This window comes from Miscanthus floridulus, chromosome 10, assembly GCF_019320115.1.
Source record: "Miscanthus floridulus cultivar M001 chromosome 10, ASM1932011v1, whole genome shotgun sequence".
In the NCBI taxonomy this organism is placed as follows: Eukaryota; Viridiplantae; Streptophyta; class Magnoliopsida; order Poales; family Poaceae; genus Miscanthus; species Miscanthus floridulus.
This window is the reverse complement of record NC_089589.1, coordinates 29,617,082-29,689,170: the sequence shown is the minus strand read 5'-3', so window position 1 is coordinate 29,689,170 and position 72,089 is coordinate 29,617,082. Positions and strand designations below refer to the sequence as shown.

Sequence of the window (72,089 nt, the reverse complement as noted above, 5' to 3'; positions counted from 1 at the left end):
AATATCGAATGAAATACAAATTGAGACATGATATTTGTTTTACCGAAGTTCGGACTCGTTCGAGTCCTACTCTCCGTTGAGGGGGCTGTGGGCGACCCAACGAAGGTCAGCCCTAGAGGGTACCACGAAGGTCACTCTAGCCAGAGTCTTTTCCAACTCCTTTTCCTCCTTCCACTAGATGATTCCGAGGCAGCGGAATCGACCGTTATAAACTTTTCGAGGCACACCACAATCTCTCGGGTGCTCTCCGGCGATGCCTAACCGTCTAGGACCGAAGAGTCCAAGAGTAACAAATGCGAATCATGAGATTGACAATATGCACAAGTGCTCAAGTGGTTGGATTGCTCTCTTTTTGAATTTCACTCAACCCATAATTTGATTTGGCAAATTTGATCAATCACTCACTAAGAAAGGGTTGGGAGTGTTAGCAAGGCTCAAAAACATGTGTGTGTATTAGTAGAATCAGCAGCCTCCAAAGGTGGAGGCTTGGGGGTATTTATAGCCCCCTGGAAAAAACTAGCTGTTTTATAGCCGTTGCCATACCGGACATGTCCGGTATGACATACACTGCCTCAACGGTAACTAAGTTACAGTGAAGTTGTGAGGCGTCGGAACTCCCGACTCACGTCAGAACTCCCGACCCTCAGTATATTTGAAAACCATGTAACTAAGTTAAAGTAAGCGAGGTGTCAGAACTCCCGACATATGCCGGAACTTCCGAAAGTCGGAACTCCCAACTCACGTCGGAACTCCCGACCATCAAGGCATTTGAAAACTAGCCGTTGGCTTCTAGCCATCCATACCGGACATGTTCGGTATGAATACTGGACACGTCCGGTATGACCAGGATAGTGAACCCTCCAAGTCAGTTAAAGTGCGAGACATCAGAACTCTTGACCCTTGCCGGGACTCCCGACCGTCGAAGCTCCCAACTTACGTCGAAACACCCGACGAACCAACCCAAGAACAACAATTTTACCACTGCTGGGTAAATACTAGACACGTCCGGTATCAATATCGGACACGTCCGGTATTGCCAGACCAGCAAAAATAAAGTTAGCTCTTTTGTCGCTCAAATACTCAAAACTCACATGGGTTGGCTTGAGCACTTATGAAACATTATCTATCAACATGATGCATCCCTCTTAATAGTACGACATACTTATTAAACTCAAGATAAAAGGAAAAATGAATTTATACCACTTGAGTTTATCTATTTTGAATTGATGCCGTCTCTTTCAATCTTCACCAAATAAGGGTGCCAACATGTTGATATTGATCTTTACACTTGAGCATAGCCATCTTGGGCATGTGACTTGATTCCATTCATCAAATATGAATAACTCCAAAATGTATCAAGTCACTTCCATCAAATACTCCAATAGTGATTTGATCCTCCACATAAACATGGCCATCATAGCTTGATTAGTACCTCAACTAAATGCAAGTACTTCCTTCTTCACCCTAGCTAGGTTCTTCGGCTGCCAAGCCGTCGTTTGCCCTTCACCCTTGCTTAGTACCTCGAAGCCTTTCCTTGCTATCTTCACCATCTCAAGCCATCAAGTGACATCTTGTGTTGAATCATCCATTCATGTATTGTTATCTTTTTCATTTCAATTTAGCAAGCTTCAAATATGAGACCAATCCATATGCAATCCCTTATGTCTCATTAATTAATTCTTACAAGCTTGCTTTCACATAGTACATGGAAATCCCACAATAATTAAGCCTTTGCATGAATTTCATTTGCATTGTTGTCTTGTGCTTGAACTAGATTGTTTACACAACAACACATCATTTTGGCTTTCATTAAGTACCTGTGAGATAACCTATTACATGTCCACACTTAGCAAATGGGTTAGTCCTTTAATCACGTTGTCATTCAATCATCCAAAACCCACTAAAGGGCTAGATGCACTTTCAATCTCCCCCTTTTTGGTTATTGATGACAACTTGATTAAAGCTTACCCAAGGATATAAACATTTAAACTTTTGGGTTCAATGATTTATGAGAGGCTCCCCCTTAATATGTGCTTATGATTAGAATTCACAAAATGACCTCAAATGTCAATTACACATACTAAAACATATAGGAGACTCCCCCTAAATCATTGCATCCGTGGGGTGCATGTGTGTGTGACAAAGTGAAACCGTGATGCATATGACAAGATATATCACACAAGAATAAATATAAAGGCATCACATCAAATATTTTTATTCTAGCATGCATAGTCCTTATGAGAATAAATATAACACATGTAATTTACACATAGCACTCATTACAAATTTTCTCAAGTCCACAAGCCACTAATATATAAATAAAGATCATGTCTCAAGAGATACATAGATAAAGCATAAGTAAGTCTCATCTCTCATATGATACAATCTATCTCAAATCCAAGATACATCAATGAAGCTCAAAAACAAGAAACTACAGCCCACAGTGCATATCTTCAGGTACAAAGATAAGCAAATGAAACTATCCCGAAGCTTTAATCAGTCTCTCTCCCCCTTTGTCATCTATCACCACAAAGGTCCAACAATGACATACTAAGGACAAAGGGGCTACAAGCTGTCATTGAAAGCTGAGATCACTCATCATCAGGGGCGGATCCAAAGGGGGGGCTGGGGGGGCTCCAGCCCCCCCTAATGGCTTGATTTCACCACTAATTACTGTAGCAAAAATTTGATTTCACCATTAAATTTTCATGCAAATCAACATCTCCATTGTTTTAGCCCCCCCTTATCCCGCATCGTGCATCCGCCACTGCTCATCATCATCTTTATCTCTACCAGCCTCCTCGTCATCTAAGCATGTAACACCAGCTGGACGAGAACCACCCGCACCAGACGGGTCATAGCCACCAGACCCGTAGTAATCGCCACCACCTGTGAGGTCACTCCACCAATCTAAAGCATAGTCGTCTGTAGAACTAGGACGTGGCTGAGATTGAGTAGGCACACGAGCCTATAGTGGTAGAGTGTCAGGGTGCTCAGGTGCCTACTGCTGCTGTCTCTGAAGGAACTTAGCATACTCTCTGTCGTATCTGGCCTGCTGCTACTCCTCAGTCTCAGGCTCACTAGCTGCCTCATCTGATAGTGGAGACCTAGGAGGATCAAGCTCAAGCCTAGAAGCAATTTACTTCAAGGTTCGAGTATCCTTCCTCCTAGCCTCCCTCTCCTTCTGCTGCCTGGTCTGGATGTCTCTACACATCCCAAATATAGAGCTAAAAAGCCTATGGATAGGCGAGGGAGGACTACCATGACGTGAAGAGGAACGTGGAGGTGCATGTGGTGAAGGTGAAGCTCCTGCTGCTACACCACTCACAGGTGCATCTGCCTCAATGGTACCTACTGCTCCTCCTAGACCTACTAGAGGTAACCCTGTCTCAGGCAAGTTTACAATAATCTTCAGGGCCTTGTGAATCTTGTCATACTCGAATGTGTGCCCTATCACCTGCTCAATCATATACATGATATAAGGAGCAAAACCACAGCCCTTGAGGGGCCTCTCTCCCACACTCCTAATCTCAGACCAAATAAAGTCAAACACACTAAAGGGCCGAGCATCAGGTGTCATCCTATGGAGTAGGTTCCTAGAATAATCAGCAATGTTGCCCTTGTCTCCACCCTTGCAGTCAATAGTCTTCTTGAATATCCTATCCAAGTATCTATAGGTAGGGTGAAGACCTAGAACCTTCCCCACTGCTCCTCTCTCACCTCCTGGTGGATACATATAGGCAAGCTGCTCAGGGGGTAACACCTACTCGGTGTGAATCCTGTCTCTCTGGAGGTCATCCTCTGAGAAGCCAAGTTGAGCAGCAAACACATCATAATCTATACTGTACCACTGGCCCTCAAGCATCTAGTGCATTCGCCTCTTATCCTCCTCAACGAACAGAGTAGCATAAAACTAAGCTACTACCTCTGTGTTCCAGTCATGCTAGAACTCCATAATCTCATAAACCCCAGTGCATTAGCAAATAGCAATGGCATGATCAACTGAGGCCTTCTGCAACTCTCTAACGTACTGTCAGTTAATCCAGTGAGACCTAGCAATAACTGGGTTCCTAGTGAGAATCACACTAGAGTAGAAGTCAAGATGAAAAGCTGTCTGGAAGCGGTGATCATACTGAACCTTAGGTAAGCTTCTCGGATCAACCCTTCGCTTATCTCTAGCTTTTCTAGTCATACCCTTTCCCCTATAGTCAACTCTAGGAACATAAGAGGGCACATTGGGCAAACGTGTCTCAAGAAGTCCATAATGCATACCCTAACCAGGCTGGTGCTGAACAGGAGGAACTGACTCCTCCTCCTCAATCTTCTGCTCCTCATCTGAGCTATCACCATCTGATCCTCTGTCAGTGCTCTTCCTCTTTCTTTCTTCTCTAGACTCTACTCTGAACTCATCAGTGTTAGTGTCAGAAGAAGAGCTCCCTGACCCCTCTGCATACTGAGGTGCTACACTAGAGGTAGCTCTGGTAGACCTCCTGCTGGTTGGCTTGAATCCAGAATGCATTTCCTGTCTTGCCTTCTTGTACTTTTCAAGTGTGGGATCATGCCTGTGCTTGGACCTCGGCTCCTATTGTCCACTCATGGCTGTTGTCCTGTATCCAAAGATTTTTAAGAAATTTCATATTCATGCCCAAAATTTAATCTCAACTTGCAATTTAGACGTAGAATCTTTGATCCATGGTTTTACATCCATCTTTGACACACAACTGTCAATAGGTTTGCAAAACGAAGATACAAAAGAAGCTAAGCCTAACATACAATTCTAATATTGGATTGAATCAAAATGAAACAGAGGAGCTGCTCTGCTGGGCCATACCAGACATGTCCGGTAGCATACCGGACACGCCTGATATGGGCGTCCAGCAGCCCTAACCTGGGTTCCTGGATTCAAACCATCATAGATCAATTCCAAACTTTGGGCATTGCTTCCATATCACTAATGCCACATATTGACTGAAGGAATTTCAAAATCATGCATTAAGCATGTAGATCGGACGAGGTCCGTGATTAGGGTACCTTGAGAGGAGAGATGAGAAGGTGATGAGAAATCCAAGTCCCCGGGCCTTCAATCTTGATGCAAGCCTTCTCCAATGCGATCTCCTTCTCTCCTTTTTCTTGGTGAAGTCCTCGGTTGCCCTAGGAGAGGAAGAAGTCGGCGGCTGGGTTGGTTGGAAGGAGACAAGCCTGTCTGGGCCGAAGGGGTATGCTCGGTTTTATAGCCCCGCTCATACCGGACACGTCCAGTAGCATACCGGACACGTCCAGTATACGCGGGTTGGCCCAAGTTATTCCAAAATGTGTTTTCTCTCTTCCAATCCCCTTTTCTGTTATTTCTCAGTCCAAAAAGGTATATAATCCACTGTTCGCCTAAACGGTCGTTTAGCCCGTTTAAACACCGTGTAAACGCTACACGGTGGTGCGCCGTTTCCGTTTAATCACCCGTTTACCCCGTTTAATTGGCCGTTTAGCCCGTTTAATGGGACGTTTTGCCCGAATAATGGCTAAACGGTAGGTGACCGACTGTTTACTGTTTAGCGTTTAGGAAAACACTGATATAATCTTGATCCAAACTGAGTATCATCACTTTTCTTATCCAATGCCATAAAATGATTTTCTCGTATCCAAATATTTGGCATATAGAAGATTTCGCTTGCTTGAGAGAGATAGAGTGAGACATAGTAGATTGTGGACTTAAAAAAACCATGTCATGTGTGATTAGCCAATCAAACAATCAAGGAGAGCTATAAGCATCACATGACAAGGCTAGGTCACAAAGACCAAGATTTAAATAGTTTTTTTCAAATTCACACCACCTACACATGCTAGTTATGGGTTTTGAAAAACATCTCTCCTATGTCACACAAATGCACATTCTAACATATAAAGGGCCTTAGATGCACTTACAATGTATGTATGTAAACACATACCTTTGCCTTGAGCCCACAAGAATACCACTAAGAAGATAAATAGCATGATGATCTTTATGTTGACCTCAATTGCCAAATAATCATGCTAGATACATTTTTATCCAAAGAACTACAAAGAATGCTAGATAAATTTGTTAGTCCACAAAGGTGAAAAATAGAAACTTAGCTCCCCCTAAATAAGTGCCTCATGTAATTTGAATAACTTTCAATAAGCACTTTATTCTATTAAGAATTTGGGAGTCAATTTTCTATTTTGAACCACAACCAAATAATTTTCCATAAGTAAATTTGAGTATAAGAGATGCTCACAATCCACTTAGATTTGGTAAATCACAAGCTTCTGAGTAAATTGAGGATATATGAAAATATATGGGTCAAAAACTTAGTTGCTTATCCAATTAGTGTTCTGGTTCCTACAATACCAGACATGTCCGGTAGGTATACCAGACACGTCCGGAATACAAAGAACAGAAACACTCAATTTCTGTCCCTGGCCATACTGGACACATCTGGTAGTAATATCGGACACGTCCAGTAGGTGCAGGATAGACAATTAATTCGCTGCTTGTGATTCTTTATTTAGCTTTATTATTTATTGTATACTAGCATCTCAACAAATAAATTACTCTACTAGAGAGCGATCAAAAGCATCATATGGCAAACATGATAAATCTCAAGTGAAGTTAATTAGCCACATTTAATGTTTCACAAATATACCTATTTGTGACCCTATTGAGCACAAAACAAATAAAGTGGCTATCCTATGAGGTTTAGGTACTTGTTACCAATGGCGTGGATGAAGTATATGATATGTTCATTGAATTATCTTTGGGTCAACTATATAAGGGATTATGATAAGAATTGGTTGATAGATTGAGTGAATATTGTTAAATTGCTTGCTCAACCACCTCGAAGACTTCATCTCATCACCAAGTACCTACATCATTAACCTAAGCATACTTTGGTACCCAACTCTTGTTGGGTCCTTTTGAGTTAGTCAACAAGTGCTTAGGCACCCAAATGACTTTAGCACTAGTTTGTGGTGAACACATCACCTTGCTAATGCTAACTCCATTTGCTGTCTTCCTAAGCATATCATTATAAACAAATGTGTTCGGCTTAGGTGAGTTACCATTTGGGCATTCATAGCCTAGATGCCCCTTTCTTTTACAAGCATAGCATATGTGGCCTTTGTTTGCTCTATGCTTGTTTTACTTGTATGGACATCTATCAACCTTATGGCCCATCTCATTGCATCCATAGCATCTTCTTGTTGCAACTTGGGCTTCCTTTCTTGCCTCTTTGTACATTGGGCATTTCTTGGTAGGATGCCCTAATTTCTTGCTCATGAGACAAGCACTTTGTCCATCACTCTTCATTTGCTTGGCCTCCTTGGTAGAAGCCTTTTGATTGGTGGCTTCAACCTTGTTGGCCCAACTCTTGTGTGGACACATAGCCCACTCATGTCCATACAATCCACAACCATAGCATATCCTTTTTCCATGTTTCTTGCTCTTGGTTGGGTTGGCCTTGCTTGAGATGTGATTCTTTTGTTGGGCTTTGGAGGAAGCAAGGTTTGACCCCTTCTCAAGCTTCTTCACCATGTTATCACAGTTATCTTGAGAAGGTTGTGCTTTCTCCTTACCCTTCAACCGAATCACATCTTTCTTTAATCTTTCCACCTCTTCTTTGAGCTCTATGTTTTCTATGAGATTTAGCTCAATCAAAGATTGGCTTGCTTGAGGAGCACATTCATTAGTACAAGAAATATTTAATTGAGATGGTGTACTAGTGAGTGAATGTGTAAGAGGTTGAGAAAGTTTTACCGATGTGATCACAACCTCATGAGCTACCTCAAACATGATGCTTGATTCTACTACTTCCTCATGAGAGCACTTTAGATGAACATAGTTTGCTTGTAGCACATTATACTTGCTTGATAGTTCATCTAGCCTTGCCTTGAGCTCCAAGTTTTCCTTCTCTAGTTGTGAAACACTAGAAGAGGAGTTAGTAACTAAAGCATGCTCAATTGATAATTTTTCATACCTTTCACTTAGAGCCTTTAGTTCTTCCATTTTGGAGATGAGAAATAATTCTTGCTTTTGAAGTGATTGCTCTTGCTTCTCAATCTCTTCTTCAAGCTCATCATTCTTTTCAACTATCTTCATGATGATGAACTTGTCTTTGCGGTTGAGATGATCAAGGTTGTAGTTGTCTTCAACTTCAACATCACTCTCATCTTGATCATCTACTTGTGCTTTCTCCTTTTCTTGATCTTTCTTGTTACTCTTTTTCTTGCTTTTCTTGGCCATGAGACACAAGTGATGAGTATCATGAGATACTGAGGTTGACTCATCACTTGGTCGCCACCGGGCTTGAGCATCGTTGCAAACAGCTGCTTGCTGGTCTGCTGCCTCAGCCATACCGAACACGTTCGGTAGGCATACCGGACACGTCTGGTACATATAGGCAGACAGTAGGTCATGCGCTGCTTGCACTTCTTGCTCTAGCTCGGTGCTCTTGAGGTCTTGTGAGGCTTCTTCGCTGCATGATGACACAATGGACATACTTTCCATTGACTTGATCTCAAGTGCATCATCACATTTGGATTTTCCATATAAATAAAAAAGTCTAGTCCAAATGAGATGAGCACTCTCCGGAGGTGGTTGTCCATTGAAGATTGCCTCATCTTGAACCTCTACACTCAATGTACTCAAAATGACATTAATAGCTTGAGCATTGAGTTGCACGCATATCTCTTCCTCTTTTGACAAATTTTTATAGTTGCTCCAATCAACTATAGGAAGAGGTATGCTTGCATCCACAATATGCTCAACAAGAGGACTAATGTCTCTAAAAGCATTGAGAACATGTATTGACCAAGTTAGAAAGTTTGAACCATCATTTTGAAGAAGCACCGGCTCCAACTCAATAGGCGTCGACATCCTTTTCTCACGGCGGTGAAGCTTTAGGTGAGAACCTCGCTCTGATACCAATTGAAAGGACTTAGAATGCCGCCTAGAGGGGGGGTGAATAGACATTTCTGAAAATTAACACCCTTAAATGCGGAAATAATTAGTAAAGGGGGTTTCCAAAATGGAAACTCCAAATAAAGAGTAGTACCACCCTCACAAGTTAGCCACAAAGTATGCAAGGTATAAAGAATATATCTAGAAGCTACAACCTTGCAACACAAAGTTAGAACAGAGAATGAATATATTCAGCACAGGTAGGAAATACTGGACGTGTCCGGTATACATGTGTTCTGCAGAACAGCCTGGCACGGTGATCAATACCGGACGTGTCCGGTATACATGATTTCTGCAGAATAGCCCCAAACTTGCTCCCTTCGATTTCTATCTTCAAACCAAACTGCAGGTATCTACTAGAGATGACAGTAAACACAGAGAACCTGCACAAGAGCTAGAGCAACACAAATATCGAATGAAATGCAAATTGAGACATGATATTTATTTTATCGAAGTTCAGACTCGTTCGAGTCCTACTCTCCGTTGAGGGGGCTGTGGGTGACCCAACGAAGGTCAGCCCTAGAGGGTACCACGAAGGTCACTCTAGCCAGAGTCTTTTTCAACTCCTTTTCCTCCTTCCACTAGATGATTCCGAGGCGGCGGAATCGACCGTTATAAACTTTTCGAGGCACACCACAATCTCTCGGGTGCTCTCCGGCGACGCCTAACCGTCTAGGACCGAAGAGTCCAAGAGTAACAAATGCGAATCACGAGATTGACAATATGCACAAGTGCTCAAGTGGTTGGATTGCTCTCTTTTTGAATTTCACTCAACCCATAATTTGATTTGGCAAATTTGATCAATCACTCACTAAGAAAGGGTTGGGAGTGTTGGCAAGGCTCAAAAACATGTGTGTGTATTAGCAGAATCAGCAGCCTCCAAAGGTGGAGGCTTGGGGGGTATTTATAGCCCCCTGGAAAAAACTAGCTGTTTTATAGCCGTTGCCATATCGGACATGTCCGGTATGACATACACTGCCTCAATGGTAACTAAGTTACAGTGAAGTTGTGAGGCGTCGGAACTCCTGACTCACGTCAGAACTCCCGACCCTCAGTATATTTGAAAACCATGTAACTAAGTTAAAGTAAGCGAGGTGTCAGAACTCCCGACATATGCTAGAACTTCCGAAAGTCGGAACTCTCGACTCACGTCAGAACTCCCGACCCTCAAGGCATTTGAAAACTAGCCATTGGCTTCTGGTCATCCATCTGGTATGAATACCGGACACGTCTGGTATGACCAGGACAGTGAACCCTCCAAGTTAGTTAAAGTGCGAGATGTCGGAACTCCCGACCCTTGCCGGGACTCCTGACCGTCGAAACTCCTGACTTACGTCGGAACTCCCGATGAACTAACCCGAGAACAACAATTTTACCACTGCTGGGTAAATACCGGACACGTCCGGTATTGCTAGACCAGCAAAAATAAAGTTAGCTCTTTTGTCGCTCAAATACTCAAAACTCACATGGGTTGGCTTGAGCACTTATGAAACATTATCTATCAACATTATGCATCCCTCTTAATAGTACAGCATACTTATTAAACTCAAGATAAAAGGAAAAATGAATTTATACCACTTGAGTTTATCTATTTTGAATTGATGCCGTCTCTTTCAATCTTCACCAAATAAGGGTGCCAACATGTTGATATTGATCTTTACACTTGGGCATAGCCATCTTGGGAATGTGACTTGATTCCATTCATCAAATATGAATAACTCCAAAATGTATCAAGACACTTCCATCAAATACTCCAATAGTGATTTGATCCTCCACATAAATATGGCCATCATAGCTTGATTAGTACCTCAACTAAATGCAAGTACTTCCTTCTTCACCCTAGCTAGGTTCTTCGGCCGCCAAGCCGTCGCTTGCCCTTCACCCTTGCTTAGTACCTCGAAGCCTTTCCTTGCTATCTTCACCATCTCAAGCCATCAAGTCACATCTTGTGTTGAATCACCCATTCATGTATTGTTATCTTTTTCATTTCAATTTAGCAAGCTTCAAATATGAGACCAATCCATATGCAATCCCTTATGTCTCATTAATTAATTCTTACAAGCTTGCTTTTACATAGTACATGGAAATCCCACAATAATTAATCCTTTGCATGAATTCCATTTGTATTGTTGTCTTGTGCTTAAACTAGATTATTTACACAACAACACATCATTTTGGCTTTCATTAAGTACCTATGAGATAACATATTACCTGTCCACACTTAGCAAATGGGTTAGTCCTTTAATCACGTTGTCATTTAATCATCCAAAACCCACTAAAGGGCTAGATGCACTTTCAGATAACAGTGACAGTGACTACTTACCTAGTGATGAGTGTTCTTCTGAGGATGATGATGAAGTTGTAGAAATTCTAACCAAGTTCAGGGTGTTTAAAAGGAGGTTAAAGGCTGGATAGGTAGCCAACTTAGATGAAGTCATATTGGACAGTCCCAAAGAGGTGCCAAATTTGTATGAGATAGAGGATGAAGGAAATTTGACCCCATATGATGACAGCAGTGATGATGAGGATTCAGTAGAAGAGATGAGTGATGGGGATATTCAGAAGTGTACTAGTAAGTGTCCAAGATTTAATAAGAAGGAACCAATTCCTAAGTTTGAGATTGGAATGAAGTTTAGTGGAAAGAAATAATTCAAGAAGGCATGTATCAAACATGGTCTAGTTGAGAGGAAGCTTATCAAATTCTACAAGAATGAGGCATCAAGAATGATTGCAGTATGTGACTGGTCCACATGTAAATGGAGGTGCATGGCTTCTATCAATTCTAGGAGTAGTAGTTGGCAGATTGCTAGCTACAATGCTAAGCATACATGTCCACCCAGAAGGGACAATAGGTTGGTCACTGCTGGTAGAATTGCTGCCAAGTATGAGAAGATGATCATTGCCAACCCTGCTTGGGGTCTTGACTCAATGAAAACAACTGTGCAAGAGGACATGTTTGCTGATGTGAGTTTTAGCAAGCTTAAGAGGGCCAAGTCCATGGTAATGTAGAAGGCATTAGATGCTACTAAGGGTCAGTATCTACTCTTGTACAATTACCAGCTAGAGTTATTGAGAAGTAATCCTGGAAGCACAGTTATTGTGAGAAGACAAGGTGATACAGACATTTTTCAAAGGATGTACATATGCCTTGATGCTTTGAAGAAAGGTTTAAGGCATGATGTAGAAAAGTTGTTGGGCTAGATGGGTGCTTCTTCAAGGGAGCTACAAATGGTGAGCTGCTATGTGCAATTGGCAGAGATGCAAACAACCAAATGTATCCTATTGCATGGGCTGTGGTGGAGAAAGAGAATAATGATAGTTGGGATTGGTTTTGTGATCTTTTGTTTAGAGATATAGAGGTGTATGGTGGCACTGGATGGGTTTTCATATTAGACCAGAAAAGGGAATTTTGAATGCAGTGCAAAAATGGGCTCCAGATGCTGAGCATAGGAATTGTGCTAGGCATATATATGCCAATTGGAAGAAAAATTTCAAAAAGAAGGAGTGGCAGAAGAAATTTTGGGCTTGTGCAAAGGCCCCTTGTGTCACATTGTTCAACCTAGCCAAGGCAAGACTTGCAAAGGATACACAAGCTAGAGCTCAGGCTATAATGAACACTGATCCACATCACTGGAGCCGTGCCTGGTTCAGGTTAGGTTCTTTTTGTGATTCAGTTGACAACAATATGTGTGAATCTTTTAACAAATGGATTGTAGAGGCTAGATACTTTTCAATTATTACCATGCTTGAGACAATTAGGAGAAAAGTCATGGTTAGGATTCAGCACAACAGGACCAAATCAGATGGGTGGAACACAGTCATATGCCCAAATATCTTGAAAAAATTAAATGCATATATTAATTTATCTAGAGTTTGCCATGCAATATGTAATGGACAAGACCAATTTGAAGTGGTTCACTGGATTAACAGGTTCACTGTGGACCTGAACAAAAAGGAGTGTTCATGTAGATATTGGCAACTATCTGGAATGCCATGTCCTCATGCCATATCTTGCATTTTCTTCAAGACAAATGATCTGTCACCATTCATTGCTAGCTGCTACTCAGTGGAACAGTTCAAAAACACATATGACCATTGTCTATTGCTAGTGGAAGGAATGAATGCATGGCCTGTTTCAGAGAAAACACCACTGAAGGCTCCTGGATATGTAAAGATGCCAGGTAGGCCAAAGAAGAAAAGAAAGAGAGAAGCACATGAGAAACCAAAGTCTGAAAAGGCCTCAAAGGTGGGCACAATTATCAGGTGTACGAAATGCATGCAAATTGGTCACAACAGGTCCACATGTGACAAAAGGAATGGCCAGTCCCATAATGCTGCTCAGGTTTCAAGAGAACAAGGTGGAACTTCATCAAGTGCACCTCACCATAGCACTGCTGCATCCATGAAGAGGAAAGCAAATACAACTCCATGTACATAGAATAAAAGGACAAGGTCAAAAACCAGTGTAACATTATTGCCAATTTATGATCCTCACAAAATATGTGTGTTCAATGATTTATTTCTTCTTTTGCAAGGCTGGAGGTTCAAATACATTGGCCAAGACATCCGCAAGTGCCAAAGTTGATACAACTCCTTCTAGTTCAGCAACTATGCACCTGCACTCCAATGTGCCATTTACCAAAGCTGGCTCAAGTGTGTCTATCACTATAAACTCAGGGAAAGCTGAAGTTCGTTTGAATGCTCAAGGACCATCCCCTCCAAAGAAGCTCCCGGTTAGAAGACCAGCCAAAGGTCCTATGTTCTTTCTGCCAGCACTTGGTGATGTCATCTGAAGTATCTGTGATGCCCATGTGTAATGCCAGAATGCTAGCTTAAGTTTATTTTGCTACCATCTGAACTATGGATTGTGAGGTGTAATGCCAGACTGTTGGCTTAAGTTCATGTTGCTACCATCTAAACTAGGAATTGTGATGTGTAATGCCTGACTGATGGCTTAATTTTACCTGACAGCACGTGAATTATGAATGTCATGTGTAGGTGGCGTCAAAACCGGCGTGGCGTCAAAACCAGGTGGACTGCAGTCCATGGCCTTTTGTGTCTGGTTTCAGAAAATAAATGGTCAAAGATTACTGGTTTTAGAGTTCGATGGTCGTTCTCGGACTTCGCCAAAAATTCAATGGTCAAAAATGGACTTTTCCCTTCTTGAAAATGGCAGGTGCCACGAGAGAGGTCCGAGGTCAAGCGTCATCTTCTGTTGAGGCTGAAGCTGATTCCTGAACGACATCACCTTGCTCCAGATCTTTCAAGAACGGCTAGTCCCTGTCCACGGGGAAAGCAAAAATAAAGGCTTCATTCGTTAATACAAGATCAGTATTAGTAGCTCTGATAAAAATGCTACGACTTGATAAAATGTGAATTGAATTGGTTCAAGTTCATCAGATGCAATTCCGTTAGTTGCTGCGTGCTTTGAGAAATAATTACTAACTGGTTAATTTTCCTGCAGCTACACATACCTTGCTAAGATGCTGCTGCGGCTGCAGCCACTTGGCTGGATGATGCAGCAGCAGCAACAACACAGCCAAATAAAACAAGTTCAGCCGAACTTGTCATCACCCTTCACTTCTTTCGTTCTCTTTTTTCCCTTATTTTTTTCTCTCCGCTTGATTTCTGTTTGAGAAAAATTTCTATTCACAACTACAAAAACTTCTACTTTCCTTTTTGGCATTCAAACTTGAAATCTTTCCTACTCCATCTGTTCCAAATTATAAATCACTTTGACTTTTTTTTATCTATTTTGCTATGTATCTAGATATAAAAAATAGATGTATAAAAAAAATCAAAGCGACTTATAATTTAGAACGGAGAGAGTATTTATCAAACCTTTTATTTTTTCCCCTATTTGATTCGATACTTCCGTCACTCAGTAATCTAACGGTGTTAAGCACTACTCCCTCTATTTCAAATTATAAAATGTTTTGGGTTTTCTAGATATATAATTTTTGTAATGTATTTAGATATACGCTATGTCTAGATACATAGTAAAAGTAATATACCTAAAAAAAGTCAAAACGTCTTATAATTTGAAAAAAGGGAGTAGAAAAAAATTCTGTTTTTTCACTGTTGTTTACTTCCATCATGATGCTCTCTTTGTTGGCTACAGCTGTTTTTTTTGCTTTTTTTATGTTCTCTTAAATGAAAAAACTCGTATATAAAAGTTGTAAAGTTTCATATAAAAAGTATTTTTATCTGATGCCACACAAAGAAGACAAGTTTTTTTTAGAAAGACAAGCCTTGATACTTGATTAATATGCTGCTAAAAAAATTATATTTTCTTGAGCATTTTAATGACCTTAAATGAGAAAACAAAACCTTAAAAGTTGTGTATCACATCGAGAGCTACATTTTCATATAAAAGTATTTTTACATGACACCATATAAACGAAGATATGATTTTTCTAAGGTGACATATTCTGATACGCGATTAATATGCTATTAAAACTTTATATTATTTTTTGAGCACCTTAACGACCTTAAATGATAAAAAACTAGAAAGTTGTAGATATCCTCGAGAGATAAAAGTTTCGTGTGAAAATTATCTTGACCTGACATTGTATGAAAAAATTATGATTTTTATAAGGTAGATGATTTTAGTTTCTATGTGCTAAAGAGCGTTTTATTTTTTTCCCGTTGGTATATAGAGAGATGTTGCAAGCGTATGTTTAAAGTGTTTTAGAGGTATGTTGCAAGTGTTTCATATAGATGTTGCAAAAGTAGATCGGGATGTTGCATATGTTGCAATGGCTATACATGTATGTTGCAACTTGCAAGCGTCTGTTCCAAATGTTTCTTCTGTTTTTTCAAATGTATATTGCAAGTGTGTTTATTTGGATGTTGCATACGTTGACACATATGCTGCAAATGTGTTTATCTGGATGTTGCATATGTTTTGCAATGGCTTTTCAAGTATTTTTCAGGTGTTTTTTCAAGTGTTTCAGACGAATGTTTCAATTGTTTCACATGTCTTCAAACGTATGTTGCAAATATTTTATCTGGATGTTTTAAAAGTATATCGGGTGTTGCACATGTTATAGTGTCGCTGGTGCCTGGCGGACCAGCCTGTTGTAGGGCTTCGACTCCTACTTTGCACGGCGCGGCGTGCCTCACCCTCTCATCTCCTCTCCCTCCCCTCCCTTCCCTTCCATCCATCTCGCCGCGGCAATTCGAGCTTGGCGAAGAAACCCTACCCGACAAGCTAGCGCGCGGACGTCCGCGAACGTGGTGGCCCCGAGTGAGCAGACGCCGGCCCCATACAGGCCCTGCAGCAAGTTGAGGTCCGTGTCATCCGCTTGCTACGTGTGGGAAATAGAGGAGCCGCGGGTATCTATCCGAATGTTCGGACGCTAGTCGTACCGAAAGAAGAACATTTATGGGCTAGCCGAGTGTTCAAAACAGTGAGAGGGCGTCTCCGGCATGTCGCTGTGACGGCTCATTAATCTATGAACAAACTGTGTATGGGACTATGGGCCCAAAAACGATGTCCAGAAGACAAGCGTCAAGCCTTTTACAGTAATAAATATAAAAGCCATGTAATAAAATCTGCTCGTTTTGCTAAAATTTAGTTGACGATGCTGATTTGGTGTGAAAGAGAAACACTATTGCTGAAGTAGTGCTGAGAGCAAAATCAAAAGCAACCAACAAAACCAAATGGCAAAGAACACCATCCGACATGTTGGGCTTATAAATAAAACAAAGGAAGAAATTCTAAAAAAGAAACAAAACAAAGAAAAGCAGGATAAACGGCTTGCCTTCGTTGACGGTAGGGATCTTCCAAATGGATCGGACACGGTTTATCCATCACATCGTAGGTTGACTTGGCTTGATATATAGTAGTTTAGTAAACCGCTGAGTACATCGGTCAAATTTAAACTATAGTATTTGATGAATTATTACTCTACATAGCATACACGGTTTTACCAAATAGCTATTAGCTAGTTGTTCCTCGAAGGCTTCTATATTTTTTAATATTTCTTTCGAAGGACATTATTAGGTCTCTATCATGCACTACCAAATATCGCATTCAAAGGGAGAACGCGTCTTCTTGAGTGTAATAGGGATCTGTATACTAAAACGTTTGTCACGTGTAAATATAAGTTGCATTTCTCACAACTTCTTCGTTCATACGCACGACTAGTGGCGAATCTAAGCAAAAATATCATTTTTTTACAAACCAAGGCAAAAATACCATTGCGGTCATCAGAATCAACTTCATTATGAGATATACATTTTCTTGAACTTAGAAAATTTACTATAGAATTTGCAAATTTTGTCAAAGTCCATGCATACAACTAGGGGTTGCTGGCTAACGGGCGGAGCTCGGCTACTTAAAAAGTTAGGTGCTGTTTAGAGCATGGGTCTTGAGTTAACTTTAAGTTTATTTTGATCAAATGACAATGATACTACAATACTAAAAGGTTGGAGTTGAATATTGTTACACTAGCAATCATAATGAATTGGTTAGACAAAGGCCCATTTAGCATGATTTCAAATGGCTCGGTTTCTCGCTATACAACCTGTTCGCTGGCTCGTATCTGGCTTATAAGCTATGGCTTATCAGCCAATGAACATTATTTTTCTCTCACACAAATTAGTCAACAGTACTTTCAGCCATGACTTATAAGTCAAATCAGCCCAACGAACAAGGCGATAGTCGTGGAGGAGTTGGCGCTAGTAAAGCCAAAATTAATGGCTTCGAGAGTGTTCGGCTGAGCAAGAAACCGCTTTGTTCAGCTTGTTTTTTCAGTCAGGATATGATTTTTCTCTCACAATAAAGCAACATGTATAGTGTTTTTCATCATGAACAATGGGTCTGTTCGGCAGGACTGAAAAATAAGCTAAAATACTGTTTTTGGCTGATTGTTGTGAGAAAAAATATTGTTCTATCTAAAAATACTATACAGGTGAATACTCACAATGTTTTTCGTGAGTGCACTGGCCAGCCCAGCCCCAGCCGGCCGGCCAGCCAGCCGAATGTTTTTCCTACCAGCCAAACACTGCCTTCATTGCCGTCTGAAAAAAAAAGATAAATGGCTCCTTGAGCTGGCTACCAAACGGGGCGAGAAATATATTCCACCTCACAAACACAACGCTGATTTTGAAGTTTTTTTTAGAAAAGTTCCGCCCAAATCTAGTGTCAAACGCTGATTTTGAAGGTTTTAGAAAAGTTCCGCCCGAACCTAGTGTCAAACAAAACAATAAAATCATTTTTTTCTTATGGTCGGCGCACCTATCCTGTTTGGGCCTGGTTTTTAGGCTCAATTGCACCAAGCTCCATGTCGGCTCGGTCTGAGCTTGGCCCGCGGCGGCACCGTGAAGTGCTCAGATCTAGAGCTAGAGCTGATCCAAGTGCTCTCAAAGCGGCTCTTGAGCTGGCTCCTGGACAAAAAGGCGATTGAAAGTCGCTTATTTTCGGCTCGATTATGATTTTCGGCCTGTTGCTAGTTAATTTCTGGATTGATTTAGATTAATATTTATTTGATGTGAGAGAAAAATACTATTGACTGAAACCAGTAAATGAACATGGTGTTTAAGCGGAAACAAACACACCCATGATCTGCTGTGCTCTCACCATCACGCGGTGGCGCGGAGCAGTTCATGACCTGTCGGTCCATGGGCCATGGGCCATGGCATTGATGGCAATCGCACCAGTCACCAGAGGCCCGGGCCCCCACCACTGCGAGCGGTTTCGAATCCAGCGAGCGGTTCCGTTCCGCGTCTCCCCCTCGCGTCGCCGAGTCGCCGTCGTGTCCGCAATTCCATTCCCCACATTCCCCTCCCGAGCAGAAGCTTCCATTTCAACGAGGACGAGCCCGCTGCCGGCGCCGTCCATAGGTCTAGTCCCTCCCCCCGCCGCGGCCCGCGGCACTGCGCCCACAGCCACCTGCTCCGCGTCGGATCTACCGCGAGCCAGCGTCACCCGGGGCTCTCGTCGCCGTCACCGTCACCGTCACCCACCCGCCCGTCGTCCTCTTGCCTCCCAAGTCAAGTCTCCTCCCCTCCGATCCACATCCACCCAACAGTCACCACAGAAAATTCCAACCCAACCACCTCCGCGGCCGGGGGCCAGCAGCTGACCTCCGCTTTATTTAAACCAACCGTCCGCCACGGCGACCCCGACGACTCCCCCGGCCGCCTCCCCCGCCAGCTCCCCCTCACCGCCGACCATCCACGCCTCCAAGCGCCGCCGCCTCGGGACCGACGCCACGGGAAACTGTCATCCGAAGGGCGGCGGGGGCTCCGCCCCTCGCTGCCGCTCGTCGACGACTCCGCCTCCTCGTCTTTCTCAGCCGGAGGCGGCGGGGTTTGACCCGCTCGACCCGGGATCTGACCCGCCCCCCCGGCCGCTGACGGCAGACGAGCTGAGGCGCTGCAAGAAGGCGCTCAAGGCGCTGGAGAACAAGCTCGGGAAGCCCGCTAAGCTTGCCAAGGAGTACTACAGCCTCCCGGTACCCCCCCCCCCCCCCCCCCCTCTTCTGCCGACATCTCTCGTCACCGTGATAATCGTGCGCGAAATTAAGATTATCTAGCTATCTACACCATTCCCCTTCAGTTTTACTAGAATAAAGGGAACATAAATAAACCTTAATTAAGTGTGGTGTGTTACCATGAGCTGAGGATTCCTTCAAAAAAAAAAAACCATGAGCTGAGGACCCCCAACAAAATTGGGTTGCCAAAAAAAATGCAGAGGGCGAATTTGTTCATTAGCTAGCATGAGCCTACCGTGAGATCTTCCAATTTAGTAGGGCAGTGTAGATTACTTCTATGTGAAGCATCTAGGTAGGCCCTGGTGTACACTTTACAGACACAATGATACGTCTTGGACACAACGATTAGTTGATTACAATGATAAGTCTTAGGCCTTTTGACTTTCCTGAACTATATCATAACATAACGTGTAACATTATCTTCACTTCAAACCTAAGATTTGGACCAGCAAAGCGTATAGGATGAGTAGAGGCTTGTAGCTTCACAATACTGCTTCAGTCAAACTAGCACTTAGGCAAACAATTGCAAAACCTGGTGTAATTATACTCCCAGTCCCTCCTCTTCTGCGAACCAGTCGTTCCCATTGCCTGTAGCTTCTCTTTCATGACATATGATTGCATAGTCCCCATGCTTCTTGTTCACTTCCTGTGAATTGATGTTCTAATCGTTTTTATCTATCAGAGTTAGAAGGAGATGTTTTTGAGGTAGAACTGATGCCATCCAATACTGAATTCTGTATAAACAGCTGAATTATCTGCTGTTAGCACATTGCTGGAACAAGTGCAGAAACCCATGCTGTTGAATTTATTTCAGTGAAAGAGATAGAACCAATCCTTTGTTATGCAATTTTTTTGGGTCAAGTCCAATGTACCAAGAAATCACACACTTGTCTCTTCCATTCCTTTCATCTTGTTTTATCAAATAAGTAGGAGAGCTGTGTATTATTGCACTAAAATAGAAGTTTAAGAAATACAACACAACAACATCCCCACAATTAGCTTTTGTTCATTTCTTCCAACTTGTCAAAGCAAATTTTTTGTTGTTGTTGTAATGCTTTACAAGTTAATTGTCATAGGAAATATTTCTTTGAACTAAGACAAACAACCTTGTTTTCAGGATATAAGAACAGAGCTTCAGTCGGCACAAAAATTTAGTGTTGCTCGGAAACAAGAAAATAGGGGAAGAAACCGCTACACTGATGTGTTGCCATGTAAGCCCATGAATTTGTACAGGGTTGCAGGTGTAGATAGGAAGATCCCATATCGAATCATTAATTTTGTTTAACATGAGTTCTTTTCCGTAGTTGATCGAACCAGAGTACGGTTAGAGTCTTCAACAGGCAATGATTACATCAATGCCAGCCTTATAGAGGTAAAATTGGCATGTTTCCTTGTACTTGGTTTTTTTATGCATATTTCCTTTTTGGTCCAGTAACTCCAATCATTGTCTGACTTGTGCCATATAAACTTTGCAGATTGCTGGCAGAAATCTATCAAAATTCATTTCTACTCAAGGACCGCTAGCCAATACGATTGAGGATTTTTGGCAGATGGTATATGATAATCACTGTCCTGTGATTGTTATGGTCACCAAATTTGATGTTCTTAAGGTGCTAAGATACAACATAATCTTGTTTTTGTACGTGAAATTTATTAGCTATTTCCTCTTAATTGATAATATAATTTTAAATAGTATCCACGTTCAAATAATTGCAGTGTGATGAGTATCTACCATTGAGCAAGGGGCAGGATATTTTTGGAAAGTTTACCATTAAGATTACAAAGGTCAGGAAAGATGGTCAATTAGTGTTGCGTGGCGTGGAGATTCGACGGGATGAGGTGAATATATATAAAGTTGTTTACATGCTTTCTGTTCTAGGTAAAGTGTAAGATAGGCAGGTCCACCATGGAGTCTACTATTCTGTATTTTACCTCATAGTGTATACATTTCAAGATGAAGAATTATTTCTTGTGCCAAAAACATAGAAAGACAGACTTGAGTTCAGCTTTTGGAGGAGCTTGTAGCTGTGCATAAGCATTTCCCTTCCGGAGGAAAGACTGGTTATAATCTGGTTGAATTAGATGTGTAATTTATATTAGTCCTGGATTACTGTCTGGTCAACCTAGGGTGCTCATGCATACTTATGTGGTAGTGAAGGTTTTGGTTTAATATTTTTGGGCCTTTACCTATCATAGGCAAATCAGCCAGATAGTGGCATTGCAACGTGTCCTGGTAACAGTGTAATTAGTTAGTGAGATCAGTTGCTAATTCTTGCTGAGATAGTATTGCTGAGTGAGACGCCAAATCTTCTTATTGAGATCCTGCAGATTCTTTGGCCAGTAATTTTCAGTTTTTCACCTCATTTTCTTCCATGAATTCTTTTATTTCCTCATGTTGTCTCTTCTTTTGTTTATCTTTTCCTATCGGTTTATCATCTTCTCGTTCTCCTTTGCATTATAGTGTGGAATTCTTGCAATTTTTTGCTGAAGGATTATATCATTGAATTTTTTCCCGTCTGTGTTTCTTTATGTTTTAGTCAGATGAAGTGCGATCTCTTCTCCACATTGAGTATCCTGAGTGGCCTGACCATGGGGTACCAAATGGCAGTGCTGATGTAAGAAGGATTCTAAAAAGATTGTATTACATTCCAAGAGAACGGCCAATAGTTGCACATTGCAGGTTTGTTTCAAATCATGAAACGAATGTTACGCTTTTTGGAGTTTTTTTTTTTAAATGCCTCGCTTTCTGGTGGGACCTTTCCTATATGGCTATAACTTATTCACTATCTCAGTAAAATTGCTTTCTCTTGCAGCGCAGGCATTGGAAGAACAGGTGCTTATATCACCATCCATAATACAATAGAGAGGATTTTACTTGGAGAACAGGGGGCTGTTGATCTTGTTGAAACTGTCAAAAAATTTAGATCACAGCGACCTGGAATGGTCCAAACAGAGGTATGGTTGATCTTTCTTTATTTTTTTCTCTGGGGCCTAGTTACATAATCCTCACTTGCACAGAGTAGCTTCCATATAGTGTTATCAGTACTTGCTTACCAAAAGACTTCAGAAAGTGTCTGCTCTGCATGATGGTGATTGTTACCTTTTTTCTGCTGAACTATAATTAGTGAATGCATGGTTGCTCATAACTATACTCTAAATGACTAAATCTGAACTTTAGCTATAATTTTAGAAGTGGTACAGAATTATTTGTTATATATAAAGGTGGGTTTATTAGTTAGTGAGATCAGTTGCTAATTCTTGCTGAGATAGTATTGCTGAGTGAGACGCCAAATCTTCTTATTGAGATCCTGCAGATTCTTTGGCCAGTAATTTTCAGTTTTTCACCTCATTTTCTTCCATGAATTCTTTTATTTCCTCATGTTGTCTCTTCTTTTGTTTATCTTTTCCTATCGGTTTATCATCTTCTCGTTCTCCTTTGCATTATAGTGTGGAATTCTTGCAATTTTTTGCTGAAGGATTATATCATTGAATTTTTTCCCGTCTGTGTTTCTTTATGTTTTAGTCAGATGAAGTGCGATCTCTTCTCCACATTGAGTATCCTGAGTGGCCTGACCATGGGGTACCAAATGGCAGTGCTGATGTAAGAAGGATTCTAAAAAGATTGTATTACATTCCAAGAGAACGGCCAATAGTTGCACATTGCAGGTTTGTTTCAAATCATGAAACGAATGTTACGCTTTTTGGAGTTTTTTTTTTTAAATGCCTCGCTTTCTGGTGGGACCTTTCCTATATGGCTATAACTTATTCACTATCTCAGTAAAATTGCTTTCTCTTGCAGCGCAGGCATTGGAAGAACAGGTGCTTATATCACCATCCATAATACAATAGAGAGGATTTTACTTGGAGAACAGGGGGCTGTTGATCTTGTTGAAACTGTCAAAAAATTTAGATCACAGCGACCTGGAATGGTCCAAACAGAGGTATGGTTGATCTTTCTTTATTTTTTTCTCTGGGGCCTAGTTACATAATCCTCACTTGCACAGAGTAGCTTCCATATAGTGTTATCAGTACTTGCTTACCAAAAGACTTCAGAAAGTGTCTGCTCTGCATGATGGTGATTGTTACCTTTTTTCTGCTGAACTATAATTAGTGAATGCATGGTTGCTCATAACTATACTCTAAATGACTAAATCTGAACTTTAGCTATAATTTTAGAAGTGGTACAGAATTATTTGTTATATATAAAGGTGGGTTTTCCTGGTGTAGGTGGTAGGTAGATATTCTTTTGCTTGGTAATTGCAGTATGCGGCTAGCAGTTGCTTTGCGAGGGTTCTATGGGAGTTGTGATATTCTGATCACTAGGGGTCTTTCAGTCAAATTATATTATCCTTTGATAGAGCAATTCTGAAGAGCAACCCATTAACAGATTTGCTAGAAGTGCTTCCATTTAGTTTCCCAAATGACTTTTCTGCTTTGCAGGAACAATACAAGTGTTGCCACCAGGCAATCACAGATGAATTGAAAGATCTTGTATCGAGTTCAAAACATTGAACCGCTTTCAGAGGTAGGTCTCATGTGCACACTTGTCCGTGACAAACATTTGCTTGACTGCATGAGTAGTCCCAGAATCTTTGCATATCTTCTAATTTTGGTTTTATTTGCCTTCAGGAATGTGTAACGCAAGCAGTGACGTTGTACTGACGTATCTGACAGCGTGATGCCTCTTTACTTGCTCCATTCTTCAAGCCTCGGTAAGAGACTTCATGTACAGCATGGAGTCTGAAATGTGGATTTTATCTGGCGTCTGAAGCCTTTCTAACATTCCCTGGTCAATTATTTGGGGTTCGATGGATATGTCCAACCTTCTGTGATCTAACATTCCCTGGATCACATAAAGATCGGCACACTATTATTCTCTCCCTGAATTAGAATTTAGATGATGTTAGGATATCAACATTGATTGTGGTATCGCCACCGAGATTGTATTTTGGGTTAATGGTGTATGCATGAAATATAATGCACAGGAAAGATTTAATATTGGTGTGTTGTGGAGCGTGCACGTGCATACACAATCGTTTGCAGGAAAGATTGAGGTGGGCACTATTCAGTCAAACTCAGGTATGATCTATTGTTGGTTTTGGCGTAACAAGTTGGCTATCACAAGGTTTGTTTGTTGAAGAGGGGTTCGTTTTGGTCTATGGAATCGTGCAAAGTAGACCAAACTGGAGGTGACCCATCCCCTAATACACCGTGGAAGCCTCTTGCGCAGGGTGAATTGTCTGGGTTTAGCTCAGAACTTAAGGTTACACAAATTCGAGACGCATTCTGTAGTTGACTTCCTGTGGCAGCAAGAAACTTACTTCCTCTATCCCTACATGTTTATTGCTACGATTTATGTGCTGATAACTTTGACTCGATTTATAGAAAACATATGTAACATTTTTATTTTTAAATAAATTTATTAAAAAACTAGATTCAAATATCTATCTAATGATAATAATTATGTATCATAAATATTAATATTTTTTATTATACATTTAGTTAAAGTTGTTTCTCGGAAAACGAAAACGATAGTTATTTAGGGGCGAAGGGGTACTCTGCATGACAGCATCGGTTTCTGAAAGAGTAGCGTATCCAGAGCCCCAATGACATGCTGGATCAGACAGTATCAGTTTCCAATTCATCTGGTTTACAGAAACACACGGACTGAAAAGTGAAACATGGTGCCTCAATTTTCGAACACCGACACTCTCGAGCAGATATCTAAACGAGATTTTCTAAAAAGAAGAGTTGTCAATCGTCTAATTGGATATAGAACATGCCATGCATGTTCAGCTAAACAGAAATAGAAGGTGTAAGGACCGAATGATACAGTACATGCGAGAGGGGGTTGAATTGGGCTATTAAAAAAATTAAAGCGATAACCGTAGCCTATCTAAATTCTACAGCTCCGCTACCACTAGTATGATAACATCCAAGTTTACTGAAAAGCACACTAATGAATCCTTAATTAGAACCATCACACTAAACAAGTCGTTTGCAGGTACAAACCTGCGTAGCTGTAGTAGCAGACTAGCAGCAACCTGAGCTTATATTTTAGCAGATAGTTTCCAAAGTGTATTAAAAACAAAAGATATAAGATTATACATGCATGATTGGAATAATGTTACTCGATGCATCAGTTCATTCACTTGTGTGAATGGTTCATGGTTGGAATTTAAACGAAAGAGTGGGCAAAACACCTTTGCCACCAAACGCAATGGGAACCTTCAGTTTTGCTGGATCTCTCAAGAAGTAGCCTGCCCAATGCCAATGGCATGCTGAACCAGAAAATATATAGTGGGGTCTGACAGAAACACACACTCACAGATAAAAGTAAAAGCTATATATTGCCTCAGTTTTCAAATAGCAACATAATCTGGATCAGATTTTTGGACGACCGTTTCCGAAACGATAATAGCAACACAATGCTGTTGGCCTAGTTCCCTGGGCAACGATTGGGCCCAAACAGATAACGGGCTTGTGGCCTCCCCAACTCATCTGCTTGCTGCTAATATTTCCCCACTCCTGTGGCCTCTCCAACCCATCTACCTGCTGCGAACATCCCCTACTCCCAACCGCAGCGGCAGCTTTCACCGCGCTGTCCACTTGTCGTGGCCGCGTCCGTTCGCAGCGGCCGCGGCCGCCACGCCATCCGCCTGTTGCGCCCGCGACGCGCTGTCCACCGGCTCCACTCTATCGTGCCCCATCCCACGCCGCGCCCTGCCCCCAATCTCAAGCCGCACTGCGGCTCCATCCCGCGCTACGTGGGGCATCCCCTGCGGCACCCCCGTCCACCTCGGCTATCGAAGCTACGGCATGCACCGCGCCACCAGGAGGAGGTCGCCAGCCGTTGCTCTCTACGTCCTCATAACCCGAACTTGCTGGCTACAATAGTTCCACACCAGTTAGGCCATGGCCGCCGGCGACGTTATGTGTTTCTAGTGTTTCAGGCATTTCAGATTTCGTGTTTCAAGTGTTTCATCTGGATCTTGCAAAAGTAGATCTACGATGTTGCATATGTTGCAATGACAATATATGCATGTTGCAAGCCTATGTTAAGTGTTTCAGGTGTTTCAAACGTATGTTTCAAGTGTTTTATCTGGATGTTGCATATGTTTGCTATGGCTCTATACGCATGTTCCAAGCTGTGTTTCAAGTGTTTCACACTCATGTATTCATCTGGATATTGTAAAAGTAGATCTTGATGTTACATAAGTGTTTCATCTGTTTCAGACATATGTTGCAAGTGTTTTATCTTAATGTTTCAAAAGTAGATCTGGGAGAACACATGTTTCAATGACGGTGGCTAGCGGATAGCTGCTTGCTGGTGCTGGGAGGGGCCATCGTGAGTCACTGTGTGGGCACCCGTGGCCAGCAGACACCTCCGCAGCACACATCCACAGGTAGGGCCCCGTCGCGCCCCATCCCGCGCCGCGTCCCGCCCCCAATCTCACGCCGCGCCGTAGCTCCATCCCGTGCTGCGTGGGGCATCCCCTGCGGCGCCCCATCCACCTCGGCTGTCGTAGCTACGGCATGCACCGCGCCACCAGGAGGAGGTCGCCAGCCGTCGCTCGCGACGTCCATATAACTCGAACTTGTTGGCTACCGTAGTTCCACACTAGTTAGGCCGTGGCCGTCGGCGACGTTCTGTGTTTCTAGTGTTTCAGACTTTGTGTTTCAAGTGTTTCATCTGGATCTTACAAAAGTAGATCTGTGATGTTGCATATGTTGCAATGGCAATATATGCATGTTGCAAGCCTATATTTTAAGTATTTTTATCTGGATGTTGCATATGTTTGCTATGGCTCTATACGCATGTTTCAAGCATGTTTCAAGTGTTTCAGACTCATGTATTCATCTGGATATTGCAAAAGTAGATCTCGATGTTACATTAGTGTTTCTTCTGTTTCAGACGAATGTTGCAAGTGTTTTATCTTAATGTTTTAAAAGTAGATCTGGGAGAGCACATGCGTTCAAAGATGGTGGCTGGCGGATAGCTTCCTGCTGGTACTAGGAGGCGCCGTTGTGAGTCACTGTGTGGGCACCTGTGGCCAGCAGACACCTCTACAGCACGCATCCGCATGTAGGGCCCGTCGCGCCCCATCCCGCGCCATGCCCCGCCCCTAAGGATGGCAACGGGTATATACCGGTCGGGTATCGCCAGAACGTTCTCTTCCCCGCTACGGAGAATTCATCCCGTCCCCATCCCCATTAACTGTCTCGGGTATAGATTCTTGCCCATCCCCGTACCCGTCGGGTATCGGTCGAGTAACAGATACCCGACGGGTACTGCATACCCGATAAACAAGGACACTTGGAGTCGCAGCTTTGCAATCGGAGACGTTTCTTCTTCACCCGGGTATAAGTGTCGGAGTCTCGGAGATACCGAGGAGAAGGAGCGAGGTTGCGAGGAGGACAAGCAAAGGTGGCAGAGAGACCGAACTGAGGAAGCGAGGGGCACGAGCGCTCGTGAGATAGGCATGCTTGTGCTGCTGGCGGAGATGGTGAGGAAAAATTGAACAAGGGTTCCTAGAACACACAAATTATATATATGACTGTTCAGATTTGGACCAAAATATCTATGTTGAGCTTCTTTGGGCCTAATACTCGCATGACAGCTCAAATAGTCGGGTTCCCCAACGGGTAACGGGGACGGGTAAACAGGGAACGTTCCCGTACCCGCTATACCCGTCGGGTATGGATTCTTGCCCATTTAGATCCCCGCGGGTAAAGATATGATCCCATCCCCGTCCCCTAATGGATCAAATACCCGTCGGGTATCGGGTATCGGGTCCCCGTTGCCATCCTTACCCGCCCCCAATCTCGCGCCGCGCCGTGGCTCCATCCCGCGGGCATCCCCTACGGCGCCCTCGTCCACCTCGACTGTCACAGCTATGGCGTGCACCGCGCCGCCAGGAGGAGGTCGCCAGCCGTTTCTCTCGACGCCCCCATAACCCGAACTTGCTGGCTACCGTAGTTCCACACCAGTTAGGCCGTGGCCGTCGCCGATGTTCTATGTTTATAGTGTTTCAGGCGTTTTAGACTTTGTGTTTCATCTATATCTTGCAAAAATAGATCTGCGATGTTGCATATGTTGCAATGACAATATATGCATGTTGCACGCCTATGTTTCAAGTGTTTCAAACGCATATTTCAAGTGTTTTATCTGGATGTTGCATATGTTTGCTATGGCTCTATACGTATGTTTCAAGCGTGTTTCAAGTGTTTCAGATTCATGTATTCATCTGGATGTTGCAAAAGTAGATCTCGAAGTTACATAAGTGTTTTCTTCTGTTTTAGACGTATGTTGCAAGTGTTTTATCTTAATGTTTCAAAAGTAGATCTGGGAGAGCACATGTTTCAATGACGGAGGTTGGCGGATAGCTGCCTACTGGTGCTAGGAGGTGTCGTCGTGGGTCACTGTGTGGGCACCCATGGCCAGCAGACACCCCCGCAGCACGCATCCACAGGTAGGGCAGGTGACGGGACCCACGTGGGGCCTAGGAATGGGTGCCGTGGGGGCACGGTGCGACGTTCGAACGCATGGACATGGGCACTGGATGGGATGCAAACTCGGGTGGTGGGATGCAGTGCGAGATAAGACGCGAGAGCTGCGTCTGAACGCGCCGTCCGTCCGTCCGGCTCTAGCCCTTCCGTTTTCGAAAAGAAGGGTTCTGAAGTTTCTATTGGATACAGATCACGCGCATGCTATATAAGCTGAATAGAAAAGGCAAGCACCGTGCGACAAAGCATGCATGCTTCAAAGCCTTTATGGACACCATTGTTGTGAACTTGTGTCTTCGTAAAGCGCATCGCACTCAGGGCCGGCTAGCTAGTGCATGACACGACATGACGTTGACGTCGTACTCGACGGTAGCGTCGCCGGTGCCGAAGTCGAGCCAGTGGGTGAGCAGCAGCGCGTAGCCGCGGGCGAAGCGGAACGCCCCCGTGCCGCCGCCGGCGGGGAGCTCGCGGACGGCGTCGAGCGGGCAGTTGCGTCCGAGCAGCGCGAACGTGCTGCCGTTGTAGTTCCCCGCCGTGAACAGCAGTGAGGACTGAGAAAATGACTAGAGGGATGAATGGAAGCCAATTGAAATTTCTCTCAAAACAGACGCTGTCCCAAATTTACCCTCCAAAAGCACTGAAACTGCAATCGTGATGCCCTTGAGCTACCACCAGGAAAACAGCGAGACTCCACAACGACCAGAAAACACACGCAACACCGAAAGCTAGCCTAGAAACGACGCTCTCCACCTCCATCACGAAGAGGCAAAAGCCCGACTCGAAACAAAGCCAATGAGTGACGAGATTTGAGAAACGATCCCATGGAAGAAACGGAATACAAATCGGACACCTAGAGCTCAAGATCTTGCGAAAACAGAAAACAAACAAGAACTCCACAGGAGAAACCAGCTTGGCTGGTGTTCCACTCGGCCTGGCCGAGACCAGCTCAGCCCACACGACTCAGACGGCCCAAGGAGCGGCCTGGCCGCTAGCAGCGCTGGGTCTCCTCCACTTGGCCCAGCCGGCCAGCTTCCGGCCTGGAAGCTTACAAGTGCTGAGCGAGCAGGCCAGATGGCCCAGCCGTCCCTCCTCTCGGCCTAGATGCTTGCGGGCGCGGCCCAGGCGGCCTAGCCGGCACTCCTCTCTCGGGCTGGCCACCTGGTGCGCGGCCTAACAGGCCCAGGGCGCGCGGTCTGGTAGCGCTTGGCCGATCTGTTCAACGGCTTGGCCGGTTCCTCTGAAGTCTGAACAGCGGCACTAAAAATTCTTCCAAAAATCCAAAAAAGAATCAAACGACTTCCAAAAATTTTTAAACTTTGCAGGAATGATTCTAAGGTATATTAGATGTTATCCCCAAGAATCAAGCCTCACAAACCACAAAACACCGTAGATCTTGGAATCCATTAAGCGAGTTAGGGTTTTCTCAAAATATCATTCCAAGGGTGAAAAATCATGCTCGTGATGAATCTGCCCAATTCACTTGGCAGGTAAACCAACCCAAAACCTCAGGAACTCAAGACTGAGCAAATCAGTGAAGACGGAGAGAGAAGGAAAAACCAAATCAAATGATCTCGGAACATAGACCCAGATCTTAGATGACATGATTTCTCAACGATGAGATGTCGGTGAAGGACAACGACAATCGCCAATGTCGTTGAAGATGAATCCCCATCCGAAGTACTTGAAAAGGATCTACGCATAAAGACCCCTACCTTGGGCGTTAACTATCGTAGGAATCAGCTTCGGTATTAAGATCAATGAATCATGCGTAGGGAATCAGGTGGGTAACACATAAGACATAAATTTGTACTGGTTCGAACAAGGGGTGCCCTACGTCCAATGGAGAATCGATCGTTTATCTTGTATGCTCAAGGTTACAGGGGCGCTGATGGCTATGCGAGCCTAGAATATTGAGGATCTAATCCGGTACCGAGGCACCTTACCCCGCTCTATATAGTCTGGCGGGATTATAGATAGAATCCCGATCGGTTATATAAAGATTTTTCTAGTTCGTTACAAGGAAATCTATCAGATAGAGTTAATTTCTAAGTACATCTTGATATGCCTTGTTCTCCAAATCTGTGATGCACCCCGTCTGGGTTGGGCCTCACAATCGACTGCTTCAGCTCACCCCATCCTAGTTGGGCTCTTCTCTAGGAGGTGAGGTACACTAGATCCATATCGCTAGCAAATAACAACATCAAATCGTACAATGGGTAAATAGTTGTCTTATAATCTTACATTTTTACTTATAGGGTGGTTGCTGTAGAAAACAACCACCATTTTCTCTCACCTAACTCTCTCTCCTTCACATCATAAAAACCTATGTAGCATTACATTATATGGTCTTTGAAACTGATGACATGTAGCAATGTACTCCATCCGTCCCTAAATAAATTAATTTCTAGAGTTGTCTTAAGTCAAACTTTTTTAAGTTTGACCTAATCTATAAAAAAAGTGCGTCAAAATTTATGACACCAAATTAGTATTATTAGATACAACATAAACTATATTTTTATAAGGGTAAATTTGCTATAGGACACTCTTCAATTATGGTATTTGCTGATAGACACTACTCAATGTTGTTTTTGCTAGAAGACATTCTTCAATTGTTTTGTTTGGCTCTTAGACACTATAGGTAATAAACTATTATTATGTAGGAGTCGATGGGAGGGAGAGATTAAAATGACCAAAATGGCCCTAACAACCATAGTATAATAATTTATTACCTACCCATATGGCCACCACGTATGTCCACGCTCCACACATACCGCTGTCCGCATCTTGCCATTCATTGTCGTGTAAAGGAGTGGAGGACGGAGGTTCGTCGAAGCTGCATTTAGAGCGGCACTTAAATTAAAGCACAAGTATGACAAGAGGGCAGATGGCCCCTAGGGATTGGATCGCCGGCATGTAGTTGACTCGTCCTCGAATGGCGCTTGTCATTAAGAACATCCTACACACATTATCAATACTGGTAGTGATCTGGCTAGCTAACCTTCTCATCCTCATCGTTTCGTCGTCCCCCTTCCCATCACGGTCTCCTCCGATCCGTCGATGTAGTATCGGGTAATTCCTAATTAGTATTTTTTGATCGATTGGGTTGATTCTCTGTTTCATATGTCGTGTTCATCTCTATGTTTTTCTCTGTCTCGCACAATTCTTTGCTTGATATATGAGTTCTCCCTTTACTGTGATTTCCCATCATGTTTTGACATATCTGTTATCCTAATGTGTGATGATCACTAGCCTCCATAGTGACCTTTTTCCCCTAAGAATCTTATAATCTTTGAAAAGGTACCAATATGTACCACACAGTTCATAACTACAGAGGCATCAAAGTACAAATTCATGTTATAGTTTTGGCATCTCTTGATTCCTTTCCAAATATAACGAAAAAAAATTATATTCTTTTGAGGTTGCATTTAAATGTTGCTTTTTCATTGTATGGAGTAATGAATGATGAACACCTAGTCTCCTCTACAGATTTTTTTTCACAATAAGTTCGCAATGGCCGGCAGAATCAGTACTGAAGATAACACTGTGAGGAAGTTGGAACTGCCATTGCAATATCTGAAAGACATCACAGATAATTTCTCTTCTGATAGAGAAATTGGTAGAGGCGGGTTTGGAGTGGTTTATAAGGTGCGATCATATTTGACTGACTTTTCTAACTCTTTGAGTGACAATAAAAGCTTAAGCTTCTCAAACGATAGACTAACAAGTACATATTTTCTTTCTTCTTTTATAAAAGCCACTATTAACAAAGAGTATTGAAAACAGGGAATTGAACCTCAGTCTGAGGTTGTGATAGCTGTGAAGAAGCTTAAACCAATTCTAGGCGGACAAGATAAGCAGTTTAAGAATGAGGTCAATCATCTTGCAAGGCTTAGGCACGATAACATAGTGAAATTGGTAGGCTACTGTGACGAAACAAAAGAAAGACCTGTGTACGATGAGTACCAGCAAAAGTACATTTTGGCTGAAGTACAAGATAAGCTGCTATGCTACGAATACATGTCGAAAGGAAGCCTTGATAAGTATATTTTCGGTAAGACAATGCGGCATATATTTCTTCTTTTTTTTTGTCAGGTATATGCTTAAGCTCCTTGTTTTTTCAGATGAGTCCATCGGACTTGACTGGCAGGACCGCTACAAAATAATCAACGGAATTTGCCAAGGTTTATATTGCCTCCATGAAGGCCTGGATAACACTCCAATTATTCATATGGATCTAAAACCTTGCAACATATTACTTGATGACCGGATGGGGCCTAAAATTGCTGATTTTGGTCTATCGAGGTTCTTTAGTGAAGAACAAACCCGGACTTGCACCATGAACGTTATAGGGTCAATGTAACTCTCTCAACTTCTCTTCAGAGATTGATTGTTTACTTTTCAATTTTTAGCTTATAATGATTTGAGTTTTGCTTTGTTCTCTTATCATTTATCCCACATGAAACATACACTATTCCCTCATAATGCAGAGGATACATGGCACCAGAGTACTTGCATAGAGGGGAGATTTCAACCAAGTCAGATATATACAGCCTGGGTATTCTAATCCTAGAGGTTGTTACAGGAGAAAAGAATTCCCATGTTTCAGGAAACAGGTCTGGCGAGTACTTCATTGAGAATGTAAGGAAAAAATGTATATGAAAAATCCATATAATGTAGGAGTACTTTTGTTTTATTTTACCTTTTGTTTATTATCATTGTAATTATGTTTCCCAACTCTATAGGTACGTAAAAATTGGACTGAAATGTCCCAAATAGTGTTGAAATACCCATCGCTTGGAACAGATTGTCACCACCAGGTACATAGATGCATTGAAACAGGGCTACGTTGCGCGGAGGCCAATCCGGAAACAAGACCTTCTGCAGGACAGATATTGTTGCTTATCTTCTCCGGAAAATCCACGAGTGCAGATAAGGTTGATCAGGTAGGACTACTTATTACACATGTCATGCACACCGCGGGCAAGGAATAGATGCTCTGTCATCTGCTTCGGTAAAGAAACCGCGAAGCAGATGACAGAAGGATCTATGCAGATGGGTATCAATTCTATCTTACTATTACTAATTAAAATCCCCAATGAGGCATCATGTTATGCGCTAGGAAAAAAGATAAATCTTAGAAATTCTCACAATAATCACAAACATCTTACCTTTGATTTGGTAGACTCTAAGCATCTTCATCGATAATAGCCACCGGATCTATTGTAGTTCATTAAAAAAATTACCCACCACTGCCATTATAAAAAATTCATAAAGTAACCCCCTAATTTTACATCTAAATTACCCACGTCTGCCATTACAAAAGATAATTCAAAATAACCCTCTATATTTGTATATAAATTACCCACATCTGTCATAATGAAAAATAATTCAAAATAACCCCTAAATTTGCATCTAAATTACCTTTAAAATAATTCAAAGCCATTGGATTTGTTGTAGTTTATTAAAAAAATTACACACCACTGCCATTATAAAAAAAATCATAAAGTAACCCCCTAATTTTGCATCTAAATTACCCACCTTTGCCATTACAAAAAATAATTTAAAATAACCACCTATATTTGTATATAAATTACCCCCATCTAACATAATGAAAAATAATTCAAAATAACCCCTAAATTTGCATCTAAATTACCCACCTTGGACATTATGAAACATACTTTAAAATAATTCAAAATAAGCCTCTAACATTGCGTCTAAATTACCTAGCTTTGTTATTATGAAAGATAACTTGAAATAATCCTCAAACTTTGTATCTAAATTATCCTCATCTACCATTATGAAAGATAATTTAAATACCTCCTAATAATTTTATAAATTATCCACCTTTAACATTATGAAAGATAATGCAAAGTTATATTCTAAGGTTGCATTTAACCTATCCATATATGTCGTTGTGAAAGATAATATAAGATTTATATTTGTATGTACCTTAGCCGTTATAAAACAATAAACAAAAACTCTCCAAAATATACTCGTAAATAGTAATATATATTATTGCAAAAAAATAAATCAATATCCATAAAGTATGATACATTCTAAATTACATAGTTCTATAATCGTGAAATAAAATAACTGTAATGCTATGTTTCACCATATATATCAAATAAATATATATACATTATGATAAATATTTATATTAACAACTTATGAAACATGGAAAAATGTTCACTTAACAAACCACGTAGCAATAACACTTTATATTAAAACATTTTTAATAAAACATTATGTCATATCAACATTATTAATTTAATTTTATACACTCTATGGTATATGAGTAATACTATACACATATAATCCTATTATATAACAAATTCAATATTTTAGTGTCTGGAATGCAAGCCGAGTTTTAACTTATTCGGAAAACAATACTACTAGGACTTAGGCTCTTTTTAATAAAAAACAATTTTTGAATAAAAGATAAAGAATTAGTAGAAATTCTAATTAATATGTGAAATTTTGCAATAACTTGATTAAAAGTTAAAAGATAAACTATAGATCGATTTACGAACGACATGGGTTGTATCAACAGTTTATATATTTTAAGACTAGATTTCAACTAAATATATATCACACTAGAAGAAAGATAAATACTAGAAAATCTAACTAGAGGTCCCCACTAGAGCCTATATGTTAATCCTCACAAGGCTTGATGAGAAAACAAAAGATAGATCCTAAAAATTCTCATAAAAATCAGAAACATCTTAACATCAATTAGGTATAACCTAATCACCACTGATAATAATAATAGAAATTGGATCTATTCTATTTTCTAAATAATTATCCTCTTCTGCTATTGTGTAAAACAGTAATAACTAGCTCATGACTCTAATTTATATTACCCACATATATCGTTAAGAAACATGATCTAAAGTAGATATGAGTTTGCATTTAATTACCGACATCCTCTTATTATGATCAATAATTTACATAACTCAATTTTCATCTCTTTATTAGAAAAATGAATACACCTCAAATCTACATCTAAGTTATCAATATACCTATTACAAAAAATGTTTAAATAAAGAATAGAGCATATATATGTTTCTACATTACCCCACCTCTATCAATATTAATATAGCAAGATTTAATTAAAGTAAATATACATGTCATGCCAACATGCATGAGCAATAAAATATTTTCCTAACAACTCATATACTAATGATACTAACAAATTGTTTAAAATCATATTAGTAACCATAACATATAACTTATATAGGCTGTTACTCTAGATATATTTATGTATTTTAACTAAAATGTTTGACATGTCTATATATTGAGAGTATAACCATAACTCCAAATATAATTCCTCGATAGGAAAATTCAATCATCTTGAGAAGTGTGGGAGACCACTGGTGGCTATATTGTCGTGGTCCTTTAAGAATACTTTAGAGTAAAAATAGATCCTTATAAGGTTTAAGTATTATAATTCTCTCGAGGTTAGCACTGCTATCCCTATCCGAGATCTCACTTCAAGTTTTATGACTTACCTTAAGAGGTATGGTGCATATTTCAAATAATGGATTATGCTATTATAGTACTTAAGAACGTACTCTATGACCTATTTTAGAAAAGTGCAAAAAAGAGAGTTAATGAAAGATACAAGAAACTAGTAGTTACCAACTTTTGACACTTCTCACATTGAACTAGAAGCAACAAAAGCGCTACAAAATAGACTGACAAATGAATATTATTGATTCAAATAAGGCATTAGTGATGATGCTTCATAAAAACTCCAATTAACAAATGTACATCAAGATAATATGTTGCGTAGACCAATATTTTTCATGATCCATCAAGTTCTGAAAAGAAACATGCTAACTTTATAGTGCTTGCACTAAATTTGCAAGGCTACATGTGATAGGATCAAGGAGCAGACTAGACGGTTGGGGGGGGTGTATAGTCATTTCTAAAAATTTATTGCACCGGCTAACCGAAACAAATGCATAATTAAACTAAGGTGTCGAGCTAGAGAGAGCTCACCTACACAATTCTAGTTGGCAAGGTCACACAGACCTATGCAACTAGTACAATAAGACACACCACGAGCTCCTATAGATATTAGTGAGCAAAGCGCACAAAGCCTAAGCAACACTAGCACTAAAACTAGCAAAGTTACACAAGCTAAACTAGTGAGCTAAACAACTTAGCTACACAAGCTAAGCTAGCTAGGCTACTTAGCTACACAAGCTACTTAGCACAAGAGAGCAACTAATTTAGTACACAAGCAAACTAGTTACAAGAACAACACTAAACACTAGCACAAGTAGGAACAAGTAAAGTAAGCTTGTGTTAGGGAAATGCAAACCAACGTGAAGCGGATGACACAATGATTTTTATCCTAAGGTTTGGTGGTCAACAACTTAATCTCGGCTGAGGCAAGCCCAAGGTTGTCACCAATCCTCTTGCTAGTGGTGGCCCACAAGCCCACACTCTCCACACGTGGAGTGCTCACACAATCACACAAGAGCTCTGGCACTTTGATCTGACCGGACCACTTGGTGCTCTTTACACCTCACTCTACTAGTGTTGCTCCTCACATTTCCCATGGGGTGAGCACGGTACCCCTCACAAAGCCTTCTCTGGAGCCACACACAAACTTCACACGGGCTTCACAACAAAGACCACAAGCCACTAAGCCATCTAGGAGGTGGAAACCTCCAAGAGTAACAAGCACCACCAGCTAGCAACTCGATCACCTAGTGCCACGCCTTGCGATCTCTCAATGCAACACACTAGTGATTATTCACTCGCAATCAGATGCACTATCACAAGCACGAGTGAGTTAGAGGGCTCTCTAGCACTCCCCAAGCATGCACACTAAGTCCTAAGAGTGATAAGCACCAGCTAAGTGTTGGGTATCAGTATTAGGGATACCCGAAGAAGGGATCTTAGGACCGCGGAGGATGACTCACCTAGATAATCAAGGACGTGTTTTAGTCTCGACCGACCCTGAAGGGATGGTCTCTGTCTCGCCCAACCCTAAGGGCACGTGCCCCATGTCGCCCGACCCCATGGGTACGGGAGCCGTCCTACCCGACCCTAAGGGCACAGGCTCCGTCTCGCTCGACCCCTCGGGCATGGGCCCATGTCGCCTAACACCGAGGGAACGAGAGCCGTGTTGCCCGACCTTAAGGGCACGGGCTATGTCCTGCTCGACCCCTGGGGTGCGGGCTCCATCTTGCTCGACGGGAACCCATACTGCCTCCAACCACTACAGGTCAGAAGGTACGATCCCAAGGTCAAACTTCTAACACTGGGCGGGAAGCAGGCACATCTCGACGTGACCCATGGCAACGTCAGGCCACACCCGGGGGTTCACATCGCCAACAGCGATAGGTGCATGGTCGCTGTGCTGCCTACTCCCCGTACGGCCGTTGACGGGCATGTCGGTTCACCACGCCGTCCACTGGGACGGGATGGGACGCCACGACCAGCTGATGACGCTGGGGCATGGCACCAGTGGTGAACATGAGCCCGACGTGGAGCTGTCCCCATCACCATCTACAGCGTCGGTGGGACCCGCATGAAGGAGAAGAAGGACCCGACGGCCTTGAGGCCTTCTTCTCCCTCACTTTTCTCCTTCTTTCTCTCTGTAACCTGTGCCATCCCTTTCACCTATAAAAGGGGAAGCAGGACGCCCCAAGATGAAAAACGAGCACATGGCTGACGAGCTCAACTAGACTCAACTCTATTCAACTTTTTCACCAGAGACTTGGGAACTTCTCCCTCTCTCGCTCGTTTGTAACCCCTACTACAAACTAAGTGCCGGTAACACGAGCAGCAGCACACTGAACGTAGGGACATTTCACCCGAACTAGTATAAATACTTGTGTCCTCTGAGCACACCATTCGGGCCAGACGCGCAGATACAAATTTACTAGCCGATGATCTAAAACATCGATAGTTGGCGCGCCAGGTAGGGGCTTTTTGCACGTCTCGACATCCACATCAGGCCTCGGATGGCTGGTCACGGCGTTAGTTGGGTCCTGGGCATGCACGTGTGCTTCGGGAACCTGGACTTCATCATCATGATGGAGGGAGAGTTGGCGTAGGCTCCCGCCACTGTCCAGCCTCTCCACTCCACCGGCCTTGACACGATCGTCGAGGCTCTTGAGGAGCTGTAGCTGCACGCGCTGGAAGCCCATGTCCTGGGAGTGACCATCTCCTCGGCTTTGACTACGGGAGGCTAGAGCACCAGCTCGACGCCTTTCTAGGACCCGACTGTCCTGGGAGGACCTGGGCTGCCTCACCTTCTCGTTCGCCAATGTCATGACACAGCTTGCCAGAGGGGAACCGCTCTCCCCAGAATACCTCATCCGAAGCGTCCCGACAGTGTTTTTGTTCGGTCTGCGCAACGTCGCAAGGACCATTGGCCACCTCGTGCATGCACCCATCCCCTACGAACGACGAGTTCATGGGGATGACCGAATACGTCGCAGAATCTTTCCACGACCTTCTCGCGGGAGATTTAGAGTCGGCCTCCGACTCTGACTCCAGCAGGGGGAGTCACCACCCCTCGCGAGAATGTTTTATGGTAGGTACCCCCGAGGGACGCGTCAAAAGAGTCAACGAGGGAGGGGCTACCCACCAAACGACCTTGATGATGAGGTCGAGGGAGATGTAGGGGCCCCGCCTCGCCTGCGGGTGGAGGAGCTGAGAGCGCGGCACAGGAAACTCGAGGATGCGCAACTCCAGCTGGAGCAGGAGCGCGCGGAGATCGAGCAAGAAATCGAGCGCCGCGGAGACGGTGGGCGTGCGCGCGCCATGGCCCATGCCATAAACCGGAGGATCATCGAAGACGATGGAGCCCTCCCACACTTCGCCCGAGCAAGCCAGAACATCGCTTCTGCGGCGGCCTTGCTCCGAGGGCTTTCGAAGCCCGCGACACCCGAGGATCGTCGGGCCCATCACAAGATCCGCACACTGCTTGAGCACACGGCGATACAGCAGGCGGAGAGCTCACTATCTCAGCGACACGAGCTCGACGCTAGTTAGCACGCGCGCTCGGGACGACATGTTAGGGATGTGTCTATCCACCAGGCGCCGTGTGCCGATGGGGGTCACGCCGTGGCCCCGGTGCATGAGCGTCTCGGCCTCCACCGTGACGCACGTAACACCCTGGATTCCCGTAGGCATGGACGAAGCGGCGAGAGAGAGGAAGCCAGCCGCGGCTATCACCCTCGTCATGGCGGAGAATCCAAGAATCTAAGGCCAGAGATGCGTTAAAATGATGAAAGGAGGTAAGGCGATGGGACCGGATGGTATCCCAATCGAGGTGTGGAGATGCCTCGGGGACACAGCTATAGTATGGCTAACCAAGCTGTCCACGTCATTCTCCTTTCGAACTACGTTACGTGACCATGCTTCATCGGCTATTAGCTTCTCAATAAAATAACTCCATTCAACTAATACTCCATCGGCTATTTAGTTTTCTACAGCCAATGAGCTATACTCATTTTATGCAAGCCGATTGGCAACCTGGAGGCCACTTAGGATTTCATGCGAGCTGATAAGTCGATAAAATTTATCCATGATCTTCCAAGCCAATATCATTATTCTAGAATATAATCATCAGCTGTTTTACCCTTGTAACATGAAACTTCAGAAACACCTGTGGTTAGATGCGTCCATAGCCTTCGAAGATATTAGCCTCATTAGTATTTTCCTCAGTCCATCCGGCTGTTGAAACCTTTATCAATGCTTCTAGAGAACATGACAGCAGCGGGCACCGGCTATGCGGCAAGCAGAGAGCTGATGCAATTGGCTTTGTATAAGCAACAATTATAAACACAATCGGCCTCCAGGCCTAATGCTTGTGCTTCGATTTGAACATCCTTTCTGCCTTGAGATCGGCTGTCATAAGCCGAGGCTTCTCGCACCAAGTGTATCAGGATGATCGACCATCATATCAATAATAAATATACTACAATAATTTCCATCGGATGGCCTCCTTTGGTCTGGTATGTGCCGACAATAATATTTGTTCCTTCGGCTCCTTATGGCTTTCGGCAGATCGATTACTTATCTGTCAGTGATCTTAATGCGCCGGTTAGCTGACATAGAAGGTCCCCACTTTCATGGGCCCTGCAATCAACTAGCACAGTGCTTGCTCTCTTTACAGAATATAATATCTGTTGGCCAGCTTTTATCCAAAAGGGCCAGAGTAATCCAACCAATCGGCTCTGTAAGTCCGACAGACGTCGCTATGCTATCTATGCAGACGTAGAACAGCCGATGTTTCCCTGTCAGTTTTTGGGTAGCCGATTGGCACTCCTGGCCAACATCGACTGTCCGTGCAGACATCATGTCCGAGTTGGAGTCGATACAATAATTCTGAGATGGTTTAATCTTCAAAGGAGCACCAATCAGAAAGAATATATACGCCGCATCATGCATACACGAACAAGTATTAGCAGTCTAATCAAGCCGAACAAATGTCTGATCACCGCAAAGGAATTAAAAAGGCCCATCGACTTGTCTGATCAAAACTGAGTAATCGGCTTTTTACTGAAAACTTATCTTTCTGTCTGCTGTTGCCTGTCAGTTTGTTACGGCGTGGACTGGTATTCCCGGATACAGTCTTTCCATAGTATTGGCACTGCTGCTAGTCAGTTCTGATTTATTGCAATGTATTAGCCTGTTGCATGCATCTTTGCTGCCATCCATCAAATGTGAACTGCACACTCTCTTGTTTTGGATGGCTTCATTCTGACCATTATTAGCTTCTGCAGATTGATTTCCCATGCACATAACATTGTCATTCTTTCTTTGTAGGAGAATCCTACAGAAGCTCTTTCCTTTCGGATTGTACTAAATTTCCCTGTGCACTTCCGATGATAGCTGAGCTGGCCGACAAACAATCTTTCTCATCTATATTGTTAAGCCGGCCGTTTCTTCATATTTCTGAATTACAAGCCATTCTTCTATCTTCTTTGTCCTGATAAATTGCTTAACTCCATTATGCTTCCGGCCAGGAGGACATCCCTAGGTTGAAACGACATATGTATCAATGGTTCGGTATTGATCTATGGAAATCCTCTTGATGCGGATTCTATTTTTGAGAGAACCCATGAGCCGATTCTATTTTTAGGAGAAGTTCATTAGCTTCTATATGTCCATGCATGAAGCAAATCAAAAGTCCACCCATGCATGGGGCTTGCAAGATATCTGCGTCTTCGTAGATGCCATGTACACTCGTCAATTGGCTGCCACCCGGTGCGCGCATGTTGAATCGGCTGTGTATGCACATACTCAGAAATTGGTCATCTCCGGCAATCAGCTCGTGTGGTCATATTCTTCTTGTACAATAGCCGATCAAAGGAGACTCTTCTACATTCTTGAAATCATCTGTTGTGAAAAGCTAGAGACCCTTTTTATGTCGCACAGCGCTCTTCTGCCTGCATCTTCGAGAAACGGACCATGGCGCACACATTGGCGAGCAGAATATGAAGTCCGATGAGATGGTCGCCAATTGTGTTGAAATGCAAGCTTATGGCGTTTTTGTTCGTGTTCTGACTTCTAATCACACGATTGTACTGTTGTCCCACCGGACATGCCAGAACGTGTGTCGGCACGAAAACGCGTCTCGTGCCGGGACACAGGAGCAAGCCGGAAGGGTCTGCTCGATGGAGCTGGAGATCCGCCTAGCTTCAACGCAGGGATGATCGAGCCTGCGTACTCCCGAGACGTGCCAGTCAATTAATTTGACCCTGCAATTGACAAGGAGAGAAAATTAATCAGTAATTTAAGGCGGAACATGCCGGTTTTGCCAGACAGTTCCGAATGTGCGGCTCCGAGAGCCGATGTGGAAGGAAATCGACTAAATAGTTGAGTCCAGCATACTCATAAGAATAAATCAGTTGAAGCTCATGGAATTATGGAAGAAAAATCGGTTATCACTCAGGTTGTATATCGTTGTTTAGACGAATATTAGTCAATGGCAATGGATGTCAACACTAATCAGTTTATGCTAAGCCAATGACTGCATTTAACCGAATCCGTCTTTATGTTTGGTAACAGTTCATCATCATTTAACCATTTAATAGAGATAAATCTAATCAACATATTAGATCTCATCTATCGCTATGACCAGTGGGGCATGAGGCAGAATCATGTAGGCCGTAGAAACAACAATAGATTCGACGACCCTAACTTATTACTAATATCAGTGGAGCATGAGGCAGAATAATGCAGGCCATAATACAATAATAAGATCATGGGGCTAACATATCTTTCAACCTACCCTTACTTCGACGGTCTCGTGGCGTGAACTGTATATGTGAAAGCACTCGATATCGCCTAAAACAGCCGATTCAGGCATAGCGCATAGTTAAGGTCATGTCCTACCAGGAATAGATCCACCAAATAACGGTCCCCGCTCCACGGTGCTAACAGTAGGGTGTGAGGCAGAATCACACAGGCCGTGATAACGGATCATGGAATAGTTTTCGTTAACCGATAGATCTATTCGAGACCCGGCATACCTTAACCGCACACTATGCACGATCAAGATTGACATAAAACAGCTGATAAAACATAACTCATCATTTAAGATGCAGATTAGATCAGTTTAGATTAATAAACGATAGGTTAAACAGGATATAAAGCCGATCTAGATCAATCCCAATCGGACAAAGTGATATTGATATAATTAAATAAATAATGAAAGCAATAAGCAATATCGGTAACTTAATGAATCTACTCGAAGGACGCCACCCTTAGATAGAGCCGATAACTTAACCTTAATCTAGTTCGAGCAGTGGAGGTCGACCGAATCGATGCAGCCGTACTTGAACTAGACAAGAGTCGATAACTAGCTTATGCCAAGTCGTAGTGGAGATCGACCAGATCGATGCAGCCGTACGAACAGAAGTATAAGCCATGACGGTACTTATAGACAAGCCGGAGGTCGGCCGGACCGATGCAGCCCTACTCGCTGAAGAACTCACCGAGATCTACTCTACTCCTACTCCTAAAGGGTGACCGAAGCCGAAAAAAGTAAATAACTTGTATTTGATTGATTGTGTTCTTTTACAATTGGCCATACCCCTTTATATTTATAGGGGTGCCTGGTCTTCGGCAATACAGAATAGGACTCTTGTACGTACATGCACAGAAGGTTCCTTTGCGTACAAGCCGAATATATTCCCTAACTGATTCGGCTATGCATGATATTTAAGTCCAGCACTAATATGGCTAGGCGTCCTTGGCCCAAATAAGCAAATAGCAGAATACTTTCCTGATCACGTGCAACTCCAGCTGTCAGTATGCCTCATGTGGCAGCTAGTCTTCACGCCGGATGCAAGCCATCTCATCCAATTGGTACGAACGTTTATTTATTTATTTATTTGTCCAGCTTCCTTTAATCTTCTTCACGCACGTACAAGCCAACTCTCGATCCCAGCTAGCTTTCCTTTTCTTCACGCATGCACACCATCAAGATTAAGGCAAGTAACGTGATACGCCTGGAGTGGAGATGTGTTCCCTTTTCAATATGTTTCTTGACGTATTTCAGGCACATGAAACCAGCAAGAATCCCGATCACGTCATGTATAAATAATAAAATATTTCAGCCATGATGCTAATCTCGTTGGATAATGAATATCTCCGTTATCGTAACGCTTCCAAACTTGTAACCGTACGTGGTCGAATATAATAATCAGCTGTGCATGAGCATATTCTCTGATAATTCTCTCTCGTCATGATGCGTTTATTTTCCTTGATCTTCTGACTATCCTTGCATTTCCCTTATCTTCACGCGAAGAGGTCTTGGACGTCAGGCTTCTCCCAAAATATATTAAATAATATTTCTTGACCTTTCGTACATGATGCATCTCATGTCGTTCCTTGCCAACGATATTCTCAGGCCGGCCAAATTTTGATGTAAACACATACCGATCGATACAGGAAGTACGCAAAGTACGGTAATTACAGAGTTAAGGGTGTACCCAGCGGAGGGTCCCATGCCGAGGGCATCGGAGGCTCTATTCGCACTAGACATAGTGCGTTGCTCGAAGTCCTGGACCATAGTCGATGCAGAAAGGTGTTCGCAGTGCAGTCCCACGAACAATCACCAGGAAGAAGACACCTTGCGCGAGCGATCACCAGGAAGAAGGCGTCTGCGATGTGGACGAGCAGTCACGGAATCGCTCCCCGAAAACCTAATCGCCGCTCACCCCGTGCAAGGTTCGTAGGCGGACGAGGGTTCCGGAGGCACCTGCTTTCCCATTGCTCTGTGCGCACAGAGGTACGGTACGGGGAAAGCCAAAGAGCGACTGAGATGTGGTCTCTCAGATGTGAAGGGGGAGGAGACTAACGGAGGACTTTTGTTTTATGCCCAGCGGAGGGGAGGGAGAAGGCCAGTGGAGGAACTCAGGAGACGGAGACACGAAGAGACGGTGCGCAATCAACTCGTCTCCACCATAAAAGAGAGAAACTCCTGTAATTATGTGGATTAAGCGGCAAAACCTGGCCACGCCCACGCCCCGGCCCGGCCGGCGGCGGCGGCAGCGGCGAGCACGTGCGCGTGTGGCACTCCTGTGTTCTTTTCTCAGCTTCTCAATTAAGATGGATAATTTCCAACCAAATAAGCTGAGTCAACGTTCAATTAGAATCCCTTATGGTATTAAACCATATAACGCTTAATGTTAGGAACCATAGAGTTTTATTTGATTTATTAAATATTATATGGGCCAAGCCCATAATATATCCAACACTAACCACTGGAATTTCTTCCTTTCTTTGACAAAATTGGACGTGGATAGAGAGTATGATTGATTGCTTGTACTAGCCTTAGTTTGTATTAGGTTTTATGTAGGACAAGAGAAACCAGTATAAGTATTTGGTTGTCTTGCACATGCAAATTGTGTTTAGTAAGATCAAGAGCAGAGAGCGGCCATTCGTCCATGCGAACAAAGAACTTATCAGAAACCTATAAGGGATCTAGCGAATGCTATTTCAATTTCAATTAAGTATGTTTTTTCTAAAATGTTTTCACGATTCAATGAGTAGTGGATTTATGCTGAATATTTTTCCAAATATTTGCTTATATTTTTTACACGTGGTTATCTCCATGGTTTAATTAAGGTTGGAAAGGTGAGATTTTATTTTTATGGACCCTATCAATTTGTGTGCATTACCTAGTACGACAAAATATGATGTACTAGATAATATATCATTTGGACCTGTGCTTTGAGCAGTATACAAACCTGCATAAAGATCTTTGTGGGTAAAAAAAAAAAAACCTCGATCCGCGGTGGCTAGACAGTCCCAAGTATTCCGGCTTAAGAAGAAGATCTTCTCATTGAGAAAATCCCCAAATCTCTACCCCACCCTTACACAGACCTATGCTTTGGATGTGGGGCAGACGAAGGAGTTTTTTCCCCTCCGGTCACTGCGGCCGAAGCCATAAAGAGTGACTCGAACTCTGACCACCCTAGAGGGAGGTATTGAGCCTGCACTAAACAGCTGTAGCACGTAAGCTTGGAGACCGACTAAGAGCATCTCCTATAGTTTGATAAATCTACTCCTAATCTTGATTTTTTGGCATATAATAGAAAAAACACCACTCCAACGTCTTGTTATCCTAACTCCCAGATTTATTTGTGCCTGGAAAAACTGAGACATCCACCAAAAAAAAAAAAAATCACGGACGATCGATACTCTTTATGGTTGTTGGCGCCCCTGGTGCCTTTTTTCCTCGGTGCTCTATGTTGCCCCATCGCTGCTGCCGCCTTCTCCTAGAGTTTCACTAGAATTGAGTCTTTGGTGACTATTTTCATATCTAAGAATATTGATAGATAAAGCAGGTAACGGAGATTCTGTTTTGGAGGTTTTATGTGTGAGTTATGGTGCCGTGATGGCAGATGGCTGCAACCCCTTGCCTCATGCCCTCACCCTCACCTCTCCGTCACGCTCAAGGTGAACTTAACCTCATTTCCAATCCTCCTCCCAAGGATTTCCTCCACTTCATTGTCTATTTTCTTTCTGTGACCAACTTCATGGCCTAGTTCAGTCTTTCTTTGGTCGATGTGGGAGCCATACCCCATTACCAAACCGTTTGGTCAAAACATTTGTAGGTACTGATTGAGATAGTTGGCCAATGAAAAACAAGTGAATTGATGCAGTGACTTCCTGAAATTCAAAATCTGTACTTAATATGTGATTCTTGGATCCAGTCTAACATATCCAGGAATAGATTTTTAATTTGCTCTGCATTTTGACATATAGAGATCCGATTTAATAAATATATCCTTGACTTGATAGAAGGCGGACATATGGGACACGGTTCTTCTTTAGATGGGACCAATTTGGGCAATATGGAAGGTTTATAACATTACAGAAAAATGAACTGGCAGCAATGGTATGGGCGGGCCTTCTTTTAATAGTGGCACATAAGGAGAATCTGTATTGCAGTGGCATTGTAGGGATGCAGGAACCTTTCAGTGGCATATATGTAAATGATTTCCCTGATAATCAAAGGCTAATGTCAGTATTGCAATTATGAGTTTGAACAGGGAATTCTTCAAAATGGTAAGGCAATTGCTGTGAAGAAGCTTTCAGAGATGCAGCTAGAAGATGGTCCATTTCAGAATGAAGTTATTTATCTAATTGGGTTGAAGCACAAGATTATTGTAAAACTTGTAGGCTATTGTGCTGAATCATGGTGGGAGGCAACTCAAGTAAGCGGGAAATATGTCATGGCTGAAATACGAAAAAGGCTGCTTTGCTTTGAGTACCTAAATAACAAGAGCCTTGATAAGCACCTTTCGGGTATGCAAGTGTTCTGACATGCTTCCTTAGTATATTTTGTGCACAAAATGCTGTTATTCACGCCATTGTGGTGCCACAACCCATATGTTGGATGACCTCACATATCTTGTCTATTTACTTGTATCTACAGATGAATCTTGTGGACTCAAGTGGAATATGAGATATCAGATAATTAGAGGAATTAGCTCTGGTTTGCATTACCTTCACACGGAATGCCATATTGTTCATTTGGACCTCAAACGACCTGAGAATATATTGCTTGATGATGGTATGGTGCCAAAAAATGCAGATTTTGGTATGTCAAGACTCTTTGGCCAACAACAGTCTCGAATAATCACTGAAAGTCGCGGGGGGACACGGTAAGCTAATTCTCTTTAGACATTTGCTGTGTTCTTATCCAATTTTAAATATGATGGCATTTCTTGTTATAATGCAGTGGATACATGGCACCAGAATACTTAACAAATTGATTCATATCCACCAAGTCAGATATATTCAGTTTGGGCATTATAATTATAGAGCTAATGACGGGATCTAGGGACTATCCCCCAAGTAGTGAAGCATCATTTGAGCGGTTCATCAAGAACGTAAGATGACTTAGCCAGCCTTTACAGATTTCTCGTAGTGTGATCTCAAATCTCTTTTTTTTTTGTCTAACACATTTACTCTGTCAAATTTAGGTGGTTGAAATTTGGAGGAACAACATGGAAAAGGCACCAAAGTATATACCCCTGGAAATAGAAAGTCGACAAGTAAATACATGCATTGTAATAGGACTAAACTGTGTTGAATCTGACCGGAAGAAAAGGCCTTCTGCATTGGATATACTTCAAATGCTTAATGCAGTAGGGAGTACAAATAGGCATACATTGGTACGTGCTCTAGCTCTTCCCTAATCGATATGTAAAAAGAAATTTACATACCAAATCCATATTACATGAGCTATTTTATCTATGTTCTCATCCTGCAGGACACAGAAATTGACACGTTAGGTTATTCAGTAGGGATGACGAATCCTATCACAATATTGAATAGATCAAATATCAGCAGTCTGTTATCCTCTGCCAAAGGAAGTAAGATAAGTATTCTGGCCATTGAGGTTGCCAATACAATTGTCAAGAGCTCCAGTCTGATGAAAATACTCTCCAAACAAAGCATGGAGCATCTGAAAGAAGGGGTGCTTAGGTCAGAAGGTGTCCGTCATCTGATCTCCGAAGATCACAATCAGTTGGTTGTTCTTGTTGAAGCTGACATACGGTGATGGGGATTTACTATGCCTGTAATCACCAGTACATTTTCAAGATTTACTTATGTGAATTTGATTTGAATTGCACAGACAGATGTTTAGGCAATTTTACTCAGAAGTTAATCGGTTTGGAAATATGTGTGTAGATCCTTTGTTGCACAACTTGTTTATGTATTTCGACAGGTAAAACCTACTATTATGATTTATGACCACTTAAGTTAATATCGAGTTCTTAACTCCAGGACCTCATGATGACATTTTTCTGTTTTGTGGATGCTATTCTCGATAATGAATAGTCTGGCAGATCGAGAGATGAGAACTCTGAAAAAAGTGGTGAACGAAGAATTGGTTTCCAATATGGAGTATCTTACAAAGCTTCAAAAGTACACTTCGGTCTGTATTTCTTTGCACAATCACAAATCTTCTAGTTTGTTTTTCATCAGAAGTCACTGAAACTTTGTTGCTTCTTTAATTTTTCTTTGTTCAGGAACTGCGTGGAAAATTACTTGTGTGGGACAAGTGTGAAAAAGGATTCCAATACGAATCGTTGCGGCATTATGGCAGTGGAAGATCTAAACGTGATCAAAGTAGTTAGTATTTTTGCACTTGAATTCATTTTTCATGTAACAAGACAAGATACTATAAAAGAAAAACATTTTTGGATTGCACTTTACTTTTCTCTCGTTGTCTAAAGAGAGATGATATTCATGCAGTGCCTAGTGTGTGGTGTTTTGGGCCAATTGGATGTGCATGCACCTCAATATATATGGTATTAGAGCCATAGGTCTTGAGTTCAAGTCAGGTGGAATGTCAGATAAGTTAGTTGTCCGTCTTTCTATATTAAATTAGGCCTTTGAGCTCAACTGAATGGTGCATGCAGCTTGATACCAAAATCTGGCCACCCAATTGTGTGGGATATTTTTTTGGTCTAAAAAGACAGAGAAAAAAGGATGAATGTAACATAGGCACTTCCATTGTTAGTGATACTGATGACAGATATACAACTTTTGAGGCTGATTTAGTGGTCCTTATGGGATACCACAAAATTATACCATGGGAGATAAAACACAATTTGGGTACTAAGTTGCTAAATTTTCTAGTTTCTAGTTATAATTTGGTGGTACCTCCTTGTACTTCACATGGACCGTAAAAGGGCTCCATTTTTAACGATTTCAAACCATACATGAATTGTTTGCAGATATGATTCAAACCATGCGTCGTTCACTGAAGCACCAAAGATCTGTTGCTAAGAACTTGGGAAATAAATCACTTTGGCCCAAGACGATGGAAGATGTAATCTAGCACGGTAAAGATTAAGTGTTTATATTATCTATGCCGTGGACTAACAACTCTATGTTCTGTTGTAGATTGTAGCGAAACTTGTAGACATTGTGCATGTATTAAATTTTGAGATCAGAAGAGCTTTCTTGAAGAACCACGGAGATCAATCTGATCAATCGGTAGCGCCAGTGACCAACCTTCATCAAACATTAGGGTCTACTGGCCTTGCATTGCATTATGCCAATGTCATTCTGCAGATAAATGCATTGGTATGAACACATGTTCTTTTGATATCAGCTAATAATTAATAGTGTAACATAATTGGGTGATATGTGCAAACCTTTCAACAAAGTACCTTTTTAAGGCTTCTACTGCTACTTTATGCTTTGAATATTTGTAAGCCTGCCTCTTCAAATTAAATTTTTACTAGCAACTTTCGTTTACCATATATTACTAATAAGTACAAAAAGTAGTCACTGAAAGCACTCCAAATCGAATATAGTGGCGCCACTTTTTGTTTTACTGAACATGGATACTACCACTAATTGCTAGTCAAAATTATGAAGTTTTGTCACACCCAATTTTAACTGACAAATTACATAAAATATCATCACGGTGTCTCTTACATCAAGAATCATAATATAACTTAGTCTTATATATCACAACGGAAAATAAAAGATAACTCTCTCACGTGGAACGCCATCACAGGGAAGGTCAACTGGTTGACCACAAGCCTAAAAATCATCAGGAAATTCTTCATACCCGTTGTCATCTGTTACCCATTCGGGATTTTTATCCAAATAAAGAGAATAAACAAGCGTAAGTACATCCCGTACTTAATAAGTTAACATGGGGTTATGAAGCTCAAAAGGTTGACACTAGTTTACTGCAGTTAACATTTTTAGTACGACAAGCTTTTATTATCTGATATTATCAAATTATGCTTAAGCTCCCATTTATTCCCATAAGAACATATATCAGGGTCAAGTGTACCATATATCATCATAGAACAACTTAAATAATCAACAACAAGTAACCAGTTATTCTGTGAGTTTTCCGGGCCGCTCGTGACCGTGAGCACGGCTGTTATAACAGTTTGTTACCCTCTACAGAGGTGGTGCACATTCACCGCGAGTTGTGATTCCCATATGCCCGGGTTAATTACTCCCATGTCACTGCCAAGGTGAGCGGGCATGGTACACTATGAAGCCATTTTATAGGTTTCTCTAACAAGTTAGGGCCCCTAGGTTTCCTTAGCAGGCAGATGTAGGAACCCCCTTTCCTATGGCACATATCCATCATGGCTATACACATAGGAACAGAGGCAGCCCTATACCCAACGTGGCAAGCCCCATTTGCGCCAAAAAGGTAACCTCTAACTAGCTAGAAAAGGTCCTATTACTGAGCTAAAGTCAGAGCCATATGACTCTCCTGGTTGCACTGTCAGTCCCAGCTTTTACCGACAGATAAGTCCTTATGGAGGGCCGGGAGCAACATGATCAAAAGTCATTTGCACCTTCGCCCTATGGAACAGTTGTTATAATTCATGTTATACTTTTAGTTTCATAGAATCATTCATCATCATGTAGATCATGTTCAGTTAGAGCACTAGCAATCTACCCATATGCAATTACCCCATAGGAGTCAAGGGAACAAGTCATCAAATGTCTAGAATGTCCTTAGGGTTATTAAAATTAGACACATGCACATGAGTAATTGATTAAAGTGAAATAGGACATTAAGGTAGGCCCATGCTATACTTGCCTTAGTTCACAAACTCTTGCTGGTCCTACTGGTCGTCAAAGAATTCTTGGTCTCCAACGTTCTCCTCACCGTCTGAATGCGACCAACACGGCAACATACAACATTCCAAAAGCATTCATGCAAAGCAAACATTCCTATCATTAGAACAGTACACCAACAGTATAGAAAACAAGATAAAATGTTTGTGAAAATAATCTAAGTCTCGCTACGATCACGTCAACGCGAAGTTCACGAAAAACAGAGCTAAAATGCGAAAGTTATGATTTAAACGGGATTTCCTATAGCAATATATTTAATTAAATCTAACTATGAAATTAAAAGTTCCAAACTTGACTAACAGTGGTTCTAACATGTAGATTATGGAATTACGAAGCTAACGCAATTTTTACGGATCAATTCGGAGCTAAAACGATGATTTTATAAGCAAAACAGTTCAAATGTCATTTCTGTAAATACTGAAAACGTATTTTAGACTAAAGCTGTGAACTTTACGCTTTCAAAACGAGAATGCGTAATCGGGGAAATGCGCGTTGGACTGCGGGTTAGGACTTAGAAAAGTACAGGGTCTCTTAAGCAAATTGACCCACGAAGGGGTATTGGCCACTCAGAGCCGTTGATCAGACGATGGAGGGCTCGGATTATTCGGAGGAGAGAGAACAGGGGGGCTGGCCGGAACAGTGCAGCCGCGGCGGTTCTCCATTGCCGGCGGCGTGGAGCATTCCGGCGAGCACGGTTAGGGGGCCACGGTCCATGAAAAACGTATCTGATGGCACCGGGAAGAAGCGGAGGAGCGGGGGATCATGGCTAGGCCAAAAAGGTGGCCGGAGGGTGCTGCCGTGGCGGCGGTCGCCATGGACGGCGGCCGGAGAACTATCGGCGCTCGCGGCTACGACGCTAGAAGCCACTAAACGCCCAAGAAAAAGGTCGGGGAGAGAGAGGAGAGCATGGGGAGGCTCACAGCGGGGAACTCGGGGTCGGAGTCGGCTCGGGGAAGGCAGGTCACGGCGGACGGCGGCCTTCGGTGCTTCGCCGTGCGTCGGTTGCGGCCTCCGAGGCGTGAGCGAGGCGAAAACGGAGCGGGGAGAGGCAACAGGGGGTGGCTCGGGTGCGGGCTCCGTTTTAAAGAGGCCAGGCGCGGGGAGGCGTGCTCCCACAACGCGAGAAGATCGGGCGCGGGCGGCGGTTGCTCCAGGCGCACGCGCGGGCGGTTGCGGGACACGCGGAAGGAAGGGGATGGCGCCGACAGGCGGGCCCGGCCTGTCAGTGCGGAGGGAAGAGCGGAAGGGGGAGGCGCGGCGGTTGCCCGTTGGTGCTGGGCCGGCGTGGAGCTGGACTGGTGGGGTGCTTCACGCGAGCTGGGCCGCGGGGAGGAAATGGGCCAGCGGCCGGTTGGGCCAGCGGGAGGGAGCTGGGCCAGCAGGCCAGAATTGAGAGAGAGGAGGTTATTTCCTTTATTTTTTTTCCAAATAAATTTTCCAAATGATTTTCAAATTTCAATTCTCTTTGAAATCTTTGATCAATACCAAACATTCACAAAATAATATGCAACAGCATGTATGCATCACTTGTAGCTAATCTTATATTTGATTTTAGTTTTATAAAAATTATTATTTTCCTACATTTGTATGCACACATAATTGCGTAAATAAATCAATTTAGCTATTTTAAAAGAGTGCAAATTTTAGGGTGTTACAAGTTTGAATCCTAAAATGCTTCATACCTTATATAAATCAGTGGAGGGGGTACATTTGGGTCATTTTGAAACTGAAAAGAACCCTTAACCTTAAGAAAACTGCTATGGGCAGCCAACTGGGCTCCTTTCATCCTTTGGCTGGTTTGGCACTGTAGCAGAGCCGTTTCAGTAGCGCCTCCTCTCTCGAGCTTAGGTTAGTTAGGGATAAGATTAGGTTTGTTAATAGTAGATTAGATCTATTCCTTAGGAGTCAAGTAAAACTCTATATAATAGGAGAGGAGATGCATCAATTAAAGGAAAGCAAGAAACAATCAATCTAGTTCTCTTGTGTCCATCCCTCACATCTTTGATCTAGACCTCATCTCCAACAAAACTGATGCCACCTGGCCATTTTCCTGGTGGTGGCCATGACAAAAAACAGAATGGTAGAAAAATTATTTCAGAAAATAGGGTCACTCAAGAACATGTTGGAAAGCAGAAGCAATTTTCCAACATTGTCCGAGAACTTTCCTGGATTTAGATTCTCTCTTATGTCTTAATGACTTGGTCATTTTCAGGTATTGACTTCACCTGAGGTTGTTTCTTACAAAGCTAGGGATGCACTGTACCAGGCACTGCCTCCATGCATCAAATCAAAGTTGCGAGAGTGTAGTCATAGAGAGAGAGTAACCACTCTTTATCTGCCATCATAACATCTGAACATATCTATCAATTATACTGTTTCCCTCATTCTAAAAGGGCGTATCTAGTGCATAGAGCTCCCGCTCTATGCGGGGTCTGGGGAAGGATGTCAGTGGCAAGCCTTACCTTCGCCTGTGCAATGCGAGGAGACCGTGATTCGAACCCGGAACCTTTCGGTCACAGGCGGTAAGACTCTACCGCTTGCACCAGGCCCGCCCTTCTACTATTTTCCTCATTCTGATCTTGGTAATGGCTTGTAGACGATGAACGTAGCGGAGGTCAGAGCTGAGATGGGAATACTCCAGTGGCTTGTGCCAGTTGCAGAATCCACAAAGTACTGTATGCTCTATTTAATTAAATGGATGTTATATACACCTGAAATACCACTGCAAATAACTTTCTTAGAGTTCTAGTATTGCCTCAAACCTTCCTTATAACAGAGTGAGTGCTATGTACATCTAAATATGTAATTGCTTTCTGTATGGACAAATTGTACTACAAGAATGGGGCATTCGGTGAATGGGTGAACATGTGTGTGAATACAACCCTCATTCCTCATATGGTTATCCAATGTTTGCATGACAAGTTCTTAGACACTGATTCCCGATGATTTCTTGTATCAGGGTGATGCCAGAGGATATAGTTGTCGAGGAACCACACTGGCCTGGAGAAGAAGAACGTCAGACCATCGCTGGTGCCTCTGCCATTCAAAGGCATGTGGTGAACAAGATAGACATTGTACCACGCTGATAAGTAGAGGACTGAAGGTTACATCCTGGACCTAATTTGAGGTCTGCATCGTCTTGTTTGCTAGTCAGACTTACTATGGGTGAACAAGACCTTCCATTTTCCTTGTATATGTATTGACCAAATTTCGATAAGGTTGGACCTTGCCCATTCTATTGGTCAAAATGCAATGAACAATTGAGGTTTTCCTTCTGCTGGAATTGAATTCAAATATATTCCATATACAGCCATATTGGAAGTTGTTTAATCTAGACGTCCGCACATTATCTAAGGCCCCGTTTGAATCATTGGAATTGAATTCATTCTAACAAATTATAACTTAGGCACATATTAATTAAGCTAATATGGTTGTATATGCCTATATGAAATATATTTATATGCTATTGTTAGCCATGCAAGTGGGATGCTTATATGTAGCATTTCTACTATAGGGAAACGAGGTGAAAAACGTGCTATAAGTTGAAGAGTATAAGCATAGCATGTTGATCTATAAAATCAATTTCCATCGTCTCCTATCCTGTGAATTTGAGATAGGCTATGAGAACTTTGGAAAGTTGTGGAATCTCAAATTTTAAACCAAATAGCCTAATACATTAAGTAGATTCCAATTCCTCCAAAATAAAAGGATCCAAATGACCCCTAAGTTCTTGCAGTTTCTTTTTTTTAATCTCTCAGCTCTTGCACACTCAACTCAGACGCTAAGTCTTCGTCATCTTCTTTTCAGTAACTGCTTGATTAACTTAAACGTCCTATAGAAATGGTTGTCAAATGGTTGCTAAAAATTCGTCCCGTTGCACACAAAGCGTTTTTTAGCAACGGGATGAATTTTTTGTAGGGACGGCTGGTGATAGAGCCACCCCTATAAATGATTGTCAAATAAGCCGCCCTTACAAATCAATTTGTAGGGACGGCTGGTGTTATCAGCCGCCCCTACAAATGGCCCGATTTATAGGGGCGGCTGGATATTGAGCCGCCCCTATAAATTGATTTGTAGGGGCGGCTTAATATCCAGCCGCCCCTACAAATTGATTTATAGGGGCGGCTCAAAAATGAAGTGCCTCTACAAATGGACGCCGAATATTAAAAAGTAAGCACTAAAATTCAAATTTTGTAAACGACCTCGAATGAAGAAACAATCAAAATGAAAGTTGTAGATCTCGAAAAGTTATGAAACTTTGTAGTTGACAACTTTTTCAGTTGAGATCATTTACTACTTGAAAATACTATTTGAAATTATTGTTCCCGTTTTGTCCTCTAATTCGGAGCCAATTCTTAAAACTGGTCTAGTTTTCGCATACGAACTCCGTTTTCGACGTTCCATATATGCAAATCGATCAGAAAAAAGTTTTGGATCCGTCCATCCCCTGTCTTGTCGGGGTTCAAAAATTTTAGATTGGTCAAAAAGTGGTCACAAGATCATCTTTTCGTGGTCACAAGCTTTTTGTCGATTTTGAGCACGTCTTCTGAAATTTCCACAGGCCACGTCTTTCACTTGTTTGAGCTCATATTTTCTGTGGTTACTTCTTTTGTGCTCCTAAATGAAGGAAAAATATCAAAAAAATAAAATAAAAAAGTCGAAATTTTCCAAAAAAACAACGACAGCTAAAAAAATAGAAAAAAGAGAGGGGCAAAAGAGAAACAATATCTAGAGGAGCACATAGAGAAGGCCAAACGTTATTTTGGAACACTAATTGATTTCAGATAAAAAACTCATGAACATAGAAGTTGCATAACTTATCAAGATCTACAAGTTTTATTTTGGTCATTTGTTCATCCGATAAAGTGGTAATAACATTATTCACAAAATTTACATATCTCTCTTATAGTTTCATAAACAATAAGAGGGATATGTAACATTTATGAACAATGTTACTACCACTATATCGGATGAATAAATGATCAAAATAGAAGTTGTAGATCTCAAAAAGTTATGAAACTCTATAGTTGACAACTTTTTAATTTGAAATCATCTTGTCAAGAAAAATTACGTTTGAATTTCTAAAATTTAAAATTTAAATTTTGTAAACGACCTTGGATGGAGAAACAACCAAAATAAAAGTTGTAGATCTCGATAAGTTATGAAACTTTGTAGTTGACAACTTTTTGATTTGAAATCATCTTGTCAAGAAAAACTACGTTTGAATTTCTAAAAATATAAATCAATATCCATAAATTATGATACATATATATTTCTAAATTACATAGTTCTATAATCGTGAAATAAAATAACTGTAATGCTATGTTTCACCATATATATATCAAATAAATATATATACATTATGATAAATATTTATACCACGTAGCAATAACACTTTATATTAAAACATTTTTAATAAAACATTATGTCATATCAACATTATTAATTTAATTTTATACACTCTATGGTATATGAGTAATACTATACACATATAATCCTATTATATAACAAATTCAATATTTTAGTGTCTGGAATGCAAGCTGAGTTTTAACTTATTCGGAAAACAATACTACTAGGACTTAGGATCTTTTTAATAAAAAATAATTTTTGAATAAAAGATAAAGAATTAGTAGAAATTCTAATTAATATGTGAAATTTTGCAATAACTTGATTAAAAGTTAAAAGATAAACTATAGATCGATTTACGAACGACATGGGTTGTATAACAGTTTATATATTTTAAGACTAGATTTCAACTAAATATATATCACACTAGAAGAAAGATAAATACTAGAAAATCTAACTAGAGGTCCCCACTAGAGCCTATATGTTAATCCTCACAAGGCTTGATGAGAAAACAAAAGATAGATCCTAAAAATTCTCATAAAAATCAGAAATATCTTAACATCAATTAGGTATAACCTAATCACCACTGATAATAATAATAGAAATTGGATCTATTCTATTTTCTAAATAATTATCCTCTTCTGCTATTGTGTAAAACAGTAATAACTAGCTCATGACTCTAATTTATATTACCCACATATATCGTTAAGAAACATGATCTAAAGTAGACATGAGTTTGCATTTAATTACCGACATCCTCTTATTATGATCAATAATTTACGTAACTCAATTTTCATCTCTTTATTAGAAAAATGAATACACCTCAAATCTACATCTAAGTTATCAATATACCTATTACAAAAAATGTTTAAATAAAGAATAGAGCATATATATGTTTCTACATTACCCCACCTCTATCAATATTAATATAGCAATATTTAATTAAAGTAAATATACATGTCGTGCCAACATGCATGAGCAAGAAAATATTTTCCTAACAACTCATATACTAATGATACTAACAAATTGTTTAAAACCATATTAGTAACCATAACATATAACTTATATAGGCTGTTACTCTAGATATATTTATGTATTTTAACTAAAATGTTTGACATGTCTTTATATTGAGAGTATAACCATAACTCCAAATATAATTCCTCGATAGGAAAATTCAATCATCTTGAGAAGTGTGGGAGACCACTGGTGGCTATATTGTCGTGGTCCTTTAAGAATACTTTAGAGTAAAAATAGATCCTTATAAGGTTTAAGTATTATAATTCTCTCGAGGTTAGCACTGCTATCCCTATCCGAGATCTCACTTCAAGTTTTATGACTTACCTTAAGAGGTATGGTGCATATTTCAAATAATGGATTATGCTATTATAGTACTTAAGAACGTACTCTATGACCTATTTTAGAAAAGTGCAAAAAGAGAGTTAATGAAAGATACAAGAAGCACAAGAGTTTCAACTTAACTTGAGGAGAGAGGAAAACCCGTAGCAGTCGATAAGAATAAAATTTGAAAAATCCAAATTTAGATTCATAAGTTATAAGATATATGATGCAACATGATCCACCATGATTAATGGTAATGTTTCAAAGTATTGCATATCTAAAATATATAGATGTTCCATGCAAAGGAAAAATATGGATATGGATAAAAAATATATTTGTTTCTTGAAAAATAGTAATGAATAAGTTTATGATAATTAACTAGATATAGACCACAGAGTATCTATTATGTCTATTATGCTAGAAATAAAAAAAATACAATTTAATATAAGTAATTCTTTAGTGCCGACTACCCAGCAAGGAGATGGGCTAGCCCACAGTTTGCCAGGAAGGCACAGAACACGGTGGTGTGGCTTTCGAGACAAGAAGAACCAACCTAGTCAGATTATGAAAAGTCTATCTATGTAATAGGACTAGAACTCTTCTGTTTGTAATCGACTAGAACTAGAATCATGCACCTACCCTCTGGACTCTATAAAGAGAGATAGGGGCACCCCCTTGTAACACATCATAAAATACAATCCAATGCATGGTAACACGCCACACATGACATAGGGTATTATGCTATTCAGCGGCCTGAACCTATATAAATCGTTCTCAAGTTTAACCATCGAGTTTAGTTTACGCCGAAGCCCACCAATCCTCACTCTGGGTAAACCCGTAGCAAGGTTGCCGATCATTAGACACTGACAGGATGACACAACATATATCCCCAAGCATCTTGAGATCCTTTCAAAGTACGAGCATGACAACCACCAAAGAATCGCAAGAATCCCACAGCCAAGAGACGCCTCTCTAGTGCTATTAGATGCAAACTTTCGGTGCAAATGCACTAGATCAACTCCAATCTCACCCTAATGCAATCTCAACTAAGAAAATATGAGTGGAGTGGTTTCTTGAGCTCTAGCAATTGTGATTGGAGTACCAAAAAAAGCTTAAAAGCCTAAGCACACACTCTATTTATAAGCCCACTCAAGAAACTAGTAGTTACCAACTTTTGACACTTCTCACATTGAACTAGAAGCAACAAAAGTGCTACAAAATAGACTGACAAATGAATATTATTGATTCAAATAAGGCATTAGTGATGATGCTTCATAAAAACTCCAATTAACAAATGTACATCAAGATAATATGTTGCGTAGAACAATATTTTTCATGATCCATCAGGTTCTGAAAAGAAACATGCTAACTTTATAGTGCTTATGTGCACTAAATTTGCAAGGCTACATGTGATAGGATCAAGGAGCAGACTAGACAGTTGGGGGGGTTGCATAGTCATTTCTAAAAATTTATTGCACCGACTAACCGAAACAAATGCATAATTAAACTAAGGTGTCGAGCTAAAGAGAGCTCACCTACACAATTCTAGTTGGCGAGGTCACACAAACCTATGCAACTAGTACAATAAGACACACCACGAGCTCCTATAGATATTAGTGAGCAAAGCGCACAAAGCCTAAGCAACACTAGCACTAAAACTAGCAAAGTTACACAAGCTAAACTAGTGAGCTAAACAACTTAGCTACACAAGCTAAGCTAGCTAGGCTACTTAGCTACACAAGCTACTTAGCACAAGAGAGCAACTAATTTAGTACACAAGCAAACTAGTTACAAGAACAACACTAAACACTAGCACAAGTAGGAACAAGTAAAGTAAGCTTGTGTTAGGGAAATGCAACCCAATGTGAAGCGGATGACACAATGATTTTTATCCTAAGGTTTGGTGGTCAACAACTTAATCTCGGTTGAGGCAAGCCCAAGGTTGTCACCGATCCTCTTGCTAGTGGTGGCCCGCAAGCCCACACTCTCCACACGTGGAGTGCTCACACAATCACACAAGAGCTCTGGCACTTTGATCTAACCGGACCACTTGGTGCTCTTTACACCTCACTTTACTAGTGTTGCTCGTCACATTTCCCATGGGGTGAGCACGGTACCCCTCACAAAGCCTTCTCTGGAGCCACACACAAACTTCACACGGGCTTCACAACAAAGACCACAAGCCACTAAGCCATCTAGGAGGTGGAAACCTCCAAGAGTAACAAGCACCACCAGCTAGCAACTCGATCACCTAGTGCCATGCCTTGTGATCTCTAAATGCAACACACTAGTGATTATTCACTCGCAATCAGATGCACTATCACAAGCACGAGTGAGTTAGAGGGCTCTCTAGCACTCCCCAAGCATGCACACTAAGTCCTAAGAGTGATAAGCACCAGCTAAGTGTCGAGTATCAGTATTAGGGATACCCGAAGAAGGGATCTTAGGACCGCGGAGGATGACTCACCTAGATAATCAAGGACGTATTTTAGTCTCGACTGACCCCAAAGGGATGGTCTCCGTCTCGCCCAACCCTAAGGGCATGTGCCCCATGTCGCCCGACCCCGTGGGTACAGGAGCCGTCCTGCCCGACACTAAGGGCACGGGCTCCGTCTCGCTCGACCCCTCGGGCATGGGCCCCATGTCGCCTAACACCGAGGGAACGAGAGCCATGTTGCCCGACCTTAAGGGCATGGGCTATGTCCCGCTCAACCCCTAGGGTGCGGGCTCCCTCTTGCCCGACGGGAACCCATACTGCCTTCAACCACTATAGGTCAGAAGGTACGATCCCGGGGTCAAACTTCTAACACCGGGCGGGAAGTAGGCACATCTCGACGTGACCCATGGCAACGCTAGGCCACGCCCGGGGGTTCACATCGCCAACAGTGACAGGTGCATGGTCGCTGTGCTGCCTACTCCCCATACGGCCGTTGACGGGCATGTCGGTTCACCACGCCGTCCACTGGGACGGGATGGGACGCCACGACCAGCTAATGACGCTGGGGCATGGCACCAGTGGTGAATAGGAGCTCGATGTGGAGCTGTCCCCATCACCATCTACAGCGTCGATGGGACCCGCATGAAGGAGAAGAAGGACCCGACGGCCCTTGAGGCCTTCTTCTCCCTCACTTTTCTCCTTCTTTCTCTCTGTAACCTGTGCCATCCCTTTCACCTATAAAAGGGGAAGCAGGATGCCCCAAGACGAAAAACAAGCACATGGCTGACGAGCTTAACTAGACTCAACTCTATTCAACCTTTTCACCAGAGACTTGGGAACTTCTCCCTCTCTCGCTCGTTTGTAACCCCTACTACAAACTAAGTACCGGTAACACGAACAGCAGCACACTGAACGTAAGAACATTTTGCCCGAACCAGTATAAATACTTGTGTCCTCTCAGCACACCATTCGGGCCAGACACACAGATACAAATTTACTAGCCGGTGATCTAAAACACCGACAGTTGGTGCGCCAGGTAGGGGCTTTTTGCGCATCTCGACGTCCACATCAGGCCTCGGATGGCTGGTCACGGCGTCAGTTGGGTCCTGGGCATGCACGTGTGCTTCGGGAACCTGGACTTCATCATCATGATGGAGGGAGAGTTGGCATAGGCTCCCGCCACTGTCCAGCCTCTCCACTCCACCGGCCTTGACGCGATCGTCGAGGCTCTTGAGGAGCTGTAGCTGCACGCGCTGGAGGCCCATGTCCCGGGAGTGACCATCTCCTCAGCTTCGACTACGGGAGGCTAGAGCACCAGCCCGACGCCTTTCTAGGACCCGACTGTCCCGGGAGGACCTGGGCTGCCTCACCTTCTCGTTCGCCAATGTCATGACACAGCTTGCTAGAGGGGAACCGCTCTCCCTAGAATACCTCATCCGGAGCGTCCCGACAGCGTTTTCGTTCGGTCTGCGCAACGTCGCAAGGACCATTGGCCACCTCGTGCATGCACCCATCCCCTACGAACGACGAGTTCATGGGGATGACCGAATACGTCACGGAATCTTTCCACGACCTTCTCGTGGGAGATTTAGAGCCGGCCTCCTACTCTGACTCCAGCAGGGGAGCCACCACCCCTCGCGAGAATGTTTTATGGTAGGTACCCCCGAGGGATGCGTCAAAAGAGTCCACGAGGGAGGGGCTACCCACCAAACGACCTTGACGATGAGGTCGAGGGAGGTGTAGGGGCCCCGCCTCGCCTGCGGGTGGAGGAGTTGAGAGCGTGGCACAGGAAACTCGAGGATGCGCGACTCCAGCTGGAGCAGGAGCGCGCGGAGCTCGAGCAAGAAATTGAGCGCCGCGGAGACGGTGGGCGTGCGCGCGCCATGGCCCATGACATAAACTGGAGGATCATCGAAGACGATGGAGCCCTCCCACACTTCGCCCAAGCAAGCCAGAACATCGCTTCTGCGGCGGCCTTGCTCCGAGGGCTTCCAAAGCCCACGACACCCGAGGATCGTCGGGCCCATCACAAGATCCGCACACTGCTTGAGCATGCGGCGATATAGCAGGCGGAGAGCTCACTATCTCAGCGACACGAGCTCGACACTAGTTAGCACGCGCGCTCGGGACGACATGTTAGGGATGTGTCTATCCACCCGGCGCCGTGTGCCGGTGGGGGTCGCGCCGTGGCCCCAGTGCATGAGCGTCTCGGCCTCCATCGTGACGCACGTGACACCCTAGATTCCTGTAGGCATGGACGAAGCGGCGAGAGAGAGGAAGCTAGCCGCGGCTATCACCCTTGTCATGGTGGAGAATCCAAGAATCTGAGGCCAGAGAGGCGTTAAAAATGATGAAAGGAGGTAAGGCGATGGGACCGGATGGTATCCCAATCGAGGTGTGGAGATGCCTCGGGGACACAGCTATAGTATGGCTAACCAAGCTGTCCACGTCATTCTCCTTTCGAACTACGTTACGTGACCATGCTTCATCGGCTATTAGCTTCTCAATAAAATAACTCCATTCAGCTAATACTCCATCGGCTATTTAGTTTTCTACGGCCAATGAGCTATACTCATTTTATGCAAGCCGATTGGCAACCTGGAGGCCACTTAGGATTTCATGCGAGCTGATAAGTCGATAAAATTTATCCATGATCTTCCAAGCCAATATCATTATTCTGGAATATAATCATCAGCTGTTTTACCCTTGTAACATGAACCTTCAGAAACACCTGTGGTTAGATGCGTCCACAGCCTTCGAAGATATTAGCCTCATTAGTATTTTCCTCAGTCCATCCGGCTGTTGAAACCTTTATCAATGCTTCTAGAGAACATGACAGCAGCGGGCACCGGCTATGCGGCAAGCAGAGAGCTGATGCAATTGGCTTTGTATAAGCAACAATTATAAACACAATCGGCCTCCAGGCCTAATGCTTGTGCTTCGATTTGAACATCCTTTCTGCCTTGAGATCGGCTGTCATAAGCCGAGGCTTCTCGCACCAAGTGTATCAGGATGATCGACCATCATATCAATAATAAATATACTACAATCATTTCCATCGGATGGCCTCCTTTGGTCTGGTATGTGCCGACAATAATATTTGTTCCTTCGGCTCCCACTACTAGAGAACAGACTTTAGAACGATGTCCCAATTTGGCATTAGCCTCGGCATTTTTTTTTGCCCCCGGGACTAAAGGACCCTTTAGTCCCGATTGGTAATACCAACCGGGACTAAAGGTCCCTGCCCAACGGTCGTCCGCGAGGCAGGGATCTTTAGTCCCGGTTTGGGTGATGCCCCGGGAATAAAGATTAATCTTTAGTCCCGGTTTGGCCCCCCTAACCGGGACTAATTATCCCGGCCTATAATCCAGCTCGTTTCTTCCTCCCCGAGCCCGAGCCATTCCATTCAAACTCACTGCCTCTGTTCTTCAGCTTGCTGTTGTTCTTGCTCTCTCCCCCTCCATTGTTGTTGCTCTTCGATTTTGGAGGTAACAAACTTAATCCTCTTATATTTTATCAGTAGCTTATCTCATTTTACGATGTAGATGCATGTGTAACTTTATATGTTGGACTTTATTATGATTTTATATGTCATTTTAGCTCAAAATCACATGATGATTTGCATATATATTTGGATAAACAAAAGTAAAATTAGTTCATCAAAAATCACACCTCGTTCGTCCTCGCTGGAGCACGCGCCATCCTCATCCCCGGTGGCTTACGTGATCTTAGAATTAATTTTTCCATGAAATGAAAAACTTAGAAAATTGTTAGAAAATTGTAGAAAATCCGTACTAGTTGAACTTGCGGACCGTGTTCAGCTCGGCAAGCATATTCACTGCCGAGCGGTAACGGACATCAAGGAGGAGCTTTGATTCTACGAGGGAGAGCGGCAACGGTCGTGAAAGACCGTGTTCCCTTTCTCGTAGAATCGGAGCTCTTCCTTGGCCAAGTACGGTGCCGTCCGGTGGAGAAATGCTCGCCGAGATGATTACGTAAGCAAGGTCAACTAGTACGGATGGTTATTTATTGAAACATGTTTTTGAGCTATAATTTGATGGATATTTGATAACTTCAGACCTACAAATGTCATCTACAAATGTTACTATCCTCGGCAACCTAAACGCCCGCGAGCTCGCCGATATCGAGCAGGTCACTTAGAATTATTTTTTCCATGAAATGAAATACTTAGAAATCATGCCTTTTATTTTTTAGAATTAAATTTTCCATGAAATGAAAAACTTAGAAAATAGTTAGAAAATTATAGAAAATCCGTACTAGTTGAACTTGCGGACCGTGTTCAGCTCGGCGAGCATGTTCTCTGCCGAGCGGTAACGGACGTCAAGGAGGAGCTTTGATTCTACGAGGGAGAGCGGCAACGGTCGTGGAAGACCGTGTTCCCTTTCTCATAGTCGGAGCTCTTCCTTGGCCAAGTACAGTGCCGTCCGGTGGAGAAATGCTGGCTGAGATGATCACGTAAGCAAGGTCAACTAGTACGGATGGTTATTTATTGAAACATGTGAAATCCGTACTAGTTTTGTTTAAATATATCATTTTAGAAAATATGAAATTTACATTAGTTTGCAAAAATAAGTATAGAAAGTAGATGACAACTGGTACCGGATCCTCGGCCTCTCGTTCGGTTGTGAAACGACTGAGGCCAGAACTCCCTCTCATTATCTGCGGCAAGTGTAAGCAGAAGATTGTGATGGAGTACCGAGTCAAGAGACAGGGACCCAACAAGGGTCATGTTTTCTACAAGTACCCGGATCGCGATGTGAGTTTCTTACGTATTTTATAATTATGGCTAATTGACCTGCTTTTCTTGAATATTTTTGACTAAATATTTTTTGGCTTTAATTTCAGTGAGAGGGCAATGGATGCGATGGTTGGTACTGGGAGGAAGATTATGCTACATACGTGCAGAATTTGGGTGCGCTTGAGGTAGCGGCTGCTGATGACGAGGCAGTGAGCCAGCAGGAGAAGTTTATTGATATTCAACAGAAGAATGATTTGTCTGTTTTAGGTGCATACGATCATGAAATAATTATGTTACTGAAGTGCATTGTAGTTTTAGTTTGTTTAGTGATAGTTGGGATTGCTTATGTTGTAGCCAGGCTTAGTTAATTAATCAACCGTGTGTGTGTCATCTATGTTGTGTAATAAAATACTTAATTATGTTCAAGGTTTTCATAATTTGTCGTGTAATGCAGATTATGTCACGCCACTGGATGTATAATGCCGATCGCCGCTCCCAGGACTTTATTGAGGGCATGCACTATTTCTTAGGTATGGCCGAGACAAATAAGCGGGATGGTTTCATATGCTGTCCATATGCCATATGTAAGAATTTAAAGGAATATTCAAGCTCAATGAGTCTTCATTCACATTTGCTTAAGTCAGGTTTCATGTCAAACTATATATGTTGGACTAAGCATGGAGAAAGCGGGGTCATGATGGAAGAAGGTGAAGGAGAAGATTTAGACATTGATGACATTATTGCTCAGTATGCTGTCTTTGATGATACTACAATGGGGAGAGATGAAGAAGAGGTAGCGGCAGAAGATGATCTCGGTGATGCTCTTGGTGATGCCATTCGTGATGCACAACAAGAATGCGAAAGTGAAAAAAAGAAAGTTAAGTTCGAGCGCATGCTTGAGGATCATAGGAAGTTGCTATACCCGACAGCCGAAGAGGGGCAAAAAAAATTGGGTACAACACTGGAATTGCTACAGTGGAAGGCAAAGAATGGTATATCCGACAAGGCATTTAGGAATTTATTGAACCTCATAAAGAACATGCTTCCGAAGCCAAATGAATTGCCCACCACTACGTACGAAGCAAAAAAGGTTGTCTGCGCTTTGGGATTAAAAATCCAGAAGATACATGCATGTCCTAATGACTGCATCCTCTACCATGGCAATGAATACGAGAATTTGGATGAATGCCCGGTATGTAAAGCAGCGCGGTATAAGATCAGGCGCGATGATCCTGGTGACGTCGAGGGTGAACAACGTCCTAGAAAGAAAATCCCTGCCAAGGTTATGTGGTATGCTCCTATAATACCACGCTTAAAACGTTTGTTGAGAAATAAAGACCATGCAAAGTTGTTGCGGTGGCATAAAGAAGATCGTAAGGTAGACAATATGCTGAGACACCCAGCTGATGGGTCCCAGTGGAGAGTGATACACAGGGAATTTCTAGAGTTTGCAAATGAGGCTAGAAACTTAAGGTTCGCCTTAAGTACAGATGGTATGAATCCTTTTGAGGAGCAGAGCACTAGTCATAGCACTTGGCCAGTTACTCTATGTATCTACAACCTTCTTCCATGGTTATGCATGAAGCGGAAGTTCATTATGATGCCGATCCTCATCTAAGGTCCGAGGCAACCTAGCAATGACATTGATGTCTATCTGAAGCCATTAGTTGAAGAACTTCTAGTTTTATGGAACAAACCAGGTGTACGTGTCTTGGATGAGTACAAACAAGAACACTTTGACCTATGAGCAATGTTGTTCATAACAATCAATGATTGGCCTGCTTTAAGTAATCTTTTAGGTCAGACAAACAAAGGATATAATGCATGCACACATTGTTTTGATGACCTTGACAGTATATATTTGAAAAGATGTCGAAAGGTCGTGTACCTTGGCCATCGTCGATTCCTTCCTTTGAATCACCAAGTAAGAAAGAAAGGTAAGCATTTTAAAGGTAAGTCAGACCACCGGAAGAAGCCTCATAACCGAACCAGAGAAGATGTACTCGCAATGGTCAAGGATGTGAAAGTAGTATTTAGAAAGGGACAAGGCAGCGAATCTATTCCTAAAGATGCTAAGGGACACGCACCCATGTGGAAGAAGAAGTCCATCTTTTGGGAGCTACCCTATTGGTAAGTCCTAGAGGTCCACAATGCAATCGACGTGATGCACCTGACAAAAAATCTTTGTGTGAACCTGTTAGGATTCATGGGTGTGTACGGAAGCCAAAGGATTCACTTGAAGCACGCCAGGACTTGCAGGGCATGAAAGAACGAGACAACCTTCATCCAGAGAAGACAAATGATGGACGTCATTACTTAAGTCCTGCTAGCTACACGCTTAGCAAAGAAGAGAGGGACATCATGTTCGAATGTCTAAGCAGCATCAAGGTCCCATCAGGATTCTCCTCCAATATAAAGGGTATAATAAATATGCCAGAGAAGAAATTCCTAAACTTAAAGTCCCACGACTGCCACGTGCTTATGACGCAATTGCTTCCAGTTGCTTTAAGAGGAATTCTACCTCCACATATACGTCTAGCCACCGTGAAGCTATGTGCATTCCTCAATGCAATTTCTCAGAAGGCAATCAATCCAGTGGAACTAGCTACTCTATAGAATGATGTGGTTCAATGTCTTGTCAGCTTTGAGTTGGTGTTCTCTCCATCCTTCTTTAATATCATGACACACCTCCTAGTTCATTTGGTGAAGGAGATTAGTATTCTTGGACCTGTGTTCTTACATAACATGTTCCCCTTTGAGAGGTTTATGGGAGTCTTGAAGAAATATGTGAAAGTCCATTCTAAGCCTGAAGGAAGCATCGCCCAGGGCTATGGAACAGAGGAGGTCATTGAGTTCTGTGTTGACTTTATTCCTAACCTTTCCCCGATTGGTGTTCCCGAATCACGACACAAGGGGAGACTCAGTGGTAAAGGAACTTTAGGGAAGAAAACATATATTGGCATGGAAGACGATTATTTCAATAAAGCACACTACATAGTTCTTCAGAACTCATCATTGGTGCATCCGTATATCGAGATACATAAGGAGTTCTTACGATCCAAGTTTCCAGGGAAGACTGAAGCTTGGATTAGGCGTCAGCACATGGAAAGTTTCAGTAGTTGGTTGCGAAAAGAATATCAAGACGATGACAATATTGATGAGCAACTGTATTTGTTGGCTAGGCAACCATCATGGCATATCCTCACGTACCAAGGGTATGAGATAAATGGGAATACATTTTACACAGTTGTCCAAGATAAAAGGAGCACCAATCAAAATAGTGGTGTTCATATAGATAGCATAGATCCAAATGGGAATATACAAACATATTATGGCCGCATAGAAGATATATGGGAACTAGACTATGCACCTAATTTTAAAGTCCCTTTGTTCCGGTGCCAATGGGTGAAGCTGACCGGAGGAGGGGTAACAGTCGACAAAGAGTATGGAATGACAACAGTGGACCTCAACAATATTGGGTACAAAGACGAACCATTCGTCCTTGCTGCTTATGTGAGTCAGATGTTCTATGTGAAAGACATGTCTACAAAATCAAAGAGAGGAAAAAACGAAGACATCAACTCAATGATCAATGAGCCAAAGCGCCACATAGTTCTTTCTGGGAAAATAAATATAGTGGAAATTGAAGACAAGTCAGACATGTCAGAAGATTATGAAAGAAATGTCCGAATTCTACCCTTCATAATGAAGAAAGATCCAAGCATCATGTTAAATGATGAAGACACTCCATGGTTACGACAAGATCATAACCAAGGGTCATACATCAAGAAAAAATTCACTGTTGTGCCCGCATGATACAACGATGCAAATCCTAGATTGTCTCCAATTGAAAAGTTTTGAATACCAAGTTTGTTCAGCTCATCAAGATATACAATCCTTATATAGGCTATTTTTTCATTTGAGAAAGTTTGAACAAAATATAGTTCAAATTTCACAAGTGTGTGACATAGTTTTAGAAAGTCTATATGAGAATCAAGAATTTGTGACTAGTGTTTGATAAAACTTTCTCAAATGGGAAAATGAGCTATGTAACAATTGTAGATCTTGCTGAGATGATCAAACTTGATATTCAAAGATTTTTCATCTGAGGTCACTTAGTGTCTCATTTGAGCAAGTTTGACCAAGTCAAATTTGGTCAAATAAAAAAACAATACTTTGACTCTAGTATTCTGAATTCTAAATGACTTCAAATTGAAAATTTTGAGTACCAAGTTTGTTAAAATCATCAAGATCTACAATTGTTGTTTTGGTCAACTTTCCATTTGAGATATTTTGGACGGTTCAAATTTGTGATTTTTAAATTTCGACGCCTACAAACTAGTTTTCGGAACCCTAGATTGTCTCCAATTGAAAAGTTTTGAATACCAAGTTTGTTCAGCTCATCAAGATATACAATCCTTATATAGGCCATTTTTTCATTTGAGAAAGTTTGAACAAAATGTAGTTTAAATTTCACAAGTGTGACATAGTTTTAGAAAGTCTATATGAGAATCAAGAATTTGTGACTAGTGTTTGATAAAACTTTCTCAAATGGGAAAATGAGCTATGTAACAATTGTATATCTTGCTGAGATGATCAAACTTGGTATTCAGAGATTTTTCATCTGAGGTCATTTAGTGTCTCATTTGAGCAAGTTTGACCAAGTCAAATTTGGTCAAATGAAAAAACAACACTTTGACTCTAGTATTCTGAACTCTAAATGACTTCAAATTGAAAAGTTTTGAGTACCAAGTTTGTTAAAATCATCAAGATCTACAATTGTTGTTTTGGTCAACTTTCCATTTGAGATAGTTTGGATGGTTCAAATTTGCGATTTTTTAATTTCGGCGCCTACAAACTAGTTTTTGGAACCCTAGATTGTCTCCAATTGAAAAGTTTTGAATACCAAGTTTGTTCAGCTCATCAAGATATACAATCCTTATATAAGCCATTTTTTCATTTGAGAAAGTTTGAACAAAATGTAGTTCAAATTTCATAAGTGTGTGACATAGTTTTAGAAAGTCTATAAGAGAATCAAGAATTTGTGACTAGTGTTTGATAAAACTTTCTCAAATGGGAAAATGAGCTATGTAACAATTGTAGATCTTGATGAGATGATCAAACTTGGTATTCAGAGATTTTTCATCTGAGGTCATTTAGTGTCTCATTTGAGTAAGTTTGACCAAGTCAAATTTGGTCAAATGAAAAAACAACACATTGACTCTAGTATTCTGAACTCTAAATGACTTCAAATTGAAAAGTTTTGAGTACCAAGTTTGTTAAAATCATCAAGATCTACAATTGTTGTTTTGGTCAACTTTCCATTTGAGATAGTTTGGACGGTTCAAATTTGTGATTTTTAAATTTCGGTGCCTACAAACTATTTTTTGGAACCCTAGATTGTCTCCAATTGAAAAATTTTGAATACCAAGTTTGTTCAGCTCATCAAGATATACAATCCTTATATAGGCCATTTTTTCATTTGAGAAAGTTGGAACAAAATGTAGTTCAAATTTCACAAGTGTGTGACATAGTTTTAGAAAGTTTATATGAGAATCAAGAATTTGTGACTAGTGTTTGATAAAACTTTCTCAAATGGGAAAATGAGCTATGTAACAATTGTAGATCTTGCTGAGATGATCAAACTTGGTATTCAGAGATTTTTCATCTGAGGTCATTTAGTGTCTCATTTGAGCAAGTTTGACCAAGTCAAATTTGGTCAAATGAAAAAACAACACATTGACTCTAGTATTCTGAACTCTAAATGACTTCAAATTGAAAAGTTTTGAGTACCAAGTTTGTTAAAATCATCAAGATCTACAATTGTTGTTTTGGTCAACTTTCCATTTGAGATAGTTTGGATGGTTCAAATTTGTGATTTTTAAATTTTGACGCCTACAAACTAGTTTTTGAAACCCTAGATTGTCTCCAATTGAAAAGTTTTGAATACCAAGTTTGTTCAGATCATCAAGATATACAATCCTTATATAAGCCATTTTTTCATTTGAGAAAGTTTGAATAAAATGTAGTTCAAATTTCACAAGTGTGTGACATAGTTTTAGAAAGTCTATATGAGAATTAAGAATTTGTGACTAGTGTTTGATAAAA

At 42.0% G+C, this 72,089-nt stretch overlaps 1 protein-coding gene and 2 pseudogenes across 1 annotated transcript; 2 read left to right on the top strand and 1 right to left on the bottom strand.

Moving 5' to 3' along the window:
* The first annotated feature begins 18,605 nt into the window (after positions 1-18,605).
* LOC136488325 (protein-tyrosine-phosphatase PTP1-like) lies at positions 18,606-24,471 on the top strand (annotated as a pseudogene).
* Positions 24,472-29,294: 4,823 nt separating this feature from the next.
* Positions 29,295-31,992, bottom strand: LOC136488324 (dirigent protein 20-like). The gene is made up of 3 exons (XM_066485297.1): positions 31,979-31,992; positions 31,714-31,813; positions 29,295-29,543 (listed from the first exon to the last, which is right to left on the bottom strand). The coding sequence occupies exons 1-3, from the start codon at positions 31,990-31,992 to the stop codon at positions 29,295-29,297; spliced, it is 363 nt and encodes a 120-aa protein (XP_066341394.1).
* LOC136489924 (protein PSK SIMULATOR 1-like) lies at positions 31,905-55,251 on the top strand (annotated as a pseudogene).
* The last annotated feature ends 16,838 nt before the right edge of the window (positions 55,252-72,089 follow it).

Excerpts from the sequence above, each read along its gene's own strand:
- LOC136488324 (XM_066485297.1), bottom strand. Across the intron at positions 29,544-31,713 it reads CATACGTGGTGGCCATATGG|TCATTTTCTCAGTCCTCACT; the intron begins GTAGGTAATAAA and ends TCATCCCTCTAG.